Source organism: Brassica napus, chromosome C4, assembly GCF_020379485.1.
Source record: "Brassica napus cultivar Da-Ae chromosome C4, Da-Ae, whole genome shotgun sequence".
Taxonomy (NCBI): domain Eukaryota; kingdom Viridiplantae; phylum Streptophyta; class Magnoliopsida; order Brassicales; family Brassicaceae; genus Brassica; species Brassica napus.
In genome coordinates, this window is record NC_063447.1 from 8510188 (window position 1) to 8572728 (window position 62541).

Genomic DNA, 62541 nt, shown 5'->3' on the forward strand with positions numbered 1-62541 from the left:
GATTAACCATCTTTTGGAATTCATAATATTAATATTTATCCACGACTAACGACTTTCCTACCAATTTTTTCTTTTAGAAATGTATATGATATTTCAAAACAATACTTATCCACATGAAACTAAATTCCAACTCGCTCATATTTAAGTACAATATGTTACAATAGCTTCATTTTAGTATATAAATTTGCCAAAGGAAAATATTCCTTGTGTTAGTTTGATGTCAACATCCATTGATACAAAATATCATGGTTAAAAGACAAATGAAGAAATGAAAAATATAAGGAATAATTTTCTTTGGTAAGCCATAATTACTCATATGATGGTCCAGACTCTAGTGATCAAATGAAGGAAATTTGGGATATGAGTCAACATAAAAAAACTAACATCGAATATATACAAATATAGTAAACTCATATGTAATGCATAAACTACAAAATAATATTAAGTATTGTTACATGAATAATAAAAATATAGATACTTCACATGTTATTAAACAATATATATGTATATATATTTTAAAATATAAAAAAACAAAGAAGATTAATCATATGAATATGATCAATGATATTAAAAAGATAAATTGAAATTGGCATGCATATACTCTGCCAAAGAAGGATTAAAGGAATTAGTAGGTCACATGCAAGAAAGGAAGTTTCAGTTATTATCATTACACATACTAAGTAATCTGTAGCGGTCAATTTATATATTTCACATCATTTACAGACGTGTTACTATATAACGAATAATTTTATTGTCTGACAGTTTTTTTAGTGCTTGGCATTTTTAGTCTTATATCATTGTTACTATACACCAAGTAATTTGCAGACGTAGTAGTATACAAGCTTTATACCAAATAATTTAGTGACATTGGTTCACTTACAAACAAACTATAAATATGGGTAAGCAATATTTAAGCAATCCTTTAAAACGATTTGGTTTGTGTGACTGTGTCTAAAACCTTATAATTCATTTTTTTTTCATCACAAACAAATATAGAACTCTTGTAAACTTCTAAACTTATTTAAGGTTTGTACACTTTGGATCATTTTAGGTTTTCCATAATATTTTAGCAATCAGAAGTTCAAATTTTTCGCTAACTATGGGAGTTATTTTGTTCGGATTCGGATCGGTTTTATCATGTCCATATTCTTGGGTTTTAGAGATTTGTATCTATCTAAGTATTTGTAAATATTCATTTATGTATTGAGTCGGTTTCTCTTGGTACCGGATCGGTTCGCCTCTAAATATTTTATACCTATAAATACTCCAAAAAGGAGAATAATTCGCTTTTGGTTCCGGTTCGGTTCTTTGATCCAAAATTAGTTGAAACCCATAATGTTTATCTAAAAAAATTAAAATATCCAAAAATAAATTATTAATATTTGAAACAAAACATTTTAAGACACAAAATTTTGACATTTAGTTTTTCATATTACTTGAGAATGTTACAAAATAATAATAAAGATTGTGAAAAATTCATTACAACTAAATCATAGACTAAAAGATAGAAAATAAAGCACATGGAGTTATAATTTTAGAGATTCATGCTTTTAAGTCGGTATAGATCAGTTTTTATTGGGTTAGGTCTACTCGGGTCGGTTCTTATTGGATCGGATCTATTTGGATTGGTTTCTTTCCGGTTCTTTTCTTTCGGGTAGAGGAATTTGAAACTTATTTAGGTACTTGTATTCGGATATTTTTATGTCGGTTCCGGTTTCGAATTTTCGAGTCCGGATAAAATGTCCATATTTAGTTTTCATTTATCTCAAAGCACCCAAAAGAATCAAAAAATTTAGCATTTAAATATATATATATATATATATACACATAAGTCATACTGTAACAAAAATAAAAGTAGAAACTAAAGTAAGATGAGTGGCACATGTATCATGATCAAAACTATACCTATGCAAAACGTATATGGTGCAAAATATAATCTGAAAAGTATAAACTCTCCTTACACTAGTTATCAAAAATAAAAATACTTACTAAGAAGAATAAAGAAAAATTTAAGGTTTATTGTAGGTGTAAGCTAAGTATTAATGACATCAATACTATTAGGTCTTATGGAATAATGTATTCTTTCTCTTTCTCGTTGTCATCTTCAAAAATCAAAACTCTCTTCACACTTGACAAAGCATTTCTCTCCTTGTTCATCATGTCTACCTTCATCTTCTTCTTTGTCCTTTTGTCAATGATCTCTCCATCTCAACAAACATTCTACCATGGACAAGATGATCACAATCCTCCCAATTGTGATCACTTCTCAAACTTCACAACAAATGGATACCTTGTCTTCAAGGTATCCTCCAAAGGCTGTGGAGATTTTACCAAAGTTCAAGATGCCATAGATGCCATTACTCCATCAAGCCAAGTCAAAAATCTCATCCTAATTGACTTTGGAATCTACATGTAAGTAGATATATTCATTCATGCTCTGTTTATGATAATCTTTGAATTTTTTAACACAAAAGATACTAATGAAACTCATGAATTTGTTAGGGAAAGAGTCCTTGTTCCTTCAAACAAGATGAACATTGTGATGCAAGGAATGGGCTACTTAACCACATCCATTGAGTGGAACAACACAGCAGCCTCTTCCAATGGGACATTTAGTAGCTTTTCTGTTGGAATATTTGGAGATTCTTTCAAAGCATTCAACATAAGCTTCAAGGTATTAACTTTTGCTTGCATGTCAAGTTTTTGCTTTGAGATTGTGTTATGCAGTTGTTATAACATCTGACTTGTTGTTTTCACTTGATTTATGTCAAGAACAATGCTCCAGCACCAAATCCTGGTGCAAAGGATGAACAAGGTCTTTCTCTAAGGGTTAGCGGAGACAAAGTTGCCTTCTTTGGTTGTGGTTTCTATGGGAACCAAGACACACTTCTAGACCAGCAAGGAAGACACTTTTTCAAAGAATGCTTCATTGAAGGATCCATAGACTTCATCTTTGGCAATGCAAGGTCTCTTTACCAGGTAAACCAATGTCTTTCATACTCTTTTAACACATAATCTTTTTGGTGTATCAAGATTAATGATGTGAAAACAAAACCAAATGTCTAGGATTGCATAATTCACTCTGTTGCAAAGGAAAATACATTGGGGTGTATTACAGCAAATGGGAAGGAAGCAATCAACAACCAAACAGGATTTTCTTTTGTGAATTGTGTGGTCAAAGTAGCAAAGTCTGGTTGGGACGTGCATGGAGGCCTTATTCCACAGTTGTCTTCTCCAGGACATGCATGTCCCGAGTTGTGTCTCTTGATGGTTGGAATGACATGGGAAATCCTACAAGCCAAAGGTTAGTCATGTCCACAATTGAAACTAAGTAACACATATCTTTCACTAACTTAAATGGGTTTTAAATTTTCAGGGCAGTTTACTATGGAGAACACCGGTGCTATGGACCTGGAGCGAATCACAGTCAAAGGGTTCCCTATGCGAAGAAACTCAGTGATGTTGAAGCCGCCCCTTTCACCAGCATCAAGTTTATTGATGGCGACCAATGGCTCTAGAGCAGAGCATCTCAAGACTACTCCAAAGCTTTTAATCTAGCATATAGTTTTCCTAAGAATCTAATTACACAATGCTGTGGAAGTCATGATCATAGTCTTACGGATTATATGAAGTCTAGCTAGCGTACAAGGTAATGCACCTTGATCTTGTAAATATTTGGAATGAAATGATAACATATCTATCTTGGATGATGAATCTTGTGAACAGTTCTCAGTGAATTATTGTTCCATTTCCGAATCCACTTTCATAGTCTTATAAAAGATACTAACTGGTAGTGTTACTAAAACTTCATATCAACTGCCATCTTTTCCATCATACTTGCAAATCTTGGTTCTGTTCTTCAGGCATTTTTCCTCTGTTTTTAGGATATTGGCCATGCAGTTCTTGAGGCATAATCACATTCTTGTTTCGGTTCTTGAGGCTTTTTTCTCTGTTTAGAGTTCCTTATACTGTCCATGATTTGAGAAATCTTGCAAGAAGATGCACTCAGCAACCTTTATTCTCCTGCAACACCAAGCTTCTTCTCTGTCTCCAGTGACCTATTCAGGACTCCAGAGAGGCTCCTGGTCTCCTCCTGCTTTCTTACAGCATTCCCTCATTCACAACATCAACAAAGTTGATGATGGTACAAGGAAGAGTCCTAAGTTTTTAAGCACAGATCCTAAAGGTAGTGGTTTCTCTTTGATATAAGAGGGCCTCCATAGTTCCATGTGTGCCACTTGAAGCTTCTCCTTTGTTCAGAGGGTTTCCTCTTTGATCCTGAACATTATATTAACATAACGCCATTTTTGAATTCATTTAGTATAACATACTTGATCTTATCTTGTGCTATAGTATGATGCATAACATATTATCACACACACATACTCAAAAATAAAAAATATTTACATCAATGGTATTAATTCCCCCACATCCTCACTAATCTCACTTTTAGTTATAATCCAAAATTAAAAGCTAACCAAGTTTCCTTTCATACATACACCTTCTGCTCACGTATCCAACAAGGCAAATCTTGTCAGCAATGTTACAAAGAGAACGGTCCAATCTTTGACAATGTGAAATCATCTACTTACAAGGACGATCCTTGCAACTCACGTAACCGCAACGCTTTATCTACCACCGGACGTGGATGCGACGTGTCTGAAGACGTATGTAAGCACCGTTACTCGTAAGCAGACCAATCTTCATTGGTTCTGCTTCAGGCTCCTCTGTTTCTTTCCCCGGAACTGTGTTCAGTTGCGGCTACAACAATGGTAGTAACTTCGACTGGACTAGTTCAGGGGTCATAGGTCTTGGTGGAGGTCAGTTATCTCTAATATCTCAGCTCGGTTTGTCGATTTTGAATAAGTTCTCTTATTGCTTGTCACACAAGTCATCTACCACACATAGCGCAAGCAACTCAGGAACCAATTCGATTCATTCTGGTATAATTAAATGGTCCCAGAGTGATATCGACCCCTTTGTTAAACAAAGAGACTCAGACTTACTATTACCTGACGCTCGAAGCTATCTCCATCGGCAAAACAAAGATTCCGTACACGAGCAGCACGTATTAACTATTTAACATCTTTCCAGACTTAACTAATCTTCTACTAATGTCTAGAAAAATAATGAGGGAGTAAGAGCATAGAGAGAATAAATAATAAAACGTTTTAAAATATATATATACTATTCGATTATTAGTTTTTTTAACACTGATTGTATTCGTAATCTAAAATTTAGAAAGAACAACTTACCTCCCTAACAACACACACCTCATAGACAGAGGATTGGGAGGAATAAGAAAACAAAAAAATAAAAGACACCGGTAGGTGCCAAAACAAAGCATGAACAAATGAAACATGCTAGAGACACCAGTGTATATATATATATATATATATATATATATATATATATATATATACTATTCGATTATTAGTTTATACAAGGAAATAAAGAAGAGGACATGATAAATTAGCTTGTTAGAAACAACTGCATGAAAAGGGGGAGAAAGAGACGAGAAGTTGCATGAGGAAGAGAGAAGATGGTATATAATACATTATACGAGTCTCTCCAAGAGCTCATACCATCTCCAACCCATCTCATCTCTATAATAAAGATTTCTAAAATAGAGAAAAAAATAGAGATGATATTTTTGCTCCAATGTGTTCCTCTATAATAGAAAAATGCTATATTTACCTCTATAAATAGATGAATGCTATTTTTTTCTCTATATTTAAGAGAAAAAAATAGCATTACTCTATTAATAGAGGCAAATATAGCATTCCTCTATTATAGAGGAACACATTGGAGCAAAAACACTATATCTAGTTTTTCTTCTATTTTAGAAATCGCTATTATAGAGTTGGGTTGGAGATGCTCTCGTAAGTCAAAACCAATACCATGATGTTCAAGCAAACCATTAACATTGTGTAGTCAGTTCATCGCATGTGTTTCTGTTAACGATACTTGAATGATTCTCCTTCATTACATTTATATTGTGTTATTTATCATAAGCCGTATCAATAGTTACGGTTGTTTCTCTTATCATGTTAACCTAGGTAGCGACTTGCTCTAACACAAGCACATATGTATATGTTTTGCCTCTTCCTATAATAATCAAAACAAGTATTCTATACTGAAAACATATGAATTCTGACGGCCATATTCATCAGAATTTCGTCACGAAATGTTCCCACGAAAATGGTCGCCGGTATCGTTTCATCAGAGAAAAAATATTCGTCGGAAATCCGTCGAAATTTCTAATGACATATTAGGATGGTCAAATATTCGACGGATTACCGACAAAAAAATTTGTCGTTAATAAGTCGAAACTTTTCCGACTAATTATGTTCGATATAAAAAAAATACCGACAACCATCTGTAATTCGTTTAATTTACGACGCCATGTTTCCGAACATTTCCATCGGAAACGTCGGCGCCAGACAGAAGAAAGTTTAGGGTTAAATTTCTCATAAATTGACTTGTTTTATGAGAAATACATAACCATATGTTCACTCATCTACATTTTAAATATAATTTAATTTTTAGTTTGATTTGTTTTGACTTTTGAACGCTTAACATCATCAAGTACAAACCACCATTTCAATTACGAATATGATATAGTTAACATATTAATTTTTAATTAAGAAGGGAATTGTTATTTGGCATGAAAACTGCGCCTTGTTAAACAGAAAGGCTAAATAAAACGATATGGCATAGATCATCATCAGGCCCGTCTCAATAAATTTGTTCCTTGTACCATAATCAATTGTTTAAGAACTGTGGTCTATGATATGAAAACTGCGCCTTGTTTTGCCCAAAGATAAAAATTAGGGCTTCAATAGATACTAAAAAATGGAATATATTATCATTTCGGTTTTTGGGTTTTAGCAGGAACAACAGAATTCAGTATATTTATGTCTTTTTTATCAACTTCAGTATATTTAGTTAATGGACCAAAAAAATTAATAAAAACCTCATGCGTTAAGCCCATAAAAGACAAGCAACTCACAAAACTAAACCGAACCGGTCGGTCTGAAAATGCAGAACCAATGAGAATTGAACATGAATGTTGGAGAACCGATAGATTTGAAGATTCCGAATCGAACCAAACTGGTTTTAATTCTACTCTCATATATTGCTGATCGCATTCACTGGTTAAAATCATCCAAATTTAGGTTCAGTTCGAAAGTAATCCTAGGCCTAATGAATTTGCAACTCAAGAAAGATATATTTTTTCCCATTAGATGATAATCCCATGCCAAGTGATTAAAGTGACTAAAAATAAATTATATCTTCCCACTTACCATTTCCTATGTGCTGTTGATGAGATTCAGAATCTCTTTTAAAATTTGACTGGTGGGTTTTCAAGATAATCTTGTTTTTTATTCTTTGATCTGAGATTCTGATTCATGTTTTGATTGCAAAGTAGTCGTTTCCTTTATTGTTTGAATACACAATGCTGTGGAAGTCATGATCATAGTCTTACGGAAAATGATATGATGTCAATCTAGCGTACTTGATCTTGTAAAATATTTGGAATGAAATGATCACTCATCTTATCTTAGATGATGAATCTTGCTAGTCTCATTGAAATTGTTCCATTATAGAATTTGCTAAATCCACTTTCATAGTCTCAGATACTACCCGCCGTTATTATTATAACTGGTAGTGTTACTAAAACTTCATATCAACTGCCAATCTAATGAGCTTTGCATCATACTTTGGTAGATTAAGAGACTCAGACTTACTATTACTTGACGCTCGAAGCTGTCTCCGTCGGCAAAACAAAGATTCCGTACATGGGCAGCACGTATTGCCAATTCAACATCTTCCAGGCTTAACTAATCTCCTACTGATGTCTAGAAAAATTATACACGAGTAAGAGAGAATAAATAATAATAAAAAAATAACAATAGTAATATAAATAATAATAAAAATTTATTGGTTAATCAAAAGGATAAAAATAAATTTAATGTACAAAGTTGCATTGAAAATGTAAAATAGCACTTATTTTGAAACAAAAAAATAAATCTGAAGTGACACTTATTACTACGAAAGAGAACGAGTATTCACCAGAATAAAAATATACTTTCTTTTATTAATACAAACACCCATTTCTGTTTTCATTGGCTTGTATAAGCATTAATCTTTCTTTCTTTTTTCATTGTTCAAGACTTCTTCTCTATACTGAATTTAAGTTTATACATAAAGGTATAAGTTATATTCATTAAAATTTCTATTAGCTTTTCATAATATAACTCCAAAACCTAATAACTAATTTCAGTTTTCCTATTTACCTGCTCATATAAAAAAATATTATTACACTGATATTATAATTTCCTTTGGTCTAAACACGGTACTGTATAGACCACAATGTAATAAACAGATACATGTATTTTCACAATTTGAAAGAGATTAGGGAGCAAAGGTTTAACAAGAGTGAAATGTATGTGACCAGGGAAAGTAAAGAAACAAAGAGGCTAAAAAATCGAACACTGAGTAACTCACAAAAAAACAAGAACCAATTAACAGCATTGTGTAATCAGTTCATCACACGTGTTTCTGCTCACGACTCTAGAATGATACTCTTTCATGATCTAAATATTGTCTTATTATACGCCGTATCAATAGTTACGGTTGTTTGTTTCTCTTATCATATTAAGTTATTAACGTAGGTAGCGAAGCATACATGTACATGTGTGTCAACTTAAATAAAATATGTATTATCATACGCATATTATATATATCCAGAAATAAATGATACAGATACTCATTTAGTAATTACTATATGGACTAGATCTTTACTTTCATACTATTTAACAAGGTTTTGACCAATCTGTCAATTTGGTGAACAAGTTTTATATCACTTGTGTCAACTGTCATGAAAATTAATTTATCTAATCAGCATTTAATATTTTAATTTATCTTGTCTATAAAGCATTAAAAAATACTTATCTTATAAAGAGAAGTGTATTGGCAATAAGAGTTCAAATTGTTCATGTATATATGGCTATGAACAATTAAATATGTGATTTCACACTATATCTTCTCTTTTATAGAGAATAAATAATCTTGAAATACTTAAAATTTCCTCATATAAATATGGCTATCATGTTAGAACACATCAATATTTAGTTCAAAAGTATATATATATATATGATATTAGTCCAAAATTACTACTAGAAATCAAATTTCATTAGGAAATTATTAATAACAATAAGCAAGTTTAGATATAGATCACATATATGCATAGATTATACAAAACATATAAAGCAACATATATCTTAATTCTCAATATCTATGTGTAAACGTTTCTTACAAGTCACTATCTAAACCAACAAAGAATTGTGTTAGTAGTCTAACAGTTATGTGTCAAATATCCGTAGGTCAATAATATGATTTAGATATTAAACATTGCATAGTAATAAAATCTATGTGATGCAGATACATATAGAACAGAATCATAAGATACACGCAAATTATGAATTAGCATTTTTTTTATAAATTATGAATAAGCATGATTAGAACCCTCAGGCAGATAGTAATTAACGCACATAGTAAGTCAAGACAACTTAAGATTGTTTGCTAGAACATAAGAGAATATACACACTCTATTAGAACAACTTCGATTTTTACAAACACAAATAATAAGCCACTCCAAACCAGTGACACAAGCGTGAGATAGAATAATTATAGGATACTTATCTTGATCAACAACAAAGAAGGAACGTTAGAGATGCCGCGAAGGAGGATGACATCGAATAGATTTTTGTAGAGATATGGTTTTTCTGCACATAAGATTTGTTCGTATATATATATTTTATCGAAATTGGTCATGCCATAATAATAGTGACTAGAGAATGATTATTAATTATTAATTATCATTCAAAAAAACAAAGCAAAATAACTAAGCAACATATTATTCGATTAAAAACAATTTGATAGAGAATGATTATTAATTATTAATTAGATATTAAAAGCCAATAGATCTTAAGAGAAAATATCTATAGAAAATGTGGGGGAGGCGCGTTTGGTCCTCTTTTCTTCATGGGCGGCTTTGGTCCTCTTTTCTTCAAGAGCGGACACCTCGGCTTTGGTGCTCTTTTCTTCAACGGCGGCTTTGGTCCTCTTTTCTTCAACGGCGGACACCTTATGATGCATGCTTCCTCTAGAAAGCCAGCGAAGCAAGTTTTAGGATCTTCGACACAACACAGAAACTCAAGTGTCCATGGCTCTCCCATCATTTTTCTAACACACCTTTCGTATCCCTTGGGATGTTCCAGATCGTGTTGGCCTTCATACACCAAGCAAGTTTTATCATAATTAGCTCATCAACAATCAGAACCAACATATATATATATATATATATATATATATATATATATATATATATATATATTAGTTTTGATTTCGGGCACTAAATAGACAAATAAGTGACTGAACAAATCCTTACATTGATTAAGACCAAAGAGAGAGAAAATTATGAGAACTATAACCAAACTCTTAAAAGCCATCATCCTTTGCTCTTTCGACTCTTTTCTTATGGCTTATGTGATAATATATATAAGAATTGTGCGTGTATCTCCTTTGCAAAGACATTGGAATTTATAAGGGATAGAATCCTTCACAAGACTCGATTTTAGTAACTACATCTTATGCAATTTTTACATTTATGTGTTTTCCATTTTTTGGTGGCTAGATATTTTACATATATTACACATTAACGAGGACATTTATTTATACTTTACATATATGTACATATATATGACCTCGTTTCTTTCAATATAAATTCTCTTTTTGTTTTGTGAGTTCTATATATCTCTACATTTATGTTTTGATTTTATGATTTTGTTTAGATATAGGCGTTTGTAACTGCATCTGAACTTAACCCAAACCAAACTTGTAATAATATCCAAACGATTGTGTATTGGTATTCTGGATATCGGTTTATCCCAATACATCCTAAACCCAAAAAAATATTTTAAAATTTCAGAAACCTGACCTCAGAATTTCACAAACCTAATAATAAAATAAATTTAGATCTGAATTCTCAACATGACACAAGAAAAATTTGACTTGTTTTATGAGAAATACATAACCATTAGATGATAACCAGCGCGCATGCACGGAATGAGTTTTTATAATAATATTCGTTTATGAAATAATTTTAACATTTTGCAACACTACAAAGTTTATCGATTATAAAATGATGAATACAAATATTGGTCTCTTAAATACATCATTGTTGTTAAATATTTAACATATTACATTTCATTTTAATTATTTTTAAGACTTCATATGCACAAAAAGAAATTAAGTTTTGCGGCTGACAAATCACCAAAACCAAATAGAAAACATCAATTGTATAATGAAGAAAGGGGATTAGGTTTTCTTCTCTCAATTTGTTTACTATTGACTCTCCATAAGTGATTTCATTTTCTATCTCTATAGAATTTTGTTTTCGTTCTCGTCTTTGTTTCATTGATATGAGTTATGTTTCTTTTTTAACTTCTTTTATGAATTCAGTGAATTACATAAGTGTCAATTAAAAAAAATGAACATCTGTAAAAATAAGTTTCACAAGTATACTTAACTCTATATTTCTAGTTTATTTCTCTCATTTTATTCAAAATAATTATATTAATGATTCTAATTGTTCAAAATTAGATAATATACATATAATTATGAACAAAATCATTTGCTACTCACTTAAAATACATATCATGTTCTTGTTTCTTGCATTAAAAAAAAGTTGCATCTAAAAATTTAAAACAACAACTAAATTAGTGTCTTTTTATTTTTAAAGTTTTATTTCCAAACCTAATTATAATTTAATCTTTTAGAAAAAAGCAGTTAAGTTAAAATATATTTTTAATACAAAAAACTTAAACAATAAATAATTTTTTTAATTTTTTTTCATAATTTAAATATGTAAACACGACCCAAAATATCTGAACCCAGACATAAAATACCCGAACCCGACTCGAAGTGTAGAAATACCCGAACGGTTTCTATACCTTTATAGTGAAATATCCGATACAAACCCGAACGTGTATCCGAACATCCACCCCTATGATATGTGATCATTTGTATCTTGCTTGAACAAAAAAAAAAGTTAAACCATTCATCACAAAATTTTTAATGTGGGACTTTTACCATTTTTAGTAATTTATAGTCGTTTTAAAAATTCAAAATATAACATATAAGAAAAAATCTAATTGTTTTATTATATGCTTAATGTGATTGCTTAGTTTCTTTTAATAGTATAAAATTAAACAAAAAAACAGAGAGTTTAGAATTTTTTAATCAAATATGTATTATTCATAATCATTAATTATCATATATATGTTAGCCATATTAGCTAACTAGTTTAGGACCCGCGCCTTGCGCGGGATGAATATTATATATAAATTATTATTAAGTATTATATATTTTACATATTATGAAATAATAAATATATATTGAATAATTAAAAATTTAGTAACTATTTCGTATATATAAATGGGTACAAATACTTAAATAAATTTTATTTATCCAGAAAATACTTTTTTCTATTTTATATGTTATAAAATTAAGTTTAAATGATATTAACATAGATATATAGTACATTTTTAATATTGACATTTGTTATAAAAATATTTTATACTCATACTATTTTTGATCGTTTGTATTTTTTATAACAAAAATTTTAAATCAATGATAACAATAAAAAATTAATGAGATGTTTAATATTTTTAGTAATTTATAATTTTAAAACACTCAATGCAAAGTTTAAAATCTAAATATTAAGTTGTCAATAATTGTTCAAAATGTTTATCAAAAATTTTCAAATCAAATTTGAAATTAAAATACTTATGAATTTTATATGGTATATAATTTATTTTAAAAAATATTAATATGCATATAAATAATATTTATTAAATGAGACTTCCTACTTATGTAATTTCGTAATCATTTGTATTTTGTTATAACATAGATTTTAAACCATGAATCACAAAAATTTTAGTGTGAGATTTGTAACAACTTTAGTCATTTATATTCGTTTTTGAAAATTCAAAATATAACATATACGAAAAATCTAAATTTTTATTATATAGTTAATGTTGTTGTTTAATTTATTTTAAAATGAATTAAAATGATAGAGAATATACTGATTTTTATCAAATCTTTATTATTCAAAATCATTAATTGTCATATATACTTTAGTCACATTAGATAATTCCATGATTTTTATCTAAGGAAACAATGAAGAACATTTATGATTAATTTATTGTTAGTCTAATAAAAAGCTTATTATTTATTTATATGGATCAACATATTTTTCTAAGGATTCTAAGAATGATTGTGGTGATGACATGTGGTTACAAAAATATGTTGTAATGCTTCTCTTTTAATATATGGGAGATCATTAATTGTCATATATACTTTAGTCACATTAGATAATTCCATGATTTTTATCTAAGGAAACAATGAAGAACATTTATGATTAATTTATGGTTAGTCTAATAAAAAACTTATTATTTATTTATATGGACCAACATATTTTTCTAAGGATTCTAAGAATGATTATGGTGATGACATGTGGTTACAAAAATATGTTATAATGCTTCTATTTTAATATATAGGAGATTCCATTGCTTTTTTTAAGGAAAAAAAATATTTTTTTGTACACTAGTAACTAAATTTGATAGTTAGTTTAATAAAAAACATAGTATTTGTTTATATGGACCAACTTATTTTTTTAAGTATTCTAAGAATCATTTCTGTGATGACAAGTGACTACGAAAGCATGTTGTAATGCTACATTATTAGTACATAGGAGATATGTTAACTCATCAACATTTTAAATATAATTTAAAACCTAGTTTGACTAGTTTTGAACTATGTTTCAAACGATGCAATTTTGAGACGGAAGAGTCTCCACACTAGACTAGTAACTTACCTGCAGACATGTGTTGATGTAGTTATCGACTCAGCATGATTGAGTGGCATTCGAGAGCGGTCTGCATAGAAAGACATCATTACAACTAAGAAGAGCAAATGATAGGTTTTGATTTTTGTGATTTTGGGAAACATTAGTTTGCAAAAATGATCTTATTGTTAAAACAATCTTGAACGGTTAATAATTTGATATTAAGATTTACCGATTTGTCTATCGTTGAAAAGGCTGAACCACTCTGCTACAACATCCTGCACGGTTCTCCCCATCTTAGCAATGCATCTTTGTGTTATCTACAGAAAAACACAGAGAATGTCACAAAAGATAAAAAGAAGAAGAAGAGAGATATCAACACTCAGGTATAAGCAGTTCGTTACATCTTGTTCATGGCGATTCATTTCATGGGTTGTGGATGGAATCCTTGTAGCTGTGCGTTCCGAGATCTGCAAATACAAAAAACCATCTTGGATCATAGCAATTCTAACCACATTGCAAATTAAAACTGTTGCAATACTTCAGTGATGGAAAAAGAAAAGCTAAAATCAAGTCACGTTTAGCAAACTAAAAAATCAACAGAGAGCCAAAGTTTAAAGAGACTTTTCTTAACGAAAACTATTCTAATCTTATATAGCAAACTAAAAAATCAACATGCCTTAAATGATAAAAAAGAAGGAACACTATAGATTAGATCATAGCTTAACCTACAGGTCTGAAAGTGTCTCGACTGCAGACTGGAGTAGATTCACCATGTGTAACATTTTGGGAACTCCAGTAAGCACCACAAAAAGGCCTATCACATCCCATGCCTGCAATAAAACTTCTTAGCTGAGCAAGTGAACTTACAATGTCAAGGGTAGGAAGAAAGAACATAGCAACTTGTATTGAAAGCTTAGATGGTAGATAATTTTAAACGGTAAACAATGCAAACTAAAGAAGTATGAACTATTACTTACAGTGTAGCGGCACTTGAAGATTGGTTCTATTAGGCATCATTCCTCTACACAGGTGACATTGCAGATGAGCACCATGGCGTTCACAGCGATAACCACCAATCGTAGCCGCTGACAACACAGCCATGAGCAATATAACACTTCAACCCATCAATGATAATTGATAGCATTTGACGGTGATACCTCTAGTCCTCTTTTTTTTTTCGATTTCCATTTTCTCAAGTAAACTCGTTCTTTACAACAGCTTAGAAACAGTTTATTTTTGGCTTCATTTGATGAACTTATCAAGAGCATAGCAAGAAAATTTTCGCAATATGGTAAGTATTGATGAGAAACATCCCACATCGAAAATATAAGAATTAATCTACTACTATATAAAGTGTTAGGGCCAATCCACTCATTATCAATTGATTTTAAGTTGGAAACCCACAATAAACCCGAATCTAACATGGTATCAGAGCGATAAGATACTTTGATCTAATTTACTACACCTACTACTACTACTATACCGATGTTGGGCCCACATCGTCCACGCTTCAGACCTAGATGTCTGAGCGTGAAGGAGGGTATTGATGAGAAACATCCCACATCAGAAATATAAGAATTAATCTACTACTATATAAAGGGTTAGGGCCAATCCATTCATTACCAATTGATTTTAAGTTGGAAGCCCATAATTAAATCTGAATCTAACATGGTATCAGAGCCCAGATCCTAATAAGTTAAACTCCTACTTAATATTAACCGTACCCGACCGGGTATATAGGTCGTAATTGAGTCGCTCGACCGAGTATAACTGTCTTAAAAAGTTTCTGAGATTTCTGGCCGATAAGAACCATCATCTCGAGGAGGGGTATTAAGGGATATGTATCCCACATTAGAAAATCAATGGAACATTAAGTAATATATAAAGGGTTAGGATCAATCCACTAATTGCCAATTGGTTTTGAGTTGGAAGCCCATAATTAAACCCGAATCTAACAGTAAGCTTTCTATCAAAGACAAATATTAGGTTTGTCCTACCAATGCTACCATGAAAAATAAAAGAAGCAAACATCAAGATAAAATACATTACCACATTGTGGACATTGCAAACGCGAGCTATCTCTTTCTTCAAGTGTGGGCGAGACTAGCGTACTGAAACGACGGAAGAGTCTCCAAACATAGTTTGAAACATCGTCTAATTAAGATAGTAAATTTAGCTTACATACCAGCTTATAAATCAATTAAAAAATATTAGTCCAAATCCAATTACTAAAAAACATTATATTAACCAAAAATATAAGAACACTGTATTCTTTACTTAAATAAAAGTTACAAAATACATAATATGATTTACATATATATAGCAATTAATAACTATGAATAATAAATGTTTGATAACAATTTTTGCATCCCTTTTCATTTTTGTTTAATTTTATATTATTAAAAAATATAAACAATCACATTAACTATATAATAATTTTTTTTAAAAATGTTATATTTTAAATTTTTAAAAATGATTTTAAATTACAAAAATGAGGAAATTTTATATGTTATATTTTAATTTTATTTAAACCACTTTAAATTAAAAAAATGAGAAAACCTTATATGTTATATTTTTCTTATATGTTAGATTTTTTCTTATATGTTATATTTTGAATCTTTTTGAACGACTTTAAATTACAAAATGTTAGTTTTTATTACGCAAATGACTAAAAGCATTAAAATGACATGTAACAATTCGATGATTGAACTGAAACTTTTCAAAACCATATGGAAGATAAATGTCAAAATAATTCAACTGTGGAAACAATACTGTTCAATCTTTTCAAGAATCTGTTCGGTGGAAAAAAAATAAGGTTTTTGTGCCATAATTTGTGTAACGTCCAATTCGATCAACCCATGATATATTAATTATAGTTTAGTTTCATAATTTTTAATAAAAAATAATTTGGTCCATAGGAAAAAAATTATATAATAACAACAAAAACATTGAATGTGTATAATTTTTTTTTGAGAAACCGTATAAATAAAATGATCAAATATATAAAAAAAATGTCGATAATATATACAAATAAATTCATCCAACGCATGCGCAAGGCGCATGTTGTATCCTAGTTTTTAATTAAGGGATTTATTATTCTAATCACTATATATCATTAAGTTTGGTTGATTGTAAGCTAAATGCTAATCCTTAAATTTGATAAATTATTAAATTTCTAAGCAATACGAAATCATCCATAAGTGATTTTATAAACATGAAGTACATCAATAATACGAACAATATGATGCAACTTTAATTATTTGTATTATTTTATACGTCATTGCTAAAACTCAAAAATCTCTTTCAAATAGATAAAACTCTCGTATATTGGTTATATCTAACCTGAGAATATTTCAAATTATGATTTTCTAAAAAAAAGAGTGTTATTTTTAATTCCTCAAGTATTTTCAGTCGGCAAATTAAATACTCAAGTATTATATGCGCATTTTTATTTCCTAACTAATCTTTGATTGCGCAAAATCATGATTATAATATTCTACCGTTAAAAAGTTGAGGGAAACCGTTATTTTTCCGTTCATCAGTTAACAATTGACTATTTTGTTTCTAATTTTGCGCAGTCAACTATTAGTTGGAGAATAAATATGCGCAAGCAATACTGGCAGTTTTCAAATACTTCTTGTAACACCCCAAAACCCAAGCCTAAAAAGTTTTTGTAGAAAGGCCCGCTCTGCGGCCCATTTTGATTAAAACCCCTAGGGTTTCTTTGCCTTCCCTATAAATACAAAGCCTCCACCCCTTAGACTTCCATCAGAAAGTTTAGAAGCGAAGCCCTGCAGAGAATTCCCGAAGACCGAAAGCCCTAGCCGTCGACTCTTCCTCTTTCTTCCGCGTCGCCTCTCTCCTCTTTCTCTCTCTTCGCTGCGTCCCTCCCCTCTCTCTTGCTCCTCGCCGCGCCTCTTTCTCTCTCTCCTCGCCGTGAGCAGCCGTGAGTGGTGGTGGTGGCCGCGTGGTGTCATAGATCTCAGATCCCGTTTCTCTTACCCCATATTCTCAGATCCAGATCTAGACTAAGGTGAGATGTTCTATCCATATCTGTTTCATGTTCGTTTATATTGTTGAATGGGTTGCTAGGATTGATTAGATCCTGCCTGTTGTTAGGTTGATAGACCATATTGCATTAGAACTCTCGTACTTATTTAAGATTCTAAATAAACTGTTGTGATGATGATTGATTGATTGTTTGCCTGGTTGAAGATCTGTGGTTTGTGATTGAGAGCTAGGACGGTTAGAAAGAAATGAACATAGGATCATAGGAGAACTGTTAACCGGTCTGGTAGATAAAGGATAGGATATCTATGAATGATTGTTAAATGGATTGAGTGTGACACCGAGAACGGGTGGCGTCTAAAAAGGAAATGATAAGAAAAAGGAAATAAAGGAAAAAGGAAAGGGAAATGATTGAAATGCAAACCACCGAGGGACTGGTGGGGAGTATGGGAAATCAATAGAAATGGAATACGAACCACCGAAGGACTGGTGGGGAGTATGGAAAATCAATAGAAATGGAATACGAACCACCGAGGAACTGGTGGGGAGTATGGGAAAACGCGGCGGCCGTAGCGTTCAAAAACGGCAGGTTAAGAATAGAGGCGCCGGTAAGATTGAGTCACGCCGAGTCTTGGCGGGAAGGGGTCGTAATAAACTGCAAAGGGTATAGACTACATCCAAGGGAACCGGATGCCGAGTGTACCAGGGCAGGCGGCTCCACACGAATGCAGCAAGAAAAGGGGAGGGTTGGTCCGCTTGAGCTGTGTAGGTCCTAGAGTTCTAGGATGATGGGAGTCTTAAATATTAAACCGAATTATGTGAATTGAGTGATGACTGAGTTCATTACAGTGCTTGTTTTCGTGGAATGAAACTTTAATAACTAGTTAAGAATTGGGTGTAGTGACTAGTCGGTTCTCGTTTCGCATTGAGCAGTATAGAGGTTCATGGGGGAGACTGGTCTAGAATCGCTTCACTGAGTATTCATACTCACCCCTCTTTTTCCCTCTCCCTTTTTGCAGAACTATAAGTGGAAATGTCGATGGTAAGAGAGGAAATGCACCTGAAACTCATGGGACCAGAAACGGGACACACGGAGATGTCGGGAAAGTAGACATGTGTGTCCTAAGACCCCGCGCCCTGGAACCCCGGTTGGAAATGGGGAAGGGGCGGGTGTTTCAATTGGTATCAGAGCCAGGTTAAGGTCCCTTAATATTAACTTAAGGGATCAGCATTTCTGCCATCTTTCATTCTTCCCTTATGGTTCTGTTGGACCCGTTGTAGTCAGTGTTGAAAAAGAATTCGAACAGCTTAGAGTCTTCGGCCGAAATCAGAACAATAAAAGGTCTTCGAACCGCGGTGAGGTGGGGTTTCAGAGGCTCAGGGATGGATAACAAGGAGTTGTAAGGCAAGTATACAGAGGGATTAGTCGCCTAGCACGGCAAGATAAGGGGGAATGGGAAGTCGGACATACGAGCTGGAGGAGAGATGAACGCAAGGACGAGGCATGCGCAGCTTCACGGATGAGCTAAACCTGCAAAGAATAAGCCGTCTGACATTCTGATATAACAGTCAAACTCGTTCCCATATAATAAAAAAAGAGGAAACATGGGCGTGGGCCCCACCACCTTGGCGTGGGCCCACAGCCGACGAGGAAGGAGCAAACCGGGGCGGCCGAGCGACTGCCGGCAAGACAGTAGAAGAAAACCGATTTCAGATTTTTGATGTCTAATCTAAGGATAATCTTGGGGTAAAAAGGATGATGGAGGATCATCTTGGGGTAAAAAGGATGATGGAGGGTCATCTTGGAGCAAAATGCGAAATGCTAATAAGGAAATGGGATCTTCATAGGGTAAAAAGGCTGACGGTAAAAAGGATCGTCTTGGGGCAAAAAGGGACGATAAGAACCACACTGTGGATGATAGTCTATGGAATGCTAAAGTAGCACTAGTTTTGAGAAATGATCAAAAACTGCCATCTGTGCATGACTACTATTATGTTCTGATCAGGTCTTGGTTTTTACGCTGCAGAATGTCTTCACCAGTGCATCACGAGCTCGGAGAAAGACGCATGCGCTATGGACCAAAAGGGACAAGGGCATATGCCCGCAAGCCCTACTGTGACGCTTGGGGTGAAATGGTACCTGCACTCTTCCCAGACGAAGAGGAAATGAAGTTCGCGGAGCAGCCGAACTCCCCCATCTAGGAGACGACCGTGAGGCGTCGGATTTTGATGCCCCATTTCCAGCGGGCAGCCGAGTACAGGCGATTGTATCAGGGTCAGGGGACTTTCCAGTTTGCCCCTGAAGTTGAAATGACACCGCCCACTACGGCCGAGGGCGTCCCAGGAAGACGGGGTCGACCAAGGAAGGTCTTGGACCGATTAGGATGGAGGACAGTGTACCATCGAGGAAACGTGGACGCCCAAGGAAGATTCCAAGCATTGATGCAGAGAGTCTGAGGAGCATAACCGGAGTATGTCGGTGTGGAACACTGATGCAGGCCAGGCAAGGACCGCGCTCAGTCCCGGAGTACACAGAGGAATTCCTGGAGTCAGCCAAAAGATGCAAGCCCAAGACAGCGGAGGATTGGTGCCGGTGGTACAAGGCAGGACTCCGCGAGGAGATTCGGGGCAAGCTGATTGGCGTGTTGGAACCATGGGAATTCGCCTTGGTGAATCGGATGGCCGGTCAAGCGATGGAGGCTGAACGTACACTTACTCGTCGAGTCGTTGCCATCTCGAGCTCTGAGGAAGACGTAGAAGCGGAAGAGGATCCATCGGAGGATTCAGAGTGGGAAGAGGAGCCGGCGTCGTCGACCGGGAGTGGCCGCACGGCTGGTCCTAAGCCAGAAGGGGAGCAGAAGTTTTTAGTTCGAAGTGGCTAGTTGTGATTCCTGAATCAGCTAGTAGGAGTAGGACACGGTTTTCTTCATTTCCTATTGGTTTTTAGCTTTTCATTTCTTGTTATAAGGATATTCGCGGATTTTGGTGATACCTTGAGACCTATCTATTTATTGTAGTCCTACTCCATTTCATTTATTAAATTCATTGTTGGTTTTAAATGATCTTGAGCAAGTAAGATGTCTTTTGTGTGCTTTCCTTAATTGTGTTTGAAGACTTCCCTCGGGTTTTGAATGTTAAGGTTTAAAGCCTGAAGATTGGAATTCGGGGCGAATTCCGATTAACAGGGGGAGAATTGTAACACTCCAAAACCCAAGCCCAAAAAGTTTTTGTAGAAAAGCCCGCTCTGCGGCCCATTTTGATAAAACCCCTAGGGTTTCCTTGCCTTCCCTATAAATACAAAGCCTCCACCCCTTAGACTTCCATCAGAAAGTTTAGAAGCGAAGCCCTGAAGAGAATTCCCGAAGACCGGAAGCCCTAACCGTCGACTCTTTCTCTCTCTTCCACGCCGCCTCTCTCCTCTTTCTCTCTCTTTGCTGCGTCCCTCCTCTCTCTCTCTCTCGCTCCTCACCGCGCTTCTTTCTCTCTCTCCTCGCCGTGAGCAGCCGCGAGTGGTGGTGGTGGCCGCGTGGTGTCATAGATCTCAGATCCCGTTTCTCTTACCCCCTATTCTCAGATCCAGATCTAGGCTAAGGTGAGGTGTTCTATCCAGATCTGTTTCATGTTCGTTTATATTGTTGAATGGGTTGCTAGGATTGATTAGATCCTGTCTGTTGTTAGGTTGATAGACCATATTGCATTAGAACTCTCATACTGATTTAAGATTCTAAATAAACTGTTGTGATGATGATTGATTGATTGTTTGCCTGGTTGAAGATCTGTGGTTTGTGATTGAGAGCTAGGACGGTTAGAAAGAAATGAACATAGGATCATAGGAGAACTGTTAACCGGTCTGGTAGATAAAGGATAGGATATCTATGAATGATTGTTAAATGGATTGAGTGTGACACCGAGAACGGGTGGCATCTAAAAAGGAAATGATAAGAAAAAAGAAATAAAGGAGAAAGGAAAGGGAAATGATTGAAATGCAAACCACCGGGGGACTGGTGGGGAGTATGAGAAATCAATAGAAATGGAATACGAACCACCTTGGGACTGGTGGGGAGTATGGGAAAACGCGGCGGCCGTAGCGTTCAAAAATGGCAGGTTAAGAATAGAGGCGCCGGTAAGATTGAGTCACGCCGAGTCTTGGCAGGAAGGGGTCGTAATACACTGCAAAGGGTATAGACTACATCCAAGGGAACCGGATGCCGAGTGTACCAGGGCAGGCGGCTCCACAGGAACGCAGCAAGAAAAGGGGAGGGTTGGTCCGCTTGAGCTGTGTAGGTCCTAGAGTTCTAGGATGATGGGAGTCTTAAATATTAAACCGAATTATATGAATTGAGTGATGACTGAGTTCATTACAGTGCTTGTTTTCGTGGAATGAAACTTTAATAACTAGTTAAGAATTGGGTGTAGTGACTAGTCGGTTCTCGTTTCGCATTGAGCAGTATAGAGGCTCATGGGAGAGACTGGTCTAGAATCGCTTCACTGAGTATTCATACTCACCCCTCTTTTTCCTTCTCCTTTTTTGCAGAACTATAAGTGGAAATATCGATGGTAAGAGAGGAAATGCACCTGAAACTCATGGGACCAGAAACGAGACACACGGAGTGAAAGTAGACATGTGTGTCCTAAAACCCCGCGCCCTGAAACCCCGGTTGGAAATGGGGAAGGGGCGGGTGTTTCACTTCTGGAGTTAAATGCCCATTTTTCCCTTAAAGATACCGTTTTTATTCACACTAAAATTTAAAGGTCAACGAAACGAAGACGCAACGCAAGGACTCAAAAAGAACCGAGCGAAACCTTAGGATAAGAACCACACCGGAGAAAAACAATCCACGACCATCATGCCGCCGAAAGAACCTCTACCGATAAATTCAACCACCAAAAACGAGATCTAAAGTTCAACATCTAGAAATCTAACTGAAAGATTAAAAACCGGAGTCAAAAGATATGCAATAGAAAAAATACAGAAAAAATACAGAAAAAATGAACAAAGCCCGTGGATATGAAAGTCTACTCCATCGATCAGAAAACGAAGACCGGTGAAGATGGCCGATAGAAAAAAAGAGAGAGCGTCTTGAGAAAAGAGAAAATTGTTTGGAATGATACGTACTACCATCTTAAAGATATACAAAATTTTTTTTTAAAGATATAAAGTTGTTGGAATATAAAAAGGTGAAAGATATTCTTCTAGTAAAATATTTTTAAATGTATTTCCATAATTTGGTATACAAAATTATTTAAGAAAAACCTTTTAAGAAAAACAGATTTAAGAAAAACCTTTTCAGAAAAACAGATTTGCTCATGTACACGTCTTGCAAAATATTTGATAGTGTTCGAATGTAGGATTGTGTTAAAAGTTAAAACTTAAACGAGACTTAGTCATCTAAAATTGCGCGATGTTAATGTTACAACTGGCAAATGTAGCTAACCAAGCATGCTGTTTCGAATAGTGAAAGAGTTGACCGTTGAAAGCCGACAAGGTCTCTTATAGTACATGTGATTCAGTGAATGTTTTAAAGATTTGGCCATGTCCGTATAAAGATTTTGCTCTCTGCCTCTCTGTCCGTATAAGGAAATTGTGGTTTGTTATAAAGTTTTTTTTTAACAACGTAGCTTCACTTGTTATATACTTCAAAATAAACAATAAAAAATTGTAGAAGATTTAAGTTACAAAAAAAAAAAATGTAGAAGAAACATGTCCACAACAGTAAAAAATAAGAAAGTACGACGACAGGTCCAACCACAATTTTTTTTTTATTTGCATGCACAGTCAGTTGCAACATGTGGTGATCAAAATATAGGGTCGGAACTAATTGAAATGCATAATCTAAATAATTCGTAACATCAATATATTTTGAAGATTTTGCACTATTTCATACATACTTTATTACTAAAACTAGTGTTTTTTTCTACCTTTAGGGAAGCAAGCTAAAATGTTACCAAAAAAAGAAAGAGGTAAGCTAAAATAATCAAAATGTTACGAAAGTCAAAAGCAGCGGCCACCGAAAATGTTAAAATAATTAAAGATGTGGGTCTCGCTGCACTATTTGCACAGTAAATTTATTTTCTATATATATGATTGATTTCGATCATTTGTAAGAACACACCTTAAAAAACACTTCTCTTCTATTCTCTCTCTGTATCAGTGTTATTTCTTTCTACGGGTATAAAATTTCGCCCTCATTTAAATTCTTGCGATACAAATAAATTCCAGTTCTTTTATAACACGTTATCAGCACGATCACTCTGCGATTCGGTAAAATTTATTTGTATCATTTATACCATGTTATAATGGTCGGTATACCGCCTCTACTATTATTTATATCATGTTATAATGGCCGAAATACCGCCTATATTATTTACTAGTAATTTAATTTATTTATTGGTCGGCCGAGCCGCCTTATATCATGTTTATTATTTATTTGTCGGCCGAGCCGCCTTATATCATGTTTATTATTTATTGGTCGGCTGAGCCGCCTTATATTCTGTTTATTATTAATTGGTCGGCCGAGCCGCCGTATAATTTATTTATTACTCTGCATTGATCGGCTGAGCCGTCGCATGATTTGTTGTCATAACATAAATATTTTATTGTCATAATTTTTTACTTTTATGAAATTTTATAGATTTGATTGACCGTTTAATACGATATTTTCAGACTAATTTTTGGTGCACTCGATTTAACCCCGACGGTCACAAAGAATTTTTTTTTCAAAAATTGCCCCTTTCTCCAACGGTTATGAACAGTGTTTTTTCATCTATAAATACAACTCATTTTCACTCCATTTCATCATCCAAAATATTTCATCTTCTCTCAAAAATTTCAAATCGCTCTCCTCCGATTTTTTATTTCAAGAAAGATGATTCGCGCACTTTTGTTTTTATGTGCCATTTTCATTTGTGTTTCTATTTATGGTTTATTCGTTGGAGAATTTACTCCGAGTGAATTTAATATGAATATCGGTTTAATTTTCTTTACATCGCTTCTCCTTGTAATTGCTTGCATGATTAATGTAAACGGTTCCTTTTAATATGAATAATATTCTAATAATTTTTATTTATGTTCTTTAGAAATACAAATGGCAAAAATCGAGAAACTTCAGTTTCCGGCATTGGAAGTAACTGGGACAAACTACACGGCATGGGTTACAAACATGGAGCTTCATCTAGATTCCGAGGAAATACTCGGAACAATAAAAGATGGCAATATATCAACCTCTCATGAAAAGGCTAAGGCCGTAATATTTCTGAGAAGGCATCTAGATGAAAATCTTACGCATGATTATGCGAGAACCAAAGATCCCTTAGATCTTTGGAAAGCTCTGAAGGAGAGGTTTGATAACCAAAGAAAAATTACTCTCCCCCATGCGCTTGATGAGTGGAAAAATCTACGATTTCAAGATTTTGAAAAAGTGGAAACGTACAATTCCGCTATATTGAGAATAGCGGCGCAATTAGATTATTGCGGTAAGCCTGTCTCGGAAGCAGAAATGCTCGAGAAAACTTACCAGACGTTCCACAAAAATCATTATGTTCTACAAGAACAATATAGAAATTGTGGGTATACGAGGTTCTCTGAACTCGTTGTGGCGCTTATGATAGCGGAGAGAAATAACGAACTCCTCATTAAAAACCACAATGCCCGACCCACGGGAACCAAAGCATTTCCTGAGGTAAATGCAACGGATATAAAAAATCCGGAAAAAGGAAATTATTCCTATCGTGGGCGTGGTCGTGGCCGTGGTCACAATCGTGGTTTTGGTCGTGGTCGTGGTTATCGATTTAACCGCAACCATGAAAGGAGTAACAACCCAAGAGGAAGGGGATCCAACACATGGAATCGATCTGATCGGGTAAAAGGGAAAGAAACCCAAGAAAACCCTACTCATAAAAATGAGAACGTCTGTTACAGATGTGGATCGAAGGGACACTGGTCTCAAGTATGTCGAACTCCTCGGCATCTATGCCAATTGTACCAAGAATCTATTAAAGGCAAGGCAAAGGAAGTAAATCTCAATGAACACCTTGTGGGTACAACATCGACATACCTCGAATCCTCTGACTTTATGGGAGATTTCGACGAGGCCACTCATCAAAATATTTGAAGTGCTTGTACTGATCAAGCTTAATAATGCCTAGTGATGCCATAAAATATTATGTATTTCACTTTCAAAATAATGTTGTATTTCAAAATATCTAATGTATAATTATTGTGTACTTGTTATTGATGAATAATATGTTTACTTATGAAAGTTTTTTTCTTTATTAATATTAACTGTGTGTTACAGAAATGGATAAGAAAGCAAATGGAACAACAACTAAACAAATTGGTAGAGAAGTTTGCATACCAGATAGTGGCACAACGCACACTATACTGAAGGATAAGAGATATTTCTCTACTTTAAAGTCAGTAAAAATGACTATAAACACAATATCAGGTCCTACAGACCTGATCGAAGGAATTGGCAAGGCGAACTTTATGTTGCCTAATGGAACAAAGTTTTCCATAGATAATGCCTTATATTCTCCAAATTCTAAGAGAAATTTGTTGAGTTTCAAAGATATATACCGTCAAGGGTATAACACTCAGTCTGCAACTGAGAATGGAAAGAAGTATTTGTATATAACTTCTGAAAAATCAGGCAAAGGCCTTGTACTGGAAAAATTTCCAGAACTTCCTTCTGGATTGCATCACACTTATATTGATGCTATAGAATCACATCTTGTGATAAAAAGAAATCCAGAAGATGTTACATTATGGCATGATCGCCTTGGTCATCCAGGCACTACAATGATGCGAAAAATCATTGAAAGCTCACATGGTCATTCAATAAAAACCCAAGATATATACCAAAGTAATAAAATGACATGTGATGCGTGTGCTCTTGGGAAATTAATCATAAGACCATCACCAACCAAAGTTGACAAAGAATCACCAAAGTTTTTGGAAAGAATCCAAGGTGATATTTGTGGACCAATACATCCACCGTGTGGACCATTCTACTACTTTATGGTATTAATCGATGCATCGAGTAGATGGTCACATGTTTGTTTGTTATCATCTCGAAATATGGCATTTGCGAGATTTCTAACTCAGATAATCAAATTAAGAGCACAGTTCTCAGATTATCCAATTAAAAGAGTTAGATTAGATAACGCTGGTGAATTCACATCCCAAGCTTTTAATGATTATTGTATGGTATCAGGGATTGAAGTAGAGCATTCTGTTGCTCATGTTCATACACAAAATGGTTTGGCAGAATCATTAATTAAACGGCTGCAACTAATTGCAAGGCCATTGATCATGAGATCAAAACTCCCAACCTCTGTATGGGGACATGCTATTTTGCATGCAGAAGCACTAATTCGGATAAGACCAAGTGCATACCATAGATATTCCCCATTACAGTTAGCATTTGGAAAAGAACCAAATATCTCTCATCTAAAAATCTTTGGTTGTGCGGTTTATATTCCAATAGCACCACCACAACGTACAAAGATGGGACCGCAAAGACGGTTGGAATATATATTGGCTATGATTCTCCATCAATAATAAGATACCTAGAACCACAAACTGGTGATGTGTTTACGGCACGATTTGCCGATTGTCATTTCAATGAGAAAGAATTCCCAACTCTAGGGGGAGACAATAAACAAGTAGGAAAAAAGATCAAATGGAGTGTACCATCGTTATTACACCTTGATCCTCCTACGAAACAGTCAGAACTAGATGTTCGACGTATCATGCATTTACAAAATATAGCAAATCAGCTACCTGATGCATTTGCTGATACCAAAATGGTAACTAAATCACATATACCCGCTGCAAATACTCCTGCTCGTATTGAAATACCACAAAATGGTGGAACGGCAGTTGATACACGTGAATCAGGAACACGTTTAAAGCGCGGTAGACCTATTGGTTCAAAGGATAAACTTCCTAGAAAACGTAAGGAATGTGAAAAGCATGATACTCCCAAAATAGCGGAAAATATTTTGGAAGAAGCGAATTGTGAATCGAACGACAATATAGAGCATCATGAATCTGATGGAAATCACGAGATTTCTATCAATTACATCCATAATGGAAAGATATGGAAACGAAATGAGATGGATGATATTGATGACGTTTTCTCATACCTTTTAGCAAAGGAAATAAATGAAGAAAACGAAGATCCAGAACCAAAGTCTGTATATGAATGTCAAAAGAGACATGACTGGATAAAATGGAAAGATGCAATTCAAGTCGAATTAGATTCGCTTAACAAACGAAATGTATTCGGACCTATTGTGCTCACACCCAAAGATGTAAAACCTGTTGGGTACAAATGGGTGTTTGTCCGAAAAAGAAATGAGAAAAACGAGATTACAAGATACAAAGCTCGTCTCGTAGCCCAAGGTTTCTCTCAAAGGCCAGGAATTGATTATGAGGAAACTTATTCTCCTGTTATGGACGCAATCACATTTAGATTCCTGATGAGCCTAGCGGCCAATGAAAATTTAGAAATGCGTCTCATGGATGTCGTTACGGCATATTTATATGGATCATTAGATACTGATATCTATATGAGAATCCCAGATGGATTTAAAATGCCAGAAATGTTAAGTTCCAAACCTAAAGAGTTATGTGCAATAAAATTGCAAAGATCATTATATGGGTTAAAACAATCTGGACGAATGTGGTATAATCGTCTCAGCGAACACTTAACAAAAGAAGGATACACGAATGATCCTATATGCCCTTGTGTTTTCATAAAGAAAACAACATCCGGATTTGTGATAATCGCGGTGTACGTTGATGATCTTAATATTATTGGAACTCAAAACGAAATCCAAAAGGCATCAAACTATCTGAAAGGAGAATTTGAGATGAAAGATCTCGGGCAGACAAAATATTGTCTAGGATTACAAATTGAGCATTCTCGAAAGGGTATATTTGTACACCAGTCTACATATACCAAACGAGTATTGAAACGCTTTAACATGGATAAAGCAACTCCTCTTAGCACCCCGATGGTCGTTAGATCACTTAATGTTGAAAATGATCCGTTTCGACCATCTGAGGAAAATGAAGAAATACTTGGTCCTGAAACTCCATACTTAAGTGCAATTGGAGCTCTTATGTATCTTGCAAATTGTACTCGACCTGACATATCTTTTGCCATTAATCTTTTAGCGAGATTCAGTTCGTCTCCTACGCGAAGACATTGGAATGGAATTAAACATGTCTTTCGTTACCTTCAAGGAACAACTGATTTAGGCTTGTTTTATCCTAAAAGTTCAAAAGGTCAAATGATTGGTTTTGCAGATGCAGGTTATTTGTCAGATCCACACAAAGCTCGATCCCAGACAGGATATGTTTTTACAATTGGAGGCACCGCCATATCTTGGCGTTCTCAGAAGCAGACACTTGTTGCTACTTCTTCAAATCACGCTGAGATCATTGCACTCCATGAAGCAAGTAGAGAATGTGTATGGCTAAGATCAATAAGCCGACACATCTGTTCAAGCAGTGGGATTGACGAAAATACGGAGCCAACTATTCTATATGAAGATAACGCGGCATGTGTTGCTCAAACGAAGGAAGGATATATCAAAAGCGATAGAACCAAACATATACCTCCGAAGTTCTTCTCATACACTCAAGAGCTCGAGAAGAATAAAGAGATTGAAGTAAGATATGTTCGATCATGCGACAATGCAGCTGACCTCTTCACAAAATCACTCCCTACCTCGGTATTCAGAAAACACATCCATAACATTGGGATGCGTCATCAGAAGGATCTATGACTGCTTATTCGAGGGGGAGCTTACGTAGTTGTACTCTTTTTACCTTACTATGGTTTTTCCCATTGGGTTTTCTTGGAAAGGTTTTTAACGAGGCAACAAAGACGTTAAGCGAGAGCGGATAGTGACACCGGCCCCCAAGGGGGAGTGTTACGAAAGTCAAAAGCAGCGGCCACCGAAAATGTTGAAATAATTAAAGATGTGGGTCCCGCTGCACTATTTGCACTGTAAATTTATTTTCTATATATATGATTGATTTCGATCATTTGTAAGAACACACCTTAAAAAACACTTATCTTCTATTCTCTCTCTGTATCAGTGTTATTTCTTTCTACGGGTATAAAATTTCGCCCTCATTTAAATTCCTGCGATACAAATAAATTCCAGTTCTTTTATAACACAAAAGCGTATATAAAGTTCTGTAGTTTGTTCGAGTGACTCGCTTATTACTAGAAGGCTAATCTACGTCATGGGCTGAATATCACTGATGCAACAACGATAAAAGCCCATATGTATATTGAGGCCCATAAGTGGAACGGTTAAGCGAAGAACAAAAACAGTCCTTTGACGAGAAAAACAAAAAGAGGAGTCGTTCTCTGAAAGCTTTCGAAAGTGAACTCCGATGACGACGGAAACAGGTCAATCATCTGGTTCGAAACCTGATAAAACCCTGAAGATTAGGGTTTATCTCGTGACAGAAAGGGGAGAGGAGAGAGAAGATAAGATGAGAAAATAGATATTTTGATTAATTGTTTTGATAATGTTTCTCACACACATAACTCGACTTAAGTAAGCCTAAAGGAATACCAAAACGACAACGCTTAACTCAAATGACTTAACATAATTATTAAGACCCTCTCTCTCACTTAGAGTCTTTCCTCCATCTCTTCTCTTCTTCACTTCAGCCACTTCTCTGTCTCTTCGACCTCGACCTTCTCTGAGCAAATGCTAAGGGAACTGATAGCTTATCAATACCCCCCCCCCCCCCGAAGAAGAGCCAGCTTGTCCTCAAGCGGAAATTGCGGAAACTGTTGCTTCAACCTCTGCACTGCTTCCCACGAGCTCTCAAAATCTGGAAGTCCTTTCCACTTAACCAACACTTCAGCTCTCTGATCATTCTGTGACTTCCTTACTTCCAGCACTTCCTCAGGTATTGTGTTCCACTCAAAGGAAGAAGAAAGGATCAAGGGAAGTTCTTGTACCTTAGTCTGCGGTTCAACTGCTTTCTTCAACTGCGACACATGAAAGACTGGATGTATAAGACTGCTTGCGGGAAGCAAGAGCTTATACGCCACCTTACCGACGCGTTTCTCAATCTGATACGGCCCAAAGAACCTCAGAGCCAGTTTCTCAGCTCTTTTCATGGCAACAGTGATCTGTCTGTAGGGCCGTAGCTTCATGTAGACCCATTCTCCTTCACTGAACTCCACATCTCGACGCTTCTTGTTCGCTGAGGCTTGCATACGGGTTTGAGCTTCTGCTAGATTCTCACGTAGCTCCCGCAGCAAGTCATCACGACTCTGAACTAACACTTCGACCTCCGCATTTGAAGTAGGAACATCTCCATAACGTAACAACTTTGGTGGGTCGCGGCCATACAAGGCTTTAAAGGGAGTGGTGTTGGAAGAAGAGTGGTATGAGGTGTTGTACCAGTACTCCGCCCACGGTAACCATTGACTCCACGACGTTGGCTTGCGACCTGCAAAACACCTCAGGTAAGCTTCCAGACACCTGTTAACAACCTCTGTCTGTCCGTCTGACTGCGGGTGATAGGCGGTGCTCTTGTGAAGGGCGGTGCCTTGCGTTGCAAACAGAGCTGACCAAAATTGACTCAGAAAAACCTTATCTCGATCAGACACCATTGTCTCTGGAAACCCATGCAGCTTAATCACTTCTTTCACAAACACTTCCGCTACTGTCTTGGCCGTAAAAGGATGCTTGATAGCTAAGAAGTGTGCATACTTTGACAACCGATCCACCACTACTAAAATCACATCAAAGCCCTTCGAAACTGGTAACCCTTCAACGAAGTCGAGACTGATATCAGACCATACCTGAGTCGGTATAGGCAAGGGAGATAAGAGTCCTGCTGGAGAAAGCATTGAGTATTTATTCTTCTGACATTCCTCACAAGACTTGATAAACTCAGTAATGTCTCCTTTCATTCCTTGCCAGTACACTTCCCGTGCCATTCTCTTGAACGTCTTTAACACCCCCTCATGTCCTCCTATGGCACTTGAGTGAAACTGCTTCAATAATGTCGGAATGAACCGAGACTTAGCGGGAATTACGAGTCTCCCTTCCTTAAACAACACACCCTTGTCGACGGTGAAGTCTGCATAGTCCTTATTCCCCTGCTGAATGCCTCTTATTATCATCTGAAGTGTATCATCCTTCTCTACTTGAAAGGCCAGTTCATCCATGTCAATAGAGAGTGGAGCTGTTAACTGAAACTCTCGCAATTCCTGAGACTCCTCCTTCTTATCCATAAGTCGAGACAAGGCGTCTGCCACTCTGTTCTCCTTCCCTGGACGGTACTTAATGATGAAATTAAGCCCCAATAGCTTAGAAGCCCACTTTTGCTGCTCCACCGAGACTGCCCTCTGCTCCAACAAGTGCCTTAAACTCTTCTGATCAGTTCTAATTGTGAAAAGTCGACCCGTTAAGTAGTGTCTCCACTTGGTGACTGCAAACACTATTGCCAGTAGCTCCCGCTCGTAAACTGACTTAACTCTGCCCTTGCTGGAAAACCCTTTGCTGATGAAGGCAATAGGACGGCCTTCTTGAGATAACACGGCCCTTATGCCGCTACCTGAGGCATCTGTCTCTACCACAAACGGTTTCCTGAAGTCTGGTAATCTCAAGACCGGTAAGCTACACATTGCTCCTTTCAGCTGTTCAAATGCCTGTGTCGCTTCCACTGTCCAATAAAACCCATCCTTCTTCAACAACTCTGTCATCGGTCTCGCAATCTTCCCATAAGAGAGCACAAACTTCCTGTAATACCCCGTGAGCCCAAGGAATCCTCGCAGAGCCGTTACGTTTTTAGGTTGTGGCCACTGTTTCATAGCTTCCACCTTCTCGGGATCAGCTGACACTCCTTCCTTGGTGATCACATGTCCCAAGTACGCTATCCTCTTTTGTGCAAACGCACATTTCTTCTCATTTGCATAGAATCGGTGTTTCTCCAACAACTGCAACACTATCTGAAGATGCTCTTGGTGTTCTTTCTCGTTCCTGCTGTAAACAAGGATGTCGTCAAAGAAGACCAAAACGAACTTACGCAAGTAGGGCTTGAATATATCATTCATAACGGATTAAAACGTTGCCGGTGCGTTGGTAAGTCCGAAAGGCATTACTAAGAATTCGTAATGGCCTTCATGCGTCTTGAACGCCGTCTTCCCCACGTCTTCCTCTCTGACTCTTATCTGGTGATAGCCTGACTTCAGATCAAGCTTGGAGAACACTGCAGCTCCCGCCAACTCATCTAAGAGCTCCTCAATTACTGGAATTGGGTAACGGTCCGGTATGGTGCTCTTGTTAACGGCTCGGTAATCCACGCAGAAACGAATCCCTCCATCATTTTTCTTCACTAGCAAGACTGGACTGGAGAACGGGCTGATATTTGGCTTAATGATTCCCGCGTGGAGCATCTCCTGTACCAATTTCTCGATCTCATTCTTCTCCAGATGAGAGTATCGGTAAGGCCGTATGTTGATGGGTGAAGTTCCTTCTTGTAAGGTGATCGCGTGTTCCCTGGACCGTCTTGGAGGAAGGCCAGTAGGCATGTTAAAAACCCCACGGAATCTCTTTAGTAATCCTTTTAACTCAGCACTGCGCCTTTCTCCTTGCGGTGGCTCTTACGGATTCTCGAAGAGGGTTTGTAACTCCAGTAAGTATACCACGTCTTCACTGTCACACAGCTTCTCCATAGAGCTTAGAGATATTTGCTCTCGCAGCAACGCGGGATCGCTGGAGATAGTCACCCATTCTCCATCTATTTGGAAACGCATCACGTGCAAATCCCAGTTGATTCCTGTTTCTCCCAATGAAGCCAACCATGTGTAGCCTAACACCATGTCGGTAGCTCCTAAGTCAAACAGCATGAAGTCTCCCTGTATCTCAATCCCTTGTATGATCAGCTTAAGCCCTTCACACTTTCCACTGCTTGTCATGATTCTACCATCTCCAATAGCCACACCGAAGTCTGGAGTCGCTACAACAGGGAGTCCTAGCTTCTCCACCACTCTGGTCGCAATGAAACTACATGAGGCTCCCGAGTCTATCAGGACCACCACTTATTCACCCTTAATGTGACCTTTGATCCTCATGGTCCTCTTGGTGGTGAGGCCTGCCATTGACTGCAACGACAGAACTTGCAGTTCCTGTTTCGCGGGAGCTTCAGTTTCCTCCGCTATGTCCTCTTCTGATTCGCCGGCTTCTTCTGACCTTTCCTCCACCTCCAGGCATTTATACCTTTGGAAGGCCTTACAACAATGGCCCATGAAATAACGCTCTCCGCAGTAACGACATGGATTTTGTATTGGTCATCTTTGGTCGGTAGCCTTGTTATCTCGAATAGAATCAGCAGACTTCTTTGCGGGAGTGTGATCACCTTGCTTTCCCGGGCTGTAGTTGCTACCCCTCGGGTGGGAGTTTAAAGCCAGAGCTGAGTTAGTCCTTTGAAACGGCCTCGACTGATAGGAGTGCCTCTCATTCTCCTGCTCTTCAATGATGGTCGCCATGTCCACTATCTCGTCCATTCCCGCTGGTCTCAACCTCACTACCTGCTCCCTCATGCTTCTCTTCATCCCATGTAGGAAGATCTCTTCCAGAACGTCATTAGGAACGTGAGGTACTTCAGCAGAGAGTTCCTCGAACTGCTCCCTATACTCAGAAATCGTACCCGTCTGCCTCAAGCGAAGCATTTGACTGAGAATAGTTCCTCCTTTCGTGGTCTTGAATCTCCTCTTAAGTTTCATTTTAAAATCCCTCCAATCTAACAACTCATCGCGATCTTGTATCATTCTTAACCACGTTACAGCACATCCCACCAAGCGTTCCATCGCTAAGGACAACTTCTCATCATCCTCCGTTTGATTCACCTTGAAGCACTTCTCAACTCTGAATATCCAGTCGTCGGGATTTTTTCCTTCAAACTCCGGTAAGTCCAGCTTTTTCGGGGAAGATCAGTTCTTCTGATGCGAATAGTAACCAGAAGATCCACCTTTGTAACTCGGGGTGTTCATCTCGGCAGATCTGAGAGGGGTCGCCGTTGGTGGTAGCACGAGCAGGCCCGTGTCAACACGTTTGAGAGGTCCATCAGTCTGGTTGTTCGACGCTTCTACAGTGACCCGCGGAGCTTCGTCGGTGACCCCATTCTTAGATCTAGGGTTTCCGGAGTCGATAGACACTACCGGAGCCTCGATCGATGGTTTCTCCTTCGACGCCATGGACTGGAGGTGAAGTTCTTCCGCTCGCTTCTCCATTTCCATGAATCGCTGGTCAGTCTTCTTTGATGATTCTCGCAGCTCGTCCAGGATACTAGCCACGCTACCCTCCAGCACAGAGATCCTATCGGAGTTGGAATCTTGCTTAGGCGGCATGATCGGCTCTGATACCAATGATAAAACCCTGAAGATTAGGGTTTATCTCGTGACAGAAAGAGAAGAGGAGAGAGAGAAGATAAGATGAGAAGGTAGATATTTTGATTAATTGTTTTGATAATGTTTCTCACACACATAACTCGACTTAAGTAAGCCTAAAGGAATACCAAAACGACAACGCATAACTCAAATAACTTAACATAATTATTAAGACCCTCTCTCTCACTTAGAGTCTTTCCTCCATCTCTTCTCTTCTTCACTTCAGCCACTTCTCTGTCTCTTCGACCTCGACCTTCTCTGAGCAAATGCTAAGGGAACTGCTAGCTTATCAAAACCCTCCGATGATGCATGGGCCAAACTGGGTCTGCCCTTTTCTCCCCTTCTCCATCCCTTTGTCTTAGTCTCCTTGCTGATGATATCTCATTTGTATTCAAAATTTCTTATTGAATTGCTACTAAATGTTGTTGTTTATGACTCATGAGGCTCATTACGTTTCCACTGACTTTAAAATGTGTTTCCTTTTTTTTACTCGCTTCCTTTTTAAGCTAATTCCCTGTCATGTTTGGGTCTTTTTGAGTACTGATTGTGTTCGAAATTTTGCAGTTCCGCTGGACACTAGATTCTCTGACATCGAGATTAGGTGTGGTGATATGGTGATATGCTCTGAGATTAAACCATATTCCTCAGAAAGACATGAATGGTGCAGAATCACTAAGAACTTGGGTCAAGGCTCTGCCACTTTACATAACAAAAGGTTTAGTCTTTTTAATGTTTTCTTTGTTTCTCTCTGCATTTTTTGTAACTTGCTTTGCTTTTGTTTAGTTCGGATGCTATACTTGTTGACGAGGCTCTCATCCCCAAAGATGGTGCTGTAGATATAATGTCTGGTTCCGAAATTGTTCCTAGCCCTGGAGGACAAGGTTCGACCTTCCTTACATATTAATGTCTCTGAGTTAGTTTATTTCTTAAAACAAGACTTTTTTTTTGTTTTCATTTGGAATTGGTATGGTCAACAAAATGAATTGTATCTATAAAGTAATTGCTACGGTTTAGTTTATAGGAAACCCTTTGGTTGAAGGCTAATAGAGTAGATTAAATATATGGATATGGTACTATTGCTATACAAATGTTTATCATTGAACTAACTAGTTCTGAGCCTCTGACAATGAAAGCTATAGTTGCAGATTTTATTTCAAGTTACTGTTTGTGTCTTCTGTATGTTAGGTTACTTTTAAGAAGACAAGAAACTTCGAGATATAATTAATTCAATTTTGTAGGTTACTTGCAGTACAGATTTACGGTAATGCCTGCTCCAGATTCAAGATCCCAGCTATTTAAGATGCTCTATTATTATTATCTCATAATTCATAACTCTAGACTCTTTAAAGTTTCTTATTCGGTCTCTTTGGTTTTTGCTTTTCAGATCTCCATAGATCATGACCACGCCAAATGCAGTATCTGCTTAAACGTGTGGCATGATGTTGTCACAGCTGCGCCTTGCCTTCATAATTTCTGGTCTGCCCATTCGTTGGAGTTGTGCAGTTCTCATCCGAGATTAAAAAAAATATATTGGTAGGTAACTGATGGTTGATGTGTTCTGCCTGCAATAATGGCTGTTTCTCAGAATGGATGCCGAGATCTGAGGCGAGACATCAACATGTGATGTGTCCACTGTGCAGAACAACTGTACAGTTTGTTGGGAGGAATCATTTTCTGCAAAACATACAAGAGGTAAAATATCTGTTCACTTCATGAATGAGTACATCTTGGTAGCAGTTGACTACGTTTCTAAGTGGGTGGAAGCGATTGCCAGTCCCACAAACGACGCAAGGGTGGTCACTAAGATGTTCAAAACCATAATCTTTCCAAGATTTGGGGTACCACGCGTGGTCATCAGTGATGGGGTAGTCATGACATCAACAAGATCTTTGCAGGTCTATTGAAGAAGAACGGCGTGCAACACAAGGTAGCCACGCCATATCACCCTCAAACTAGTGGGCAAGTGGAAGTTTCAAACAGAGAGATCAAGAGCATCCTGCAGAAAACAGTTAACACAAGTCGCAAGGATTGGTCACTCAAGCTAGACAACGCTCTCTGGGCTTACAGAACAGCTTACAAAACACCAATCGGGACCACTCCTTACAATCTGGTGTACGGTAAAGCTTGTCACCTACCCGTTGAATTGGAGTATAAGACAGCTTGGGCTGTGAAACTACTCAACTTTGACATCAAACCAGCAGCAGAGAGACAATCCATGCAGATTCACGAACTGGAAGAAATTAGGCATCTCGCTTATGAAAGGTCTAAAATCTACAAGGAGCGAACTAAGGCTTACCATGACAAGAGGATCATCAACTGCAACTTTCAACCTAAGGATCAGGTGCTCTTGTTCAACTCAAGGCTACGATTGTTCCCTGGAAAGCTGCGATCTAAGTGGTCCGGACCATTCACCATTAAAGAGGTCCACCCCCACGGAGCTGTTGTGTTGCTGAACACGAAAGGGAAAGAATTCGTTGTCAATGGCCAACGCATTAAGCCATACCTTGCCGAGACAACAACCGCAGAGGGTGAATTCCCCTAAGCGATCCCCCCTTAGCCTAATAAGCCAACCAAGTCAAGCTAGTGACTTAAACCAAGCGCTTAGTGGGAGGCAACCCACTGGTGAGTGTAAATATTTCTTTTAGATTTCGTTTTTGTGCTTCTTTTTACTTTTTTGCAGGATAAAAATCAAAAACCCCGAGTTACTAAAAAAACGGAACAGTCTCCGATTTTTCGGAGCATCTGCTCCGCGAAGATTCTCAGCGCAAGAACAACAGCCTCATGAAGAGGATACTGAAGGCGATCACTGGAGGATGCATGGGAGCTCCAAGCACACATGAACCTCGTCAAGACCAGACTACACCACGCAGTCATCGTCCAGGGAAAGAGTCGGCAGGAACTGCAAGGGGTGACGAAGAGACTCCATGAGCTACTCCACGCAAAAGAAACAGGCGTTCCGCGGGCCAGTCCGAGAGCGATGATACTGACTAGGCAGTCTCCTAGTTCTATCTCCATTGTTATATTCGTTTGAACTATTTCTATTTATGTTTCTGTTTCCTGCACTTGTTTATTATTTTAGCCTTTCCTCGAATTATTTTCTCACCAGGGATGGTGAGAAGTAAGTCTGGGGGAGGCGCTTATCTGCTACTAATCGTTTACCTTTGGTTTGATGTTTAGAGTCAGTCCGCTTTGATGTCTTTATAAAGTCAGGGTGTTCTGTATCCAAACTTTGTGGGAATCAGGACCTTATTCTATGATGTGTATTAACCACCCTCGTGCTCTAATTCATGTTATTCAGTGACCTTAGCAGAAGCGATAGACACACATGTGGATACAGAATACCCTGACATTACATCATCTTGTTCTTCAACACTCAGGACATTTTATTCTTTTTATCCATCTTGCTGATCCTGAGTGGCTAGCTCATCTTTGGCTAGTACCCACCTTAAAACCCTAAGGCCTTTGTTCAGCCCTCATGCATTTGTTATTCAGTAACTTATGTGCAGATATGTACAAAAGTGCCAGAGAGAAAAGGATCGACACAGTCTCTCACTCGTTGATGCAACATAATTTTCTGCTGAGGAATAGGCGGAAGCATACGGAGCAGTCGCTCCGCCGACGATGATCTAACTAAGAAAAGAAGAGAGACAAGAATGAATGTGAGGTCAAGAACTCCAGTGGCATGTCGCTATCACAATTGTTACCTCCTGCTTCATCACCATCACCTATGTATTATTTAGAAAAAAAAAATTATAGTTTAGCTTTATGTACTTTAGAATAAGGTGATGAAGAAGGAGAAGATTCTAAAAGAAAAGACAGACACCACTGGTAAATTAGAAGGAGTATAAAGAAAAGAGATGAGAACCATGCAGATCAGAGCGACTTTTCCTAAAGAAGAACATGCAAAACCGAGTAGAGGCTATGGACATCAATGGATCTATCATCTCTTGCAATTTTGAAAGATATCCTGCATCCTCTACGAAATTTGGTAGCCCTTAAAACACTGTTTAGCTCCACTTAAACACAAAAAGACATGTTTCATACCTAGACCATTACCCTATCTAATGCCTATGATGAGAAGCACACACTACTCTTAATTGAATATAAGGAGTTTTGTCTGGAAAGTTTTAACTTTGGCAAGTATGAGATACAGAGTATGGAGCCGTTTTGAACAGCAGTCAGTGGGGTTCTTGGTAAGCATGTGTTGTTTTATGTTATGTGTGAGTATTCACCGAGTTAGTTTAGGGTTCTAAGGTGTTGGATTCGTAAACTGAGCATAGATAAGTCATCTTAAGATTGTCTACATTCATATATGTTCTTATTGATTGCATTGAACTGATCACCTAGTGCATGAATTAGGGTTAATCGATTTAGCTAACCGTTGATTGATAACTTGATATGATTTGAATGAGCTTTGCATCTCTAGTCAGCGAGAGTAGATATTAGGGTGTGTTGTGAACATATCGGACTTGATCTCTAAAGCTTGCTAGCGCGTCTTGATCCAAACGAGAGTTTAGGCATCAAGACTGACCTGCAAAGGAATCGATACCACGAGAGTGGGTTGATTTAACTTGAGTGATCCGAGTTTAGACTTGTTATAAACTGAACTTGACTAATTGCTTGGTTCGCGAACTCTTTGCCTGAAAAGAAACCCTAGACTAACGCCTTTAATCAATTCGAAAACAACCTAATCTTGTTACTTGTTCCTTACGTTATTTACATCTTCTTAAAACTCTTACTTCGTTTTAGCTTAATTCTGATCCCATAAAGATAAAGTGTGAACTGATCCTCTGAAATTGAATCTAAACATATTACAACTACAGATAAAGATCCAATTTTAGTGTATCAAAAAGCTGGGTAAATGTTAGCTGGTATTTATACATGTGTGAGTTAGAGTGCCGTGAGAGTAAAGTGAAGGATATGGACTTCTATATAAACATTTATTATTGCATCAAACTTCCAGTGACATTTCTGAATTAACATTTTCTTTTTTTTCTACTAATTAAGAGAATACTTGAAGAAAAAAATCTCCAACTTCATGTAGTTCATATAAAATTCTAGAAGATAATTTCATAAAACACATGTTCAACACAAAAACAATCTGAAAAATATGAATTCTTACCGATACTTTTACGTAGAGGAAGAAGTATTTTAACTTTAAAAAAAAAAAAACTCCTTGTTTGTAGGTAGCAAATAAACATTTTTAAAGAAAAGAAATACCACTCAATCTAATCTAAAAGAATATATTATATAAAATTTTATGAAACAAAATATAATTTTACAAGCCTTGTATCTAGAAAGGATGTTTAAAAAATTATTAAATGAATCCGATGAAATAGTTTTTGGGACTATAAAGAAAGAATTTTCAAACCGACAAGCGAGCGAGTTGGAGGTACGGTGAAATTGTACGCCAAGATGGCGAATGATGCTTAACAAAACCATTACGAAATCAATTATTATATTTTTAATTTGCGTTGATTTTTAATGATAAAGACTGATAGTTTGACTCGTCGTCGAAGTAATATTTCTAATTTACAAAATCTGATCAAAGCAAAGCAAAACGCAGTCCCCGCTAAACTTCTTTACTCCATATTTGGCACTGGTATAGTGGTATGGTTTTATGAGAAATACATAGCCATATGTTCACTCATCTACATTTAAAAATATAATTTAAATTTTAGTTTGACTTGTTTTGAACGCTTAACAGTTGGCATCATAAACGATTAGGTTATAACAATATTATAATTAAAAAGTTTCAAAAAAATATATTATAATTAAACAGGGGTAATCTCCCATAATATGAAAAATGATTAGATGCAAATCATTTTGGACTTTTAGCCGCAACTGAACGACAAAGTTCTGTATATTTATTTAATGGACCAACAACATTAATAATAAGTTCAGTTTCGTTTATCATAAGCCCATAAAGACAAAGCAACTTACAAAACTAATCCGAACTGGTCGGTTTGAAGATGCTGAACCAATGAGAATTGAAGATGAATATTTGAGAACCGATAGGTTTAAAGATTACGAACCGAACCAAACTGGTTTCAATTCAATTTTCATACATCCGTTATACCGTGTAAATTAAATTTATACCAAATCATCCTAATGAAATTGCAAATCAAGATAAATATTTTTCCCCATTAGATGCTCATCCCTGCATATAGGAAAAAGCAAGTGCGTCGATATGCACTCATTTTCTGAATATTTAATCCGCATGTTTAACGAATATCATTGCCAAAAAACAACATATTTCCAAAGTTTTGGTTATAAATCTTAAAACCATACTCTAATATCACAATTGTAATTTTCATACATGATTTTTTTTCTTGACAACATCTTATATAATTATTGCATTTATGTGTTTTTCATTTTTGGACAATATATCTTATATCCACATTTTAGATAAGTTTTGTATACTTTGGTAACATTTTAGATTTTCTGTGAAATTTTACCAAGCAGAAGTTCAAACCTAGTTTTCAATTTGAAAGGATCCAAAAGAATAAAAAGAGAATTTGAGCATTTAATTATATATTTTATCAGACTATAACAAAAAAAAAGAAATTAAAGTAAGATCATTCGAGGTCTATGCGGGACATATGCATTAACGGATTATTTATTTATTTTATAGATATTTCATATTTATGTAAGGTAATTTAATTTAATTTGATGAATTATCCAAATTAGATAATAAACAAAAGATATAAGACAATTTCTTTTTTTTTTGTATTTATAATAACATTATTACTAACTTAACAGATTTAAAATTAATTTAGATCGATTTAAAACGATTCATACTGATTTAGAAAGGTTTAAACCAATTTAAGTCATATAAATCAGATTTTAAGAAAATCGTTTCGGCTAGGATTGATTTGCCACGTAGACCAATTTTTAGAACCATAATCAAAACTATGAAATATATCAACCATATGCAAAACATATATGGTCCAAAATATAATCTCAGAATCATAAACTCTCGTTACACTAATGATAGAAAAATAGAGATACTTGCTAAAAGAAAAATTAGAAAAAAATTAAGGATTATTATAGTTTGGGTAAGCAAGTATTACTGCCATTAAACATCAATACTAAGCAAGAGTGAGAGAGTAGTATGACATAAGATATTATTACTTCTTTCTCATTTTAAAAGCTCATCTTCACACTTGACAAACTATTTCTCTTCTTATTCATCAAGTTAATCTCTATCTTCTTACTTTCTTTTTTTCAATGATCTCTTCGTCTAGTCAAACTTTCTTTCATGGGCTAGACAAAATGATCACAATCCTCCCAATTGTGATCATTTCTCAAATTCACAACCAATTGATACCTTTGTGAAAAGCTCACAAGAGTGTAAGAAATCATTGGTGTTATTCCTCCATCAAACCAAGCGAAAAAGTTCATCATTGTTGACTATGAAATCTAGGTGAGCATAAAGATTCATCCATGCATGTTTACCATAAGTTTTGACTTTCTAAAATCTAATGAAACACATGATTTGTTAAGGAAAGAGTCATTATTACTACAAACGAGATTAATGTAGTGATGCAAGGGAATGAGCTACTTAAGCACTTCCATATAGTGGAACAACACAACAACATCTTCAAATCGAACATTTTCAAGCTTCGTTGTTGCAATTTGAGATTCTTTCAAAGCATTCAACATAAGTTTCAAGGTATTGAGTTTATGGTTGTTTGCTTGCATGTCAAGATTTTGCTTTGTGATTATGTTATGGAAAACCTTAGAGCAATTATTATAAACATTTGACTTATTGTTTTCATTTGATTGGTGTCGAGAACAATGCTCCAACACTAAATCCTAGTGAAAATGATGAACATGAGCTTGCTCTAAGGGTTGTTGGGGACAAAATTGCATTATATGGTTGTGGGTTCTATGGGAACCAAGACACCCTTCTAGACCAACAAGGAAGACGCTTTTACAAAGAATGTTTCATTGAAAGATTCATTGACTTCATATATGCTAATGCAAGGTCTCTTGTTATAAGTGTCATGAGATGATGACACCATTCATACGAACCCATTCTTAAGTTATAAACTACCTAACAAAATACTTATTTTGTTACACCAAAAAAATTGAATATCTAAATATTTGGGTTGATATGTTATCAGTGCAGATATTGGTCACAAGTCAAATTATTAAGATGACGGTAAAAAATACAAATAAAAAATGAAGGAATCCTTTAGTTCGGTAAGAAAATATTAATTATGTAGATCATAAAATCAATCAACAAATGAAAATGAAATTGAACTATGTCAAAGATGTTTTTTTAGTTTGTAAGACATTTTTCAAATAAAAACGAACAAAATTGTAAAATATTTTAGTTTTTGACAACTAATGCAATTGTGATTTCGTTAATATGATGTCGAAAACCTCATCAATATCTTTTCCATGACAAAGAAATATTAAAATTTTGTAACTTTATTTGATTTTGGTATAATTTGGTAACATTTTAGGATTTCTATGAGATTTTTCCAAATCAAAGTTTTCATTTTTAAAGCAAATATCCAAAATAATAAAAGCAAAATATGAGCATTTATATATTTTGTTAGAATGTAACAAAAAAAGGAAAGAACTTAAGTAAGATAAGTGTGCAAAGCTGAACAAAACAATGTAATACACCAATCATATATGAAAGATGAATAAGTCCAAAATATCTTCTTTAAAGCATAATCTCAAAAAGATATATATTGTTACAATGATTATCAAATATGAAAATGAAGCTAAAAATAACAAAGAAAAATCGAAGGATTATTTTAGTTTGGGTAAGCAAGAATTAATTATAGTTGATTAAAAATATTAACATTTGAGAGATTTTCTAATTAAATATAAATATAATTGATTGGAATTATGAGAATAAAAATGTGTGGGTACCTCCATTGCAAAGTCATTGGAAGCAAATTATCCTCACAAACCTAATGATTTTTTTTATTACATCATATAATAATTGCATTCTTGTGTGTTTTCAATTTAGGTCTCAGTGTACTGCATAATATATATAAATGAGGACATTTATATATACTTTAAAATATGATTCTGAAAATTGGTAGTTGCCGCATAGGAGACAATTTGGTCTTATCCAAAATGAATTTTTAACAAATGTGATTTATACGGCTCAAATCAGTTTAACTTGTTCTAAATTGGTTAAAATCAATTTAAATCAATCTAAAATTAGTCTAAATGCTTTAAATTAATTAATAATGTTATTACAAATCCATAAAATTATCTTCTTTTTTTTATATCTTAGTTTAATAATTCATCAAAATAATTTTATAATTAAAACTAAAAATTAAAATATCTTATTTAAAATAAATCAATAATTCATTAACGCCTAAGCTTCGTCTAGGCTTTGAATAATATGTTTAATAGCTAATCCTTTACAAAGCACCTAATTATGGCTTAGTGATTTGTTGAACATTGCTTTGAATAAATAAATAAATATATAGGTGTATATATATATATATATATGTATATGTATGTGTCCTCTTTAAAATAATAATTCTTTTTCTGGGTTTGTTTTATCGTAACAACTTTTACCTGTTTTAAAAGTATAAAATACCCTTTTGAAAAGAAAAAAATAAAAAACTCAAAACTTCTTATGTTTAGGAAATCAAGGATGATCAATTTTATAAATTTCAAAACGTATATGTAAGATGATGAATTTAACCGTGCTTAATTTATTATAAATAGTTAATGTTTATGACTCAGAAATTCTTTTAAAATCTGTCAAAACCCTTGATCATACATATTACTACTGATAGTTGTGAATTGAAAATCTAGTTGAAAAAAAGAAAGACAACGACTCTTTTAAAGACCTTATTTGATCGGCATGAACTATTTTTGGTGAGTCTAGTTAACTGAACTCTTATTTCCAACGAATTCCATCTGTCCGAGAATGTATTGTGGTCCATTTTATTTTCTTATTAGTGCAATGAGGAGAAAAGAGATATAGAAGTTTTAGGCCAACTAAAACTTCTTAAACCGGTAAACCAAGATCTGACTTGGCCACTTAACATGTATAAGCAAACCAATCAACTGGAATTCTTATTCGACTTCTTAGATTATCATAACAAGTGCTGTTAAAAAAAATATTATGTTGAACATGTAATTCGAGATTAATGTAGGAGACATTTTGTTCCGGTTTGGCTGGGTTTAGGTTACCCCCCCCCCCCCCCCCCCCCCATATGAAACAAAGCGAGACTTATATTATTTATCATCTTTTAACCATGATCCATACCACAATTAATCTAATTCACCTTAACGTTGAAGATGATCATATTTTTCGTTCACCTTATATGGTGAATCTTGCGTGATTCAAGAAAATTCTTCCACTTGGGTTCTCGAGAAGATATATACTGAAGAAAAGTGGCAAAATCGGTGTCCATATACTGTGGTGGATTATGCTTGTCGGTGAGTTTCGGCGAGGGCTTCACAACGGATGTCAAAGGGAAGCTATGCAGCGACGCAACTGATATCCTAGGCTTTGTGGAATTCACCAATACCCTATGTAACACGCTTTTGTACCTCCCGTTGCTAAATATCTACACAAATATGACAAAATTAGCCCAAACAAAACTGAAATAGCAGTGTCAAGGCTATATTAATTCATCTTTAGGGATATAGAAGTTTCCATACTTGTATCCGAATCAATATCCTTTCCAATATTTGTATACGAGGAATGCTTTATTATCTTTAAGATCGTAAAAGCATTTTTTTTAAGTGAAGGAATTTATTATTCCAATCAAAAATATATATTATTAAGCTTTGTTGTTAATTAGGCTAAGAGCGCTAACCCTTAAATTTAAGAAAATAATTGTCTTACAGATAAATAATTTTTGGAACATAAAAAGTGAAAATCAGTTCTCTTAAAAATGTATTTACTGAATGTAATTTCATAATTTGGTGAACTAAAAAAATATATAAGAAAGTTTTTATGAATAAGATGATTAATACCTCGAGATGATCACCAACGTTAACGACAAAGGAGCCAGGAATGGGATCAACAGTGACCCATTCGTCACGGTACATAATCTGAAGCCCTTCAACGTCGTCTTGCAGAAGAAGAGTCACGAAGCCGTAATCGGAGTGTGGTGGCATCCCCAGCGTCAGCTCCGGCTGTGGACACGGCGGATAACAGTTCACAACCACCAACTGACTACCTTCTTTCAACTCCTCGGCCGCCTTGTCTCCCTCACCGTCGATTTCAAGGCTCTCCAATATGGCTTTCACCATCAAATCGAACATCTCTTTCGTTTCTTTCGCGTAAATAGCCGCCAAACTCCTGTTTTCGTTTTTAAAATTTTATAAGTTTAGTTATAGGCTCATGTAATTATTTGTTTACAATATTTTATTAATGTTACGCGTGATATGTAACCCGTCACTGCTATAATAAATTGATAGTGATGTAGAAAGAAAAATAAGTTGTAACTTTCTAATATATTGGACCTTAATTTTCTTTGTTATTTTTTAATTGATATTTAGTAGTTCTTAGTTCCACCCATCTTTATAGATTCCCAAGCCGCTTACATATCTATTACAAAACTTATATCAAATAATACCATCGCTAACTTCTTTCTCAAAAAAAATAATACCATCGCTGACCCTATTAATTAATTGAGTATGCACTTTGTGACTAGAAGATTATAAAATGTGTCTAAAACTGCAATACCAAATATTTTTACTTTGACAGCTAATCTTTCTTCAGATGTATTTAAAATATTTTATAGAATCATATAGGTAAATATTGATTGAACTACCCGTTTAATACTTGAAACACGTGCTATATTTGTCTTTCTTGAAACTATATTTATTTTCAAGAAACAAAAAAAAATCAGCATAAGATTAATTAACTTTCCATTTATAGAATGTATATATGGGAAATCTCACCTGAAATCGGATGGAGAAGAAGGCCAATAAGGAAAATAATCAGGGAGAGGATGTGCAGAGAGTTTTAAGAAGTCCCTCCAGCAAAAGACATTGTCTTTGCTCTGGTTAAAACTCGTGCCGTACCGTACTGGAGCCGACATGTCCGAAGTCATGTACTTTGATCTCTCCTCGTATGGAAGCTCAAAGAATTTCTTACATACTTCTATCATGTTCCTGCTCACATCTCCCACCATTCCATGATTCACCACCTGTATGCCCATTAACATAGCTTACTTGTTTAGCAATCAAGTAATCTTTATAACAATCACTAACGTACTTTAGGGTTTGAGAACCAACCTGAAAGAATCCGTAGTTTTCGCAGGCCTCGGCTATGGTTCGTAGGACATGAGACCGATTAGGTCCAAGGAGCTCGGCGATATCTATGATGGGAAGCTTTAGGTTTTGTTTAGGTTTGATGAGCTTGTCGGGTTTTGTGAAGATGGGTCGGTCAGTTTCAGGCCATATATACTTGGTTGGCACTTTGGTCAGACCGTTGTCACAAAGATGTTTCACACCTCTTTGGTACTTCTTGTTCTCTTCTTCCACCACCAGAGCTATCATTGACGGCGACATTCTACGTATATCCATCATGAAATCAATTAATATGTACAAAGAACTTATTAAAGAACGGAAACTCAAGAGATGTATGTAATTTACCTGGTGGATCTTGATTTTATATGTGTTTGTGTATATGTAAATGTGAAGAATCGATCGATGTTTCAGGACTTGGTAATTAAGTTGTGGTGGGTTTTTCATGTTGGTAGGTAGAGGTATTTATATATACGTGTTTGATGATGCGACGTTGAAATGAATAGTCGAGAATTGATACTTTGACGAGCAAAACCAGCTTTGGTATTGTTCTCAGTCAAATTTTTGGAGACCGACCTCTTCTTCTTAACTCGTCTCCTTACCAGCAAATCGTTGACATATTATTAGTATCATTATTCTATAGTTTTTGGCAATAAGACCACGAGATGGTAGGGTCTAACTGGCAAGAATATTAAATATATTTGAAAATGATACAGAAATAATTATTATTAGTGTCTTTTTCAAAAACAAAAAATAATAATAATTTTTTTTTAACTTAATAATTATTATTAGTATTATTAAAAGTCTACATAGTTTGCGTTGTTGGAGATACCTTATGTACTTTTACGCACACAACAAAAAAAGGCTTGAAATGTTTTGTTTTCTTTGGCTAAAATTTGGTTGAAAATTTTTGTTTAAAGAGAAAAATACAATTTATATATAATGTTTGATATTAATAAAACAAGGGATATTTATATGGGATTTTTGCCAAAACTAACTCACAACTTGATTTTAACCCCAAACTTATACCCAAACTCGAATCAAATGCAAAACTAACCTAAAAGCCTAGTGAAATTACAGCTCAGCCCCTTGTGACCAAACAAAAAAACAGAAGTCATTTTTACGAATATAGCCCTAGTAAGTCGTCTGAGTCGTCTGAGATGTTGGAAGTCGTCTGGTACCGGTTTATTTTAAAAATAATTTATAAATCTTGTAAAAAAATATTTTGATGCGTGAAAAATAAAAATCAAATAATTATAAACAGTTTTAAGTGATATAAATTAAGATATGATAAAATTGATTTGTTTTGAAGATAGATGAGTGGAAGTAGTGAATCATGAAATACTTTGGTTTAGGAGTTTGGCAAACATATGTTGTAGTATTGTATGTATTGTTAGGGTTAGATTTTGGAAAACTAAAATGTTTTTTTCAAAAATTAGTTTTCACCTATATGTGTTTATTTATGTGTATAGTAAACACTTTTCAAGTTTGATTTGATTTTATGAAGTCTTTAATTAGATAATGAAGTCTTTAATTAGATAATTAAGTTTAAGAGTTATGTTTAGGGTGTGGACGACTTATATTTCAGTCGTCTGTTGAATAATTTACTCGGACGACGTATATTTTAGTCGTCTGTTGAATAATTTACTCGGACGACTTACATTTCAGTCGTCTGGTGAAGAAATTAAAACAGATGACTTACATGTAAGTCGTCCAAATATTCCCGCCTAAATTTTTTTTAACAAATTATTTTCCCGCTTAAATAATTTAAACCATACGACTTACTTGTAAGTCGTCTGGAAAGTCTTCTATTTTAGTTTCCGCTAAAAATATTTAATTTCCCGCTAAAGATATTAAACTCTTCTGGACGACTTACATGTAAGTCGTCTGTTTTAATTTCTTCACCAGACGACTGAAATGTAAGTCGTCCAGGAAGTCGTCTGAGTAAAAAATATTTAATCTAATTGGAATTTTTTGTCTCCCTATATAAAGAAAAATTTACACATTCTCTCTCCTCCTCTCAAATTGCTGTAACAAAAATGTAATGTTCATCATTCTAAAACTCTCCAACCTCTCTCTAATCTCTTTGACTTGAAAACACCAAACTTTATATGAATTTTTCAGTTTTGTCTCATGTATTTCTTACTAATCTATCTCTTTTACAGCTTTTTAATCAAATGGTACTCATCTTCCATTAATTTAAAGGTAAATCTATTAATTTTAGATATGTATTTTTGTGTGTTCTATAAATGTAGATTTATCTAATCTTCCACTCATTTTCTCTATTTTTAACTCATTTGAACGTTTTTGGATATGCAGGTTTTTTAGATCTGGATTTGATATGCAGGTTTTTCAGATCTGGAAGACTTCTTGGACGATTTACCTGTTAGTCGTCTGGAAGTCGTCTGGAAGTCGTCTGGACTTCTTGGAAGTCTTCTGACAAAGTCGTCTGGACTTCCAGGAAGTCGTCTGGACTTCCAGGAAGTCGTTTGGACTTCCAGGAAGTCGTCTGGACTTCAGGGAAGTCGTCTGGACTTCCAGGAAGTCGTCTGAACTTCATGGAAGTCTTCTGACGAAGTCTCCCTTTCATAATAGATCTGAGCGTTTTGGTAAGTTCTTATGTCTGATTTTTCTTCATTTGGGAACTTCTTGTTGTATAAAGTTCTTACTTTTTTCTCAAACTAAAACTCTCCAAACCCACTCTAATCTCTTTGACTTGAAAACACCAAACTTTATATGAATTTTCCAGTTTTGTCTCATGTCTTTCTTACTAATCTATCTTTTTTGCAGGTTTTTAATTAGATGGTACTCATCTTCCACTAATTTAAAGGTAGATCTATTATTTTTAGATATGTATTTTTGTGTGTTCTGTAAAGGTAGATTTATTTAATCTTTCACTCATTTTTTCTGTTTTTAAGCCATTTGAACGTTTTTGGATATGCAGGTTTTTCAGATCTGGATTTAATATGCAGGTTTTTCACATCTGGAAGACTTCTGGGACGACTTACCTGTTAGTCGTCTGGAAGTCGTCTGGAAGTCGTCTGGACTTCTTGGAAGTCTTCTGACAAAGTCGTCTGGACTTCCTGTAAAGTCGTCTGGACTTCCTGTAAAGTCGTCTGGACTTCCTGTAAAGTCGTCTGGACTTCCTGTAAAGTCGTCTGGAAGTCGTCTGAACTTCCTAAAAGTCTTCTGACAAAGTCGTCTGAACTTCTTGGAAGTCGTCTGGACTTCTTAGAAGTCGTCTGGACTTCTTAAAAGTCGTGTGGTCTTGTCTACTCAAGTGGAATCCAAGCTTGTCTTTGTAGAGGAATGATCTATAATAGTTTTGTTTGTGGTCTGTTTTGTGAATTGCATGTCTACTCTTTTAGTTGTGAATTTTTTGTAAAATCAGTAATAATGTTTTCCAAGATGTATTAAATGTGCTAACAATGTGTTTACACATTTACAAATCAATGAAATAATAGACTTCAGTAGCCTTTTTCTTATCTTTGGATCTCTCATATGCAATAATAAACTCCAATGACCTTTTTCTCATCTTAATAAACAAGAATGTTGGTAGCTTTATATTGATACAACATTTTAAGAAGTATTTTAACCCTTCTTCCAACTCATAACAATAGTCATTATTATTGTCTATAACAATAATACTTAAGAGATGAAAACAAACAATAGTAACTAGTCAAAGCATATCATATTTTATTATAAGTTTGCGTTGAAAAACTTAGTCAAATTAGTAAAACTAAGGGAGAGAACATATTTTGTAAATATGAGTTTTACATATCTTGAAGTTACTTATCACTCTTAAAAATACAAGTTATTCAAAAACTAACGTAGAAGCTAGCGGAGAAGACGCGGACGACTTCAATCTAAGTTGTCCAAACGACTAAACTATACGTCGTCTGGTCAACACAGAGGTTATTTTTGCAATTGACTTTGAAATCTGTTATTTCGGACGACTGAAAAATAAGTCGTCTACTATTTTTTGGCTAAAAAAAAAACTCCAAAAAAGCTAGACGACTTACATTTCAGTCGTCATAGGTTAGTTTTGCATTTGACTGGATAATTTCAGAAGTTTGACTTTTCTGGAAGACTTACATTTCAGTCGTCTAGTGAAAATTAAAATAATAATATTTTTTTAAAAGTAGACGACTTACAGTTAAGTCGTCATAGGTTAGTTTTGCAATTGAAAAAAAAAACTTCAAGATTTAATTATATACAGACGACTTATAATTCAGTCGTCCACGAGACGACTGAAATGTAAGTCGTCCAGGATTTACGAGGTTTGACCAGAATCTCAGAAAAAAATCCTGGACGACTTACAAGTAAGTCGTCTCGTGGACGACTGAAGTATAAGTCGTCTGTGTATAATTAAATTTTGAATTTTTTTTTTCAATTACAAAACTAACCTATGACGACTTAACTATAAGCCGTCTACTTTTAAAAAAATATTATTATTTTAATTTTCGCCAGACGACTGAAATGTATGTCGTCTGGGGAAGTCAAACTTCTGAAATTATCCAGTCAAATGCAAAACTAACCTATGACGACTGAAATGTAAGTCGTCTAGGTTCTTTGAATTTTTTTTTGAAACCAAACAAAAACAGACGACTTAACTTTCAGTCGTCTCAGGTTACAGATTTCAAAGTCAATTGCAAAAATAACCTCTGCGTTGACCAGACGACTTCCAGGTAAGTTGTCTACAGCCAGACGACTTCCCAAGTAAGTCGTCTGACGAACAGATCTGGAAAAAAACTCGATGTCATACCTTAAATTGGTGAGATAAGTTCCTTAGCATACATAAGGCTTCTCCAAGCACACAGAATCACAAACGAAAGTAACCCACCCAGAATCGTTAGCTTCTATGACTCTATGAACCATAAAAAATTTAGAATCAAAATCTTGGGTTTTTTTAGCTCATTGTGGAGAGAAAGTGAGAGATATGTTGTGTTTAGTTCACAAGAATGGAAAAAGAAGAAGGGTAAATCGATTTTGGGAGCATTAAGAGCTTCAAATTGGTTTTTCATGGTGGTTGTGGTATTGATGACAATGGCAATCTTGTAATTACTTGAAGATGATGAGGGTGAGAGAGTAAAAATGTCATTTTCGAAAAAAAAAGAAAAAAAAATTAATGGCATTTTCGTAAATTATATGAACTTGTGGGGTGAATAGGGCAAAACCAATTTAAAAAAAAAAAGGAGGTTAGTTTTGTGTTTGACTTTAAGTTATAGGTCAATTCTGCAAAAAGCCCATATGACATTTACTAAATATTTTGACCATTGAAAAAAATAAAAAATAAACCCGCGCTTTGAAAGCGCGGATCAAAATCTAGTTATAGTCTTAAAAACACTGCTGGACTGAAAATAATAACTACATGTTGAAATTATAAGTTTTTCCTTTTTTGAACAATATAAGTTTTTCATATGCTAGTCCATTTCTACTTTTTGAGCTATGAGAGATTTTACACTTGGTTGAATAAGAAAAGTTGCTAACTAGATGTTCTTGTCATATACAAGGAAGATATAAAATGTTCAATAAGGGAAATAATAAATATATAATTATATATAATGTATTTCGACGAATGCCCCAAATATATAAGTTGATTAGTTTCATCGAGGGATCCCATGCCTGTTGATTAAGAACAAATAACAATACGTAGTTAAGATAATACAGAAGTCAGCATGCAAGCCCTATCTCGATTTAATATGAAAGATTGTTTAAAGTAATTTTTCCATCCAATGAAGACCTTCACAATAGTTTACATCGATCAGGAAAAAAAAATCTGATTTAACTATATTATGTGTGAGAATATGATAGATATGGGATATTTTATGGAAGTCAAACAACAACATCTTCTACAATATTGGTTGGCTTTTACGAAATCCACGTCAAATCTATGAAAGGGCACGTAGTTAACTCAACTATTGGACGTAAGATTAAGCCATAAAGGGCCCCTGATGTGTTATTATTTATTTTCTTAAAGACAATTTTAATAATTAAAATTTCGTTTTTACTACTTTTTCTTTTGTTTAGCAAAATTATATGTAATAAGTATTAACCTTGACAACTTAATGTAGTTTAAGTCGGACTAAACCAACGAACCACAAGTTTTTCTTGAACTATTGGGGAAAATTTTTATAGTGACCATTCCCACCGTAAAACGGTTCATATTTAGTTATTGTTCAGATTTACGGTTTAGTATACACTATTTGTCCTTACGTATATGAAACAGTCTTTATTTGAAAAGGTTTTAATACCACGATGACAGAATCCTTGACATATCCGTGAGAAGGAAGTACCGCATGGATATAATCACTTCTCAACATTTATAAATCACGGCAAACCTTTTAATCACAGATGACTGCATGTTACTTATGCCCGATAGTGGATTTTAAATGCTTGTATTTAATTTGAGGAACTCAAATTGATCTATAGATTTGAAGTTTGTTAAACACATCATTTCATGGACTGGAAAGAAAAATAAACATCGACCGACTTAGTTAACGATTGTTTAGTGTTTAGTCCTCATCATACGAGTCTAATCGAGTGACAACTACATCAAATAAATGATGGAGTCCAGAAACCAGGATATGAAGGTTAAGTTGTTAAAATAAAATTAAACTAAATTTTAACTGGAACCTTTCACTCTTGATAAAGAGTTCACAGCTGTGAGTACCGCCATCTTGATTCGAGTCTAGCCATCTGTGACGTTTTATATAGTAAGAAAACGTGGATTTTGCAAGTTTCGTAGTGATTAGTCCTTGTACCTAAAACTATTTCGAAATCATACCATGGTTATCAAAAAAAATTAAGCTATACTTTAGCGTGCGTTGGCAAAATAAATAATTTAGAAGACGGTTACTAAAACTTGCGAAGTCAAAGACAAAAGTATCTGCATGCATTTCGTCTTTTTCCTCTCCATTCGTTGCATTGGTTTTGTAGGACATGTCATGTTCTCTATTTCTTTATATTCTGTGGATCATTCCGCATTAAACTTTTTGCTTTTCGCACAGAAGAAAATCAGTTGACGGACGAAAAAGGGAGGAAAATTCATTTTTTCACGACAAAAGTTTTTTTTTTTATTTTTGTTGAGAAACATGGGTTTCTGTTTTATACTGAACTTTATGAAAACAATGTTCTTTTTTGTTTTTCTTTTTGAGAAAAACAGTGTTCTTTTTTTGTTCAACACTGTTTTAGTTGTCAATATTTTACACACACGAGGCATTCAATTTTCTGAAGAGAAAAAAACAATGTCTTGTGCCAAATGTTAAACTAAAAATCTGAAGCGGCATAATAAGAGAAAAATGAGAATATATAATTACGTGATAGTTATCTCAAATATTTTTAAAATGTTATGAGATATTGACACGATAATTTTATGTGAAATTAATGAAAGAGTAGGTATAAGAGAAATTGTATTAAATTATTGCACATTGCGACTTAGCAGCCTTCAGTTTATCATAAAATAGTCCGTGGACCTTTCCAAGTCTTGTCTAATAACAATTGCCCAAGTCAAAAGATAAAATCGTATATAGTTGTTTTAATAATTATGCATAAAGTCAAACAATATAAAACCTACAAGAGTTATGAGGACATATTGCTGACGAGCAGTTGCCAGTTGCATCTGTAACGTTACTCAAACTAACTTATTAAGGTGACAAGACACGAAACTAACAAATTTCACGTTTTAAACTTTGCTTTCAAGTTTCAACTATTTATGTTGGCGCCATCGTAAACAAATGATACTCGGCAGTCAAATTTAATCTAGAGATACTTGAATTTCCCTAACGGTAAATAATTTGTACTACACAGTACACACTGAAAAGTTGCAACTATTTTCATGGATTTTATTCAACTTCATCGATTGCTGTATAAGTAATTTAGTTAATCAAGTATCTAAACCAGCGCAAGAGAATTATTTTGTCCAAAATGATTATTGGTAACGATCATGGTATTTGCTTTGTGTATCTGATATCAATTTTTATAGAAGATTGAGTTTTTGGAAAATGGATTTACTCATGTACACGTCTTGCAAAATATTTTGATAGTGTTCGAAAGTAGGATTGTGTTAAAACTTAAAGGAGACTTGGTCATCTAAACTTCCGCGGTGTTAACGTTACTAATTTGATTGTAGGCTTGTAGCTAACTCAGCAGCATGCTGTTTGGAATAGTCAAAGAGCTGACCGTTGAAAGCCGACAAGGTCTCCTATGATTCGACGAATGTTCTAAAGATTTAGCCATGTCCGTAAAAGGAAATAGTACATGAGTTGTACTATATATGTCGTCCCTACGTGCTCTTTCTTTTATCTGTCCAGCTCCTCACCAGGAAATTGTGGTTTGTTGTTATAAAGTTTTTTTTTTTTGGGTTTGTTTAAGAAGGTCAACGTTACAACGTAATCTCACTGTTGTATACTTAAAAAAAAATAAACAATAAAGTTATGTAGAAGAAATATATATGTCGACAAAAGTAAAAACATAAGAACATGTTAAACCACGTTTTTTTGTTGTTGCATGTACAGCTGCAACATGTGATGATCAAAAGATCGGGTCCGAACTAATTAAAATCATAACTGAACAATTCATATATAACATGTTGTTTTCCAATAATCAAACATAAATATATATATATATATATATATATTTCTATGTAATAACTACATATATGAATATATTTTCATAGTACTTTTGATGATTTTGCATTATTTCATACATATTTTAAACACTAAAAACTAGTGTTGTTTTACTTTTAGAAAGTAAGCTAAAATAATCAAAAACGTATATATCTAATACTACCTCCGTTCCCGAAAGTAAGATGTTTTAGGTTTTTTTCTTGTTCCACAAAGATAGATTTTCTATATTGTTAAGGTATTTTTTTATACTTTTGAGGAACATTAATTGAGAATATTTGAATTGATTAAATTTCATTGGTGGAAAGTTATTGGAAAGTGTATAATAAAGTAAAAAATAAATTAAATTATAAACATTTATTAAATTCTTAATAAGCGTGCGTACTGTATAAAATCTTATTTTCAGGAACAGAGGGAGTATAGTTTGGTAGTTTGTTCGAGTAGGTCGAAGAGACTCGCTTAGAAGGCCAGAAGCTGTGTGTATAATCTACATCATGGGCTGAATATAACTGACGCTAGTAAAAGCCCATACGTCTATAAAGGCCCATAACCGAAACGGTTATACGAAGAAACAAAAAAGTTCACTCCTTTGACGATAGAAAAACAAAAAATAGGAGTCGTCGTCCTCTGAAAGCTTTCGAAAGTGAACTCCGATGACGACGGAATCAGGTCAATCCTCTCGTTCTAAACCCTCCGATGATTATGATGATGAAGCATGGGCCAAACTGGGTCTGCCCTTTTTCTCCCCTCCCTTTGTTTATCGAATGTCCATTGACCTTTAAAGTTTCTCTTTTTTTTCGCAGTTCCGTTGGACACTAGATTCTCTGACATCAAGATTAGGTGTGGTGATATGGTGATATGCTCCGAGATTAAACCATCTTCCTCAGAAAGACATGAATGGTGCAGAATCACTAAGAACTTGGGTCAAGGCTCTGCCACTTTACATAACAAAAGGTTTAGTCTTTTTAATGTTTTCTTTGTTTCTCTCTGCATTTTTGGTAACTTGCTTTGCTTTTGTTTAGTTCGGATGCTATACTTGTTGACGAGGCTCTCATCCCCAAAGATGGTGCTGTTGATATCATCTCTGGTTCCGAAATTGTTCCTGGCCCTGGAGGACAAGGTTCGACCTTCCTTACATCTTAATATCTCTGAGTTAGTTTATTTCTTAAAGCAAGACTTTTTTTTTTGTTTTCATTTGGAATTGGTATGGTTAATAAAATGAATTGTATCTATAAAGTAATTGCTACGGTTTAGTTTATAGGAAACCCTTTGGTTGATGGCTAATAGAGTAGGTTAAATATATGGATATGGTACTATTGCTATACAAATGTTTATCATTGAACTAACTAGTTCTGAGCCTCTGATAATGAAAGCTATAGTTGCAGATTTTATTTCAAGTTACTGTTTGTGTCTTCTGTATTTTAGGTTACTTTTAAGAAGACAAGAAACTTCGAGATATAATTAATTCAATTTTGTAGGTTACTTGCAGTACAGATTTACGGTAATGCCTGCTCCAGATTCAAGATCCCAGCTACTTAAGGTGCTCTATTATTATTATCTCATAGTCCATAACTCTAGATTCTTTGAAGTTTCTTATTCGGTCTCTTTGGTTTTTGCTTTTCAGATCTCCATAGATCCTGACCACGCCAAATGCAGTATCTGCTTAAACGTGTGGCATGATGTTGTCACAGCTGCGCCTTGCCTTCATAATTTCTGGTCTGCCCATTCGTTGGACTTGTGCAGTTCTCATCCGAGATTGAAAAAAAATATATTGGTAGGTAACTGATGGTTGATGTGTTCTGCCTGCAGTAATGGCTGTTTCTCAGAATGGATGCGGAGATCTGAGGCGAGACATCAGCATGTGCTGTGTCCACAGTGCAGAACAACTGTACAGTTTGTTGGGAGGAATCATTTTCTGCAAAACATACAAGAGGTAGAATTGTCTGTTCACTTGCATATGACTATACTCTTGTTCTTCATATATGCTTCTTGAGCTTTTTGGTGACTATATCAGAGACTGTTATGTTAGGATATATTGAAAGCGGATACCGGACTGAGGCGGCCAGCTGAAGATCTCGCAGTGTTAGACTCATCTTCATCAATACAATCGAATCTTGTAAGTATTTGCTGCAATGTCTTCTATTAAGTAACTGATTCTGTAAATATATAAAGCATTAGTCATCAAGATGATTTGTCTTGCATCACTTAGTGATGTATATCACTAAGGAATCATTACCGTTACTTAAACACGTTGAACGTATTTTTGTGCAATTAGTTATGAGTTATACATACCTTCCATGCTGTCTTAAATACTACAATTTACATACGTTTTAGATCATTGGGAGTAAGAGAAAACGTCGTTTCAGTACATTAGTCTCGCCCACAGTTGAAGAAAGAGATAGCTTGCGTTTGCAATGTCCACAATGTGGTAATATATTTTATCTTGATGCTTGCTTGTTATATTTTTCACTGTAGAGAAAAACTTAATATTTGTCTTTCATAGAAATCTTACCACATTGCTAAAAACTGTGGATGCAAAGGAACTTTGAGACTAGAATTTGAAATTCATTTTCAGAACTATCTTCTTACTATCCTCTTGGATAAGTTGATTCAAAAGTATGCCCAAAGTAAACTGGTTCTAGTCGTACAAAAGAATTAATGTATTTGGGGGAAAAGGAAATAAAAAAAAGATGAGGACTAGAGGTATCATAGTACAATGATATCATTGATGGATTGGTTTGTTCTTTTGCGCCAATGGCTCTATTGTCAGTTGCTACGATTGGTGGCTATCGATGTGAACGACATGGTGCACACCTGCAATGCCACCTGTGTAGAGGAATGATGCCTAATAGAACCAATATTCAAGTGCCGTTACACTGTAAGTGGCAGTAGTACATGCTTCTTTAGTGTGCATTATTTAAGTTCATTGCTGTTGTTGCTTTCACTTTCTCAGCTAAGAAAGTTTATTGCAGGCATGGGATGTGATAGGCCGTTTTGTGGTGCTTATTGGAGTTCCCAAAATGTTACACATGGTGAATCTACTCCAGTCTGCAATCCGGAAACTTTCAGACCTGTAGGTTAAGCTATGATCTAATCAAAAGTGTTCATTGTTTTCTATTATTAAGGCATGTTGGTATATACTGTTTGCTATATAAGACTATAATAGTTTTCGTTAAGAAAAGTCTCTCTTTGAACTTTGGCTCTCTGTTATGTATGATAGCTTTTCTTTTCCATCTTTGAGGTATTGCAACAATAATAGTTTGCACTGTGGTTAGAATGGCTATGATCCAAAGATGGTTTTGTGTATTTGCTATTCTCTTTTTTTTTTTTTAATTATTTTCTTACTAATATTTGCAGATCTCGGAACGCACAGCTACAAGGATTCCCTTCCTAACCCATGAAATGAATCGCCATGAACAAGATGTAACGAACTACTGAGTATTGATATCTCTCTTCTTCTTTTTTTTCCTTTCTTTTGTGACATTCTCTGTGTGTTTTCTGTAGATAACACAAAGATGCATTGCTAAGATGGGAAGAACCGTGCAGGATGTTGTAGCTGAGTGGTTCAGTCTTTTCAACGATAGACAAATCGGTAAAATCTTAATATCAATTATTAACCGTGCAAAATCGTTTAACAAAACCACAAAATTAAAACCTATCCTTTGCCCTTTTTATGTCTATATATCTAGTTTTAATGATGTCTTTGTATGCAGACCGCTCTCGAATGCCACTCAATCATGCTGAGACAATAACTACATCAACACATGTCTGCAAGTAAGTTACTAGTCTAGTGTGGAGACTCTTCCGTCTCAAAATTGCATGGTTTGAAACATAGTTGATTTCTTCCTACTGGTGATGATAAGATTGTTATTGTACATTGCAGTGAGTGTTATGATAAGCTGGTGGGGTTCCTTTTATACTGGTTCCGGGTAACGCTTATCGTAGATTATTTTCCAGCTGATGCAGCAGCGAGAGAAAATTGTTGGTACGGGTACGCGTGTAGGACACAGCACCACAACGAAGAACATGCTCGTAAACGTAACCATGTGTGTCGTCCTACTAGAGGGAACCATCCCTCTTAGTCCGCATTACATTGTTTCTCTTCTTGTTTTGTATGAACATGCTCGTCACAGCTTTTTGGTTATATTTGGTGCATATTCTCTGTACGAACGCAACAAAACTACATTAAGAAATATCGACTTGTGGAAGTTTAAGTGCATTCTGTTCACATGTACGCATGCTTAGACATAATCGAACACCACAAACAAATCAAAATCTTCAAAATCGAACAACATGAATCAGAAGCTTAACCTTTCGATTGGAGGAGAGCCACCGAGATAGTTGTCTGTCGCCGTCGTGCTTGACAGCAACTGAGATACATAATCGACAAGACAAACAAAAAAAAAACATGCAAAATTGATCAGAAAAGGAACATGCATAATCTAAATACATGCATATTTGAACCACACAACAGTCGCTTTACCTTCGAGGAGAGACATCGGGAGGGAGTTCTGTCGCCGTCGAGGGAAGAGCCACCGAGAGAAAGAGAGAAACCAGAGATCCACTGATGGAAAGAGAAGTCATCGTCGAGGGAGAGAAACCAGAGAAAGAGTCGAGAGAGACACCGAAAGAGAGAGAAACCGAGAGCCACACAGAGAGAGAGAAACCAGAGAGTCACCGATGGGAGGAGAAGTCGCCGTCGACAGAGAGATACGAAAATCGCTGTCGAGAGAGACATGCGACAGAAGGAGAGAAGAGAGACGGAGAGAAAGAGGCGAGACCGCTTCAACCTCTCCTCTAGCCACTCACAGTTTGACAGGTGTCCCGCTGTATACGTTTCTTCTAACTCCTAATTAGGAGGCGTGTCTTCTCTAAATCTATTTTTCTCATTTATTTTTAATGCCAATTAAGCTAAGATACAGCAATAAAATACAAGGTTAAACGTGCTCTTAGTAGTGTACGCTTATTGTTATATTCTTTGTCCAAACAATAAACACATGCATCAAATAAGCAAGCAGATTCAAAAATTCTGAGGACTTGAAACAAAATAGAAAATGAAGGTTAGTATTCTACATCACTGAATTAAATTCGACGGACTTTATTGACGCTCCTATCTGAAAAGGGAAACAGTCAAAATAGTCTTTTTACAAGAAAAAAAAAAGAGAGAATAGAGAAAAAAAATAAGAAAATGTATGTGAAACAGATTTTTAGTTCTATGGACTTGAACTTTTAAAATTTATTGGGCCACTGAATTATTGTTTTGTTTGTTCCACTGAATTAGTTAAGTTACTAAAACAATGAGGATGATTGGTACACGTCATTTATTTTTTTCACAGCCAATTTAAATACCAATCATGTTTTAGGGTTCGACCATTCTGGAAACAGGAGCAAAATATGAAAGGAACATAGAGGAATAAAATTGCAGGAATGAAAGGAAATGGTTGTTTCATCTCAAATTTAACAAGGAACAATTTTGTTCTTTATTTCTCAACAAAAAAGGAATGGTAGGGAATGAGAAGGAAAAACTATTCTTTGTGAATGATGATTTTTTTCAGGAACATTAAGGAATGAATAATTCCTCATCGTTCATTGGTCACCGTTCATACCCTTAGTTAAAAAATCTAAAACCACAGCCCAAATTTTTAAAAGAAATTATATTGGCTTTAGAAATCAATCCTCTACAATTTTTATTAAGTGTTTTGAAAAAATTTTAAACAAATCTACAGCAGTAAAATCTACATCTATAATCACAAAATCTACATCTTAAATAAAATCTGTTAAACCCAGAATAAAACAACTTTTGAAAAAGTGTCTTCCTCGACTATCTGACTATCGAGTAGTGTCTTTATGGATGTAGAAGCTACATCCATAAGAATGATCTCCTTCAAGCCTCAGAGTAACTCTTTGTGCATTTTTGATGCCAAGTTCTGCTTTAAGTGCAACAAAACTATGATCCGTGATTAAAAGCGCGAGAATTTTTTTTAACAAAATCTAGTTTAGAATATCAGTAGTAACATTTATTAATAAGTATTGCTCTAACATTTTTATTTTAGTGTATTTAAAAATTATATAATTATATTATTTTATATTTATATTAAATAGAAAAATTATCTAAAATATTTTTATTTTTTTTAATTGCTTCAACCCCTTTCATTACAAAGTTTTAATGAAATATCTGTAAATTTTTGATATTTGGGATATATTTGATAAATTTTTAATTATAAACTTTATTTGATGTTAATTTATTGACTTTAACATTTTATTTGTATACAACTATTTGATGCCAACTTAAGCCAAGCAT

At 35.2% G+C, this 62541-nt stretch overlaps 3 protein-coding genes, 1 long non-coding RNA gene and 1 pseudogene across 5 annotated transcripts; 3 read left to right on the top strand and 2 right to left on the bottom strand.

The window, feature by feature from the left end:
* Positions 1–2074: 2074 nt before the first annotated feature.
* LOC106373078 lies at positions 2075–3518 on the top strand (annotated as a pseudogene).
* Positions 3519–33579: 30061 nt separating this feature from the next.
* LOC125585774 lies at positions 33580–34785 on the bottom strand. Its single transcript, XM_048755433.1, has 2 exons — positions 34335–34785; positions 33580–34001 (listed from the first exon to the last, which is right to left on the bottom strand). Exons 1-2 carry the CDS (start codon positions 34783–34785, stop codon positions 33580–33582), a joined length of 873 nt encoding a protein of 290 aa, XP_048611390.1.
* Positions 34786–35934: 1149 nt separating this feature from the next.
* On the top strand, positions 35935–36685 carry LOC125585475. The gene is made up of 3 exons (XR_007322399.1): positions 35935–36079; positions 36148–36245; positions 36603–36685. It is a non-coding gene; the product is annotated as an uncharacterized LOC125585475 (long non-coding RNA).
* Positions 36686–45605: 8920 nt separating this feature from the next.
* LOC106402958 (probable 2-oxoglutarate-dependent dioxygenase SLC1) lies at positions 45606–48473 on the bottom strand. Its single transcript, XM_013843782.3, has 5 exons — positions 47965–48473; positions 47605–47881; positions 47269–47516; positions 46336–46663; positions 45606–45923 (listed from the first exon to the last, which is right to left on the bottom strand). The coding sequence occupies exons 2-5, from the start codon at positions 47878–47880 to the stop codon at positions 45669–45671; spliced, it is 1107 nt and encodes a 368-aa protein (XP_013699236.1). The 5' UTR covers position 47881; positions 47965–48473; the 3' UTR covers positions 45606–45668.
* Positions 48474–56827: 8354 nt separating this feature from the next.
* Positions 56828–60484, top strand: LOC106402957 (E3 ubiquitin-protein ligase CHFR-like). Of its 2 annotated transcripts, none has more exons than XM_013843781.3 (14): positions 56828–56909; positions 57044–57194; positions 57263–57360; positions 57719–57780; positions 57865–57956; positions 58050–58173; positions 58270–58356; positions 58575–58668; positions 59011–59118; positions 59213–59313; positions 59598–59663; positions 59745–59832; positions 59954–60014; positions 60124–60484. In XM_013843781.3, exons 1-14 carry the CDS (start codon positions 56894–56896, stop codon positions 60320–60322), a joined length of 1347 nt encoding a protein of 448 aa, XP_013699235.2. In that variant the 5' UTR covers positions 56828–56893; the 3' UTR covers positions 60323–60484. The 2 variants fall into 2 exon arrangements, with proteins under 2 accessions (XP_013699235.2, XP_013699234.2); XM_013843780.3 differs by having other exon boundaries at positions 56832–56969.
* The last annotated feature ends 2057 nt before the right edge of the window (positions 60485–62541 follow it).

Excerpts from the sequence above, each read along its gene's own strand:
- LOC125585774 (XM_048755433.1), bottom strand. The coding sequence starts at position 34,785 with ATGGAACGCTTGGTGGGATGTGCTGTAACGTGGTTAAGAATGATACAA. Across the intron at positions 34,002-34,334 it reads CTACAGCCCGGGAAAGCAAG|ACTCGGGAGCCTCATGTAGT; the intron begins GTGATCACACTC and ends TGGTCCTGATAG.
- LOC106402958 (XM_013843782.3), bottom strand. The coding sequence starts at position 47,880 with ATGTCGCCGTCAATGATAGCTCTGGTGGTGGAAGAAGAGAACAAGAAG. Across the intron at positions 47,517-47,604 it reads AAAACTACGGATTCTTTCAG|GTGGTGAATCATGGAATGGT; the intron begins GTTGGTTCTCAA and ends ATGGGCATACAG. Across the intron at positions 45,924-46,335 it reads ACGTTGGTGATCATCTCGAG|ATATTTAGCAACGGGAGGTA; the intron begins GTATTAATCATC and ends ATATTTGTGTAG.
- LOC106402957 (XM_013843780.3), top strand. The coding sequence starts at position 56,894 with ATGACGACGGAATCAGGTCAATCCTCTCGTTCTAAACCCTCCGATGAT. Across the intron at positions 58,357-58,574 it reads CATCAATACAATCGAATCTT|ATCATTGGGAGTAAGAGAAA; the intron begins GTAAGTATTTGC and ends CATACGTTTTAG. Across the intron at positions 59,119-59,212 it reads TATTCAAGTGCCGTTACACT|GCATGGGATGTGATAGGCCG; the intron begins GTAAGTGGCAGT and ends AGTTTATTGCAG.